The sequence below is a fragment of the Macaca fascicularis genome, chromosome 6 (genome assembly GCF_037993035.2).
Source record: "Macaca fascicularis isolate 582-1 chromosome 6, T2T-MFA8v1.1".
Lineage (NCBI taxonomy): Eukaryota > Metazoa > Chordata > Mammalia > Primates > Cercopithecidae > Macaca > Macaca fascicularis.
This window is the reverse complement of record NC_088380.1, coordinates 188,833,052-188,905,140: the sequence shown is the minus strand read 5'-3', so window position 1 is coordinate 188,905,140 and position 72,089 is coordinate 188,833,052. Positions and strand designations below refer to the sequence as shown.

Here is a 72,089-nt window from a genome sequence, read left to right as displayed (position 1 = left end):
TCTTCAAAGCTGTACTTTTTATGTGCTCCGGATCCATTATTCATAACCTAAACAACGAACAGGACATTCGAAAAATAGGAGGTCTGTTTAAAACACTGCCCCTCACCTCAACTTCCCTAGTTATTGGCAACCTAGCACTCACAGGAATGCCTTTCCTCACAGGCTTCTACTCCAAAGATCTCATTATCGAAGCCACAAATACGTCGTATACCAACGCCTGAGCCCTATTTATTACTCTCATCGCCACCTCCCTAACAAGCGCCTACAGTACTCGAACCATTCTCCTTACCCTAACAGGACAACCCCGCTTCCCAGCCCTAATAAACATCAACGAAAACAACCCCGCCCTACTAAACCCAATTAAATAGGCAGTAGAATCACGGGATTCCTTATCACCAGTAATATCCCCCCTACCTCACTCCCCCAGCCAACAACACCCTTCTATCTCAAACTCTCAGCCCTAGACGCAACTGCTCTCGGTTTCCTAACAGCCCTAGACCTCGCCCTTATAACCAACAAACTAAAAGTGAAAAACCCATCACAAATACTCAAATTCTCCAACATACTAGGATACTTCCCCACCACAGTTCACCGTATGATCCCCTAGCAAAACCTACTTATAAGTCAAAACTTAGCCCTCCTCTTATTAGACTCAACATGGCTAGAAAAATCTATACCCGAAATAATCTCACAAACACATATTACCGCTTCCACAACTGTAACCACCCAGAGAGGCATAATCAAACTCTACTTCCTCTCTTTCCTCATCCCCCCTATCCTGACCCTACTTCTAATAATATAACCTATTACCCCGAGTAATCTCAATCACAATGTATACACCAACAAACAATGTTCAACCAGCAACCACCGCTAACCAACGCCCGTAATCATACAAGGCACCCGCACCAATACAGTCACCTCGAATTAACCCCGACCCCTCCCCCTCAAAAATCACCCAGTTACCCATATTATTGAAATTAACCACCACCACTTCTTCATCCAAACTTAAAACCCATAAAACCAGCCCTACCTCCATCATTAATCCTACCAAAGGACCCCCTAGAACCTCAAGCCCTGAGCCCCATGTCTCAGGATACTCTTCAATGGCCATTGCTGTAGTATAACCAAAGACAACTATTATACCCCCCAGATAAACTAAAAATATCATTAAACCCATATAAGCCCCCCCATAATTGAAAATAATCACACAACCAATCACACCACTAACAATTAACGCTAAACCCCCATAAATAGGAGAGGGCTTAGGAGAAAAACCTACAAACCCCATAACCAATAATACACTTAATGTCGATAAAACATATGTCATTGCTTCCATATGGACTCCAACCATAACCAATGATACGAAAAACCATCGTTGTACCTCAACTACAAAAGCACCCATGATTCCACTACGCAAATCCAACCCAATCCTAAAAATCATCAACCACTCCCCCCACCCCACTCCCCACTTCCGGGGCTTCTCCGGCCCCACCCATACCCAGGCCACAGTGACCTGGGCCCTGTGGGTCCCGGCTTCCGAGGGCGGGCTTGCCCTGGGCTCCTCCGGCATTCCTGAAGGGGCGGAGCCTGTGGGCCTTTATAAGGGCCGCTGGCCGGCTGGGCCGGCCTCCTGGCCGGACCTGCTCGCCGTGCACGGGCCGACTGAGGGGCACTGGAGCCCGCCGGCCTCTCTCTGCCCGTGTCTGTCCGCGAAATTCCGGCCAGGTCTCCCCGCGATGGCTCTCCCGACACCCGGCGACGGCGCCCTCCCGGCGGGAGCCCGAGGACGAGGACGGCGAAGGAGACTCGTTTGGACCCCGAGCCAGAGGGAGGCCCTGCGAGCCTGCTTTGAGCGGAACCCGTACCCGGGCATCGCCACCAGGGAAGAGCTGGCCCAGGCCATCGGCATTCCGGAGCCCAGGGTCCAGATTTGGTTTCAGAACGAGAGATCGCGCCAGCTGAGGCAGCACCGGCGGGAATCTCGGCCCTGGCCCGGGAAACGCGGCCCGCAAGAAGGCAGGCGAAAGCGGACCGCCGTCACCCGGTCCCAGACCGCCCTGCTCCTGCGAGCCTTCCAGCAGGATCGCTTTCCAGGCATCGCCACCCGGGAAGAACTGGCCAGAGAGACGGGCCTCCCGGAGTCCCGGATTCAGATTTGGTTTCAGAACCGGAGGGCCAGGCACCCAGGCCAGGGTGGCGGGGCACCGGCGCACGCAGGCGGCCCGGGCGACGCGGCCCCCGGCGGGTGTCCCCCCGCTCCCTCGCCGGTCGCCTCCACCCACACCGGGGCGTGGGGAACGGGGCTTCCCGCCCCCCACGTGCCCTGCGCGCCCTGGACTCTCCCACCGGGGGCTTTCGTGGGCCAGGGAGCAGGGGCCGTCGCCCCGCTGCAGCCCAGCCAGGCTGCGCAGGCAGCAGGGATCTCCCATCCCGCCCCGGCAGGCGGGGATTGGGATTTTTCCTACGCTGCCCTGGCGACTCCGGAAGGGGCGCTCTCCCACCCTCAGACTCCCCGGGGGTGGCCTCCGCGCCCGAGCCAATGGCGGGGGGATCGGGACCCGCAGCACCACAGCCTGCCGGGCCCTTGCTCGGTGGGACAGCCTGGGCCCGCTGGAGCTGAGCCGCAGGGCCAGGGTGTGCTGGCGCCGCCCACGTCCCAGGGGAGTCCGTGGTGGGGCTGGGGCCAGGGGCCCCAGGTCGCCGGGGCGGCGTGGGAGCCCCAAGTCGGGGCAGCTCCACCTCCGGGGCCCGCGCCCCCGGAGGCCTCCGCGGGGCAGGAGCAGATGCAAGCCATCCGGGCGCCCTCCCCGCCGCTCCAGGAGCCTGGGCGCTCGTCTGCACTCCCCTGCAGCCTGCTGGATGAGCTCCTGGAGACCCCCGAGTTTCTGCAGCAGGGGCAACCTTTGCTGGAAACGGAGGCCCCGACGGAGCTGCAGGACGTGGGAGAGCCCGCTTTGCTGGAACCGCTACTCCTCAGCGACGAGGAGTACCGGGCTCTGCTGGAGGAGCTTTAGGACGCGGGGTTGGGGACGGGATCGGGGGCGGGGCGGTGGCCTCCCTTTCGCGGTGAGCACCTGGCTCGGTGTGGAGAGGCCTGTTTTCCCTCCGGGCTGACCAGCCTGGCATTCCTGCCTTCCCGGTCTGGGCGCGGCGGCGGCGGCCGGAGACTCCACACCGAGGAGAACTGAGCATCCATCCCGGGGATTCCAGAGCCGGCCCAGGTTCCAGGAGGGGGACCGTCTACTGCGCATGCGCGGCCGTGCGGGCAGCGGCCAAGGCTCTGGGAGCAGCCCCGGCAGAGCTCTCACGCTTTTCCACCACCCGACCCCCGCTTGATCCCCCACCCCACTCCCCAACACAGCGCGCGCGCGCGCGCCCGCGCACACGCACACACACCCCAAGACACCCACACAACCACACACCCACACACCCAAACACACCACCCCCACCCCCACCCCCACCCCCACCCCCACCGAAAGCACCACCACCGTGTTCTGCACTGGGCTGCCCTTGCCATCAAACTAGGAATAGCCCCCTTCCACTTTGGAGTCCCAGAAGTTACCCAAGGAACATCCCTAACTTCTGGCCTACTCCTCCTTACATGGCAAATACTAGCCCCCATCTCAATCATATACCAAATTCACCCATCAATCAACACCCATATCCTCCTAACTCCCTCTACCCTATCTATCACAGTAGGCAGCTGAGGAGGTCTCAACCGAACACAATTACGCAAAATCCTAGGATATTCTTCAATCACTCACATAGGCTGAATAATAAGAACACTAGTATATAACCCAACTATCACAATTCTTTACTTCACCATAGACATCACCCTAACAACTACCATATTCCTGACCCTCAACCTAAACTCAAACACCACCACCCTCATACTATCCCACACCTGAAACAAATCAACCTGTCTAGCACCACTAAGAGCATCCACCCTCCTATCCCTAGGGGGCTTACCCCCTCTAACCGGCTTCCTACCTACATGAATTACCGTTCAAGAACTCACAATAAACAATCACTTTCTCATCCCCTCTATCATAATTATCAGAACTCTGCTTAACCCGTATTTCTCTATACGCCTAATCTATACCATCTCCCTAACACTATTTCCTACATCCAACAACACAAAAATAATATGGCAATTCGAAAACACAAAACCTACACTCCTTATTCCCCCACTCGTCATTGCCTCTACCCTTTTACTACCAACCTCCGCCCTAATTTTGGCTATCCACTAGAAATTTAGGTTAAACAAGACCAAGAGCCTTCAAAGCCCTTAGTAAGTGTAAATACTTAATTTCTGAAGTACATAAGGACTGCAAACACCTACTCTGCATCAATTGAACGCAAATCAATTACTTTCATTAAGCTAAGCCCTCACTAGATCAACGGGACTCGAACCCACAAAAATTTAGTGAACAGCTAAATACCCTAATCAACTGGCTTTGATCCACTTCTCCCACCGCAGGGAAAAAAGGCGGGAGAAGCCCCGGCAGAAACTTTTAAAGCTGCTCCTTTGAACTTGCAATTCAATGTGAAAATCACCTCCGGGCTGGTCAAAGGAGGACTAGACCCCTGTCTTTAGGTTTACAGCCTAATGCTTACTCAGCCACTTTACCCTTCCCTTCTCTCTATCTCTACCTATGCTCATCAACCGTTGACTCTTTTCAACAAACCATAAGGACATTGGGACTCTATACCTACTATTTGGTGCATGAGCTGGAATCCTAGGTACAGCTCTAAGCCTTCTTCTTCAAGCTGAACTAGGTCAACCCGGCAATCTACTAGGTAACGACCATATTTACAACGTTATTGTAACGGCCCATGCATTCATCATAATTTTATCCTTATAATTGCCCATGGACTCACCTCCTCCATCTATTTCTGCCTAGCTAACTCAGACTATGAACGTACCCACAGCCGTATCCTACTACTGTCCCGAGGACTTCAAACCCTACTCCCATTAATAACCTTTAGATGGTTCACAGCAAACCTTACTAATCTTGCCCTACCCCCCACTATCAACCTACTAGGTGAGCTCTTTGTAATCGCAGCCTCATTTTCCTGATCCCATATGACTATTGTACTAACAGGACTCAACATACTAATTACAGCCCTCTACTCTCTCCACATGTTCATCACAATGCAGCGAGGAACACTTACACATCATATAATCAACATAAAACCCCCCTTCACACGAGAAAATACGTTCGTATTTATACACCTCGCTCCAATCATTCTTCTATCCCTCAACCCCAATATCATTCTAGGGTTTGCTCCCTGTAAATATAGTTTAATCAAAACATTAGATTGTGAACCTAACTATGGAAGCTTATCACTTCTTATTTACCGAGAGAACCTGCAAGGGCTGCTAATCCATGCCTCCGTACTTAAAATTACGGCTTTCTCAACTTTTAAAGGATAACTAACAGCTATCCATTGGCCTTATGAGCCAAAAACATTGGTGCAACTCCAAATAAAAGTAACAATCGTGTGTACCCCTGTTATAACAACAACCCTCGCCTCCCTAACTCTTCCAATTTTTGCCACCCTCATCAACCCTGACAAAACACGCTCATATCCAAATTATGTAAAAACAACTGTAACATATGCTTTTATTACTAGCCTTCTTCCAACAACTTTCTACATTTTCTTCAACCAAGAAACAACCATGTGAAGTTGACATTGAATAACAGCCCAGACATTAGATCTAACACTAAGCTTTAAACTAGATTACTTTTCCATAATATTTATTCCAATCGCACTGTTCATCACCTGATCCATTATAGAATCCTCGCTATGGTACATAAGCTCAGATCCAAACATTAACCAACTCTTCAAATATCTCCTTATCTTCCTCGCTGCCATACTAATTCCAGTTACTGCTAACAACCTTTTCCAACTCTTCATCGGTTGGGAAGGCGTAGGAATTAATATCCTTCCTCCTAATTAGCTGATGACACGCTCGAGCGGACGCCAACACAGCAGCCATCCAAGCAGTCCTATACAACCGTATTGGCGACATTGGTCTTATCCTAGCTATGACACGATTCCTCCTGCATTACAACTCATGAGGCTTTCAACAGATATTAGCCCTAAACTCCAACTCAAACCTCCTTCCACTAATAGGCCTTCTCCTAGCAGCAACAGGAAAATCAGCCCAATTTGGCCTTCACCCCGACTGCCCTCTGCCATAGAAGGCCCAACTCCAGTCTCAGCTCTACTTCACTCCAGCACCATAGTTGTTGCCGGAGTATTCCTACTCATCCGTTTCCACCCTTTGATAGAAAACTATACACTAATCCAAAACCTCACATTATGCCTGGGAGCCATTACTACTCTATTCAGAGCCATCTGTGCCCTCACACAACACGATATTTAAAAAATCGTGGCCTTCCCTACCTCAAGTCAACTAGGCCTAATAATAGTCACCATTGGTATTAACCAACCATACCTAGCATTCCTACACATCTGCACCCATGCCTTCTTCAAAGCTGTACTTTTTATGTGCTCCGGATCCATTATTCATAACCTAAACAACGAACAGGACATTCGAAAAATAGGAGGTCTGTTTAAAACACTGCCCCTCACCTCAACTTCCCTAGTTATTGGCAACCTAGCACTCACAGGAATGCCTTTCCTCACAGGCTCCTACTCCAAAGATCTCATTATTGAAGCCACAAATACGTCGTATACCAACGCCTGAGCCCTATTTATTACTCTCATCGCCACCTCCCTAACAAGCGCCTACAGTACTCGAACCATTCTCCTTACCCTAACAGGACAACCCCGCTTCCCAGCCCTAATAAACATCAACGAAAACAACCCCGCCCTACTAAACCCAATTAAATAGGCAGTAGAATCACGGGATTCCTTATCACCAGTAATATCCCCCCTACCTCACTCCCCCAGCCAACAACACCCTTCTATCTCAAACTCTCAGCCCTAGACGCAACTGCTCTCGGTTTCCTAACAGCCCTAGACCTCGCCCTTATAACCAACAAACTAAAAGTGAAAAACCCATCACAAATACTCAAATTCTCCAACATACTAGGATACTTCCCCACCACAGTTCACCGTATGATCCCCTAGCAAAACCTACTTATAAGTCAAAACTTAGCCCTCCTCTTATTAGACTCAACATGGCTAGAAAAATCTATACCCGAAATAATCTCACAAACACATATTACCGCTTCCACAACTGTAACCACCCAGAGAGGCATAATCAAACTCTACTTCCTCTCTTTCCTCATCCCCCCTATCCTGACCCTACTTCTAATAATATAACCTATTACCCCGAGTAATCTCAATCACAATGTATACACCAACAAACAATGTTCAACCAGCAACCACCGCTAACCAACGCCCGTAATCATACAAGGCACCCGCACCAATACAGTCACCTCGAATTAACCCCGACCCCTCCCCCTCAAAAATCACCCAGTTACCCATATTATTGAAATTAACCACCACCACTTCTTCATCCAAACTTAAAACCCATAAAACCAGCCCTACCTCCATCATTAATCCTACCAAAGGACCCCCTAGAACCTCAAGCCCTGAGCCCCATGTCTCAGGATACTCTTCAATGGCCATTGCTGTAGTATAACCAAAGACAACTATTATACCCCCCAGATAAACTAAAAATATCATTAAACCCATATAAGCCCCCCCATAATTGAAAATAATCACACAACCAATCACACCACTAACAATTAACGCTAAACCCCCATAAATAGGAGAGGGCTTAGGAGAAAAACCTACAAACCCCATAACCAATAATACACTTAATGTCGATAAAACATATGTCATTGCTTCCATATGGACTCCAACCATAACCAATGATACGAAAAACCATCGTTGTACCTCAACTACAAAAGCACCCATGATTCCACTACGCAAATCCAACCCAATCCTAAAAATCATCAACCACTCCCCCCACCCCACTCCCCACTTCCGGGGCTTCTCCGGCCCCACCCATACCCAGGCCACAGTGACCTGGGCCCTGTGGGTCCCGGCTTCCGAGGGCGGGCTTGCCCTGGGCTCCTCCGGCATTCCTGAAGGGGCGGAGCCTGTGGGCCTTTATAAGGGCCGCTGGCCGGCTGGGCCGGCCTCCTGGCCGGACCTGCTCGCCGTGCACGGGCCGACTGAGGGGCACTGGAGCCCGCCGGCCTCTCTCTGCCCGTGTCTGTCCGCGAAATTCCGGCCAGGTCTCCCCGCGATGGCTCTCCCGACACCCGGCGACGGCGCCCTCCCGGCGGGAGCCCGAGGACGAGGACGGCGAAGGAGACTCGTTTGGACCCCGAGCCAGAGGGAGGCCCTGCGAGCCTGCTTTGAGCGGAACCCGTACCCGGGCATCGCCACCAGGGAAGAGCTGGCCCAGGCCATCGGCATTCCGGAGCCCAGGGTCCAGATTTGGTTTCAGAACGAGAGATCGCGCCAGCTGAGGCAGCACCGGCGGGAATCTCGGCCCTGGCCCGGGAAACGCGGCCCGCAAGAAGGCAGGCGAAAGCGGACCGCCGTCACCCGGTCCCAGACCGCCCTGCTCCTGCGAGCCTTCCAGCAGGATCGCTTTCCAGGCATCGCCACCCGGGAAGAACTGGCCAGAGAGACGGGCCTCCCGGAGTCCCGGATTCAGATTTGGTTTCAGAACCGGAGGGCCAGGCACCCAGGCCAGGGTGGCGGGGCACCGGCGCACGCAGGCGGCCCGGGCGACGCGGCCCCCGGCGGGTGTCCCCCCGCTCCCTCGCCGGTCGCCTCCACCCACACCGGGGCGTGGGGAACGGGGCTTCCCGCCCCCCACGTGCCCTGCGCGCCCTGGACCCTCCCACCGGGGGCTTTCGTGGGCCAGGGAGCAGGGGCCGTCGCCCCGCTGCAGCCCAGCCAGGCTGCGCAGGCAGCAGGGATCTCCCATCCCGCCCCGGCAGGCGGGGATTGGGATTTTTCCTACGCTGCCCTGGCGACTCCGGAAGGGGCGCTCTCCCACCCTCAGACTCCCCGGGGGTGGCCTCCGCGCCCGAGCCAATGGTGGGGGGATCGGGACCCGCAGCACCACAGCCTGCCGGGCCCTTGCTCGGTGGGACAGCCTGGGCCCGCTGGAGCTGAGCCGCAGGGCCAGGGTGTGCTGGCGCCGCCCACGTCCCAGGGGAGTCCGTGGTGGGGCTGGGGCCAGGGGCCCCAGGTCGCCGGGGCGGCGTGGGAGCCCCAAGTCGGGGCAGCTCCACCTCCGGGGCCCGCGCCCCCGGAGGCCTCCGCGGGGCAGGAGCAGATGCAAGCCATCCGGGCGCCCTCCCCGCCGCTCCAGGAGCCTGGGCGCTCGTCTGCACTCCCCTGCAGCCTGCTGGATGAGCTCCTGGAGACCCCCGAGTTTCTGCAGCAGGGGCAACCTTTGCTGGAAACGGAGGCCCCGACGGAGCTGCAGGACGTGGGAGAGCCCGCTTTGCTGGAACCGCTACTCCTCAGCGACGAGGAGTACCGGGCTCTGCTGGAGGAGCTTTAGGACGCGGGGTTGGGGACGGGATCGGGGGCGGGGCGGTGGCCTCCCTTTCGCGGTGAGCACCTGGCTCGGTGTGGAGAGGCCTGTTTTCCCTCCGGGCTGACCAGCCTGGCATTCCTGCCTTCCCGGTCTGGGCGCGGCGGCGGCGGCCGGAGACTCCACACCGAGGAGAACTGAGCATCCATCCCGGGGATTCCAGAGCCGGCCCAGGTTCCAGGAGGGGGACCGTCTACTGCGCATGCGCGGCCGTGCGGGCAGCGGCCAAGGCTCTGGGAGCAGCCCCGGCAGAGCTCTCACGCTTTTCCACCACCCGACCCCCGCTTGATCCCCCACCCCACTCCCCAACACAGCGCGCGCGCGCGCGCCCGCGCACACGCACACACACCCCAAGACACCCACACAACCACACACCCACACACCCAAACACACCACCCCCACCCCCACCCCCACCCCCACCGAAAGCACCACCACCGTGTTCTGCACTGGGCTGCCCTTGCCATCAAACTAGGAATAGCCCCCTTCCACTTTGGAGTCCCAGAAGTTACCCAAGGAACATCCCTAACTTCTGGCCTACTCCTCCTTACATGGCAAATACTAGGCCCCATCTCAATCATATACCAAATTCACCCATCAATCAACACCCATATCCTCCTAACTCCCTCTACCCTATCTATCACAGTAGGCAGCTGAGGAGGTCTCAACCGAACACAATTACGCAAAATCCTAGGATATTCTTCAATCACTCACATAGGCTGAATAATAAGAACACTAGTATATAACCCAACTATCACAATTCTTTACTTCACCATAGACATCATCCTAACAACTACCATATTCCTGACCCTCAACCTAAACTCAAACACCACCACCCTCATACTATCCCACACCTGAAACAAATCAACCTGTCTAGCACCACTAAGAGCATCCACCCTCCTATCCCTAGGGGGCTTACCCCCTCTAACCGGCTTCCTACCTACATGAATTACCGTTCAAGAACTCACAATAAACAATCACTTTCTCATCCCCTCTATCATAATTATCAGAACTCTGCTTAACCCGTATTTCTCTATACGCCTAATCTATACCATCTCCCTAACACTATTTCCTACATCCAACAACACAAAAATAATATGGCAATTCGAAAACACAAAACCTACACTCCTTATTCCCCCACTCGTCATTGCCTCTACCCTTTTACTACCAACCTCCGCCCTAATTTTGGCTATCCACTAGAAATTTAGGTTAAACAAGACCAAGAGCCTTCAAAGCCCTTAGTAAGTGTAAATACTTAATTTCTGAAGTACATAAGGACTGCAAACACCTACTCTGCATCAATTGAACGCAAATCAATTACTTTCATTAAGCTAAGCCCTCACTAGATCAACGGGACTCGAACCCACAAAAATTTAGTGAACAGCTAAATACCCTAATCAACTGGCTTTGATCCACTTCTCCCGCCGCAGGGAAAAAAGGCGGGAGAAGCCCCGGCAGAAACTTTTAAAGCTGCTCCTTTGAACTTGCAATTCAATGTGAAAATCACCTCCGGGCTGGTCAAAGGAGGACTAGACCCCTGTCTTTAGGTTTACAGCCTAATGCTTACTCAGCCACTTTACCCTTCCCTTCTCTCTATCTCTACCTATGCTCATCAACCGTTGACTCTTTTCAACAAACCATAAGGACATTGGGACTCTATACCTACTATTTGGTGCATGAGCTGGAATCCTAGGTACAGCTCTAAGCCTTCTTCTTCGAGCTGAACTAGGTCAACCCGGCAATCTACTAGGTAACGACCATATTTACAACGTTATTGTAACGGCCCATGCATTCATCATAATTTTATCCTTATAATTGCCCATGGACTCACCTCCTCCATCTATTTCTGCCTAGCTAACTCAGACTATGAACGTACCCACAGCCGTATCCTACTACTGTCCCGAGGACTTCAAACCCTACTCCCATTAATAACCTTTAGATGGTTCACAGCAAACCTTACTAATCTTGCCCTACCCCCCACTATCAACCTACTAGGTGAGCTCTTTGTAATCGCAGCCTCATTTTCCTGATCCCATATGACTATTGTACTAACAGGACTCAACATACTAATTACAGCCCTCTACTCTCTCCACATGTTCATCACAATGCAGCGAGGAACACTTACACATCATATAATCAACATAAAACCCCCCTTCACACGAGAAAATACGTTCGTATTTATACACCTCGCTCCAATCATTCTTCTATCCCTCAACCCCAATATCATTCTAGGGTTTGCTCCCTGTAAATATAGTTTAATCAAAACATTAGATTGTGAACCTAACTATGGAAGCTTATCACTTCTTATTTACCGAGAGAACCTGCAAGGGCTGCTAATCCATGCCTCCGTACTTAAAATTACGGCTTTCTCAACTTTTAAAGGATAACTAACAGCTATCCATTGGCCTTAGGAGCCAAAAACATTGGTGCAACTCCAAATAAAAGTAACAATCGTGTGTACCCCTGTTATAACAACAACCCTCGCCTCCCTAACTCTTCCAATTTTTGCCACCCTCATCAACCCTGACAAAACACGCTCATATCCAAATTATGTAAAAACAACTGTAACATATGCTTTTATTACTAGCCTTCTTCCAACAACTTTCTACATTTTCTTCAACCAAGAAACAACCATGTGAAGTTGACATTGAATAACAGCCCAGACATTAGATCTAACACTAAGCTTTAAACTAGATTACTTTTCCATAATATTTATTCCAATCGCACTGTTCATCACCTGATCCATTATAGAATCCTCGCTATGGTACATAAGCTCAGATCCAAACATTAACCAACTCTTCAAATATCTCCTTATCTTCCTCGCTGCCATACTAATTCCAGTTACTGCTAACAACCTTTTCCAACTCTTCATCGGTTGGGAAGGCGTAGGAATTAATATCCTTCCTCCTAATTAGCTGATGACACGCTCGAGCGGACGCCAACACAGCAGCCATCCAAGCAGTCCTATACAACCGTATTGGCGACATTGGTCTTATCCTAGCTATGACACGATTCCTCCTGCATTACAACTCATGAGGCTTTCAACAGATATTAGCCCTAAACTCCAACTCAAACCTCCTTCCACTAATAGGCCTTCTCCTAGCAGCAACAGGAAAATCAGCCCAATTTGGCCTTCACCCCGACTGCCCTCTGCCATAGAAGGCCCAACTCCAGTCTCAGCTCTACTTCACTCCAGCACCATAGTTGTTGCCGGAGTATTCCTACTCATCCGTTTCCACCCTTTGATAGAAAACTATACACTAATCCAAAACCTCACATTATGCCTGGGAGCCATTACTACTCTATTCAGAGCCATCTGTGCCCTCACACAACACGATATTTAAAAAATCGTGGCCTTCCCTACCTCAAGTCAACTAGGCCTAATAATAGTCACCATTGGTATTAACCAACCATACCTAGCATTCCTACACATCTGCACCCATGCCTTCTTCAAAGCTGTACTTTTTATGTGCTCCGGATCCATTATTCATAACCTAAACAACGAACAGGACATTCGAAAAATAGGAGGTCTGTTTAAAACACTGCCCCTCACCTCAACTTCCCTAGTTATTGGCAACCTAGCACTCACAGGAATGCCTTTCCTCACAGGCTTCTACTCCAAAGATCTCATTATCGAAGCCACAAATACGTCGTATACCAACGCCTGAGCCCTATTTATTACTCTCATCGCCACCTCCCTAACAAGCGCCTACAGTACTCGAACCATTCTCCTTACCCTAACAGGACAACCCCGCTTCCCAGCCCTAATAAACATCAACGAAAACAACCCCGCCCTACTAAACCCAATTAAATAGGCAGTAGAATCACGGGATTCCTTATCACCAGTAATATCCCCCCTACCTCACTCCCCCAGCCAACAACACCCTTCTATCTCAAACTCTCAGCCCTAGACGCAACTGCTCTCGGTTTCCTAACAGCCCTAGACCTCGCCCTTATAACCAACAAACTAAAAGTGAAAAACCCATCACAAATACTCAAATTCTCCAACATACTAGGATACTTCCCCACCACAGTTCACCGTATGATCCCCTAGCAAAACCTACTTATAAGTCAAAACTTAGCCCTCCTCTTATTAGACTCAACATGGCTAGAAAAATCTATACCCGAAATAATCTCACAAACACATATTACCGCTTCCACAACTGTAACCACCCAGAGAGGCATAATCAAACTCTACTTCCTCTCTTTCCTCATCCCCCCTATCCTGACCCTACTTCTAATAATATAACCTATTACCCCGAGTAATCTCAATCACAATGTATACACCAACAAACAATGTTCAACCAGCAACCACCGCTAACCAACGCCCGTAATCATACAAGGCACCCGCACCAATACAGTCACCTCGAATTAACCCCGACCCCTCCCCCTCAAAAATCACCCAGTTACCCATATTATTGAAATTAACCACCACCACTTCTTCATCCAAACTTAAAACCCATAAAACCAGCCCTACCTCCATCATTAATCCTACCAAAGGACCCCCTAGAACCTCAAGCCCTGAGCCCCATGTCTCAGGATACTCTTCAATGGCCATTGCTGTAGTATAACCAAAGACAACTATTATACCCCCCAGATAAACTAAAAATATCATTAAACCCATATAAGCCCCCCCATAATTGAAAATAATCACACAACCAATCACACCACTAACAATTAACGCTAAACCCCCATAAATAGGAGAGGGCTTAGGAGAAAAACCTACAAACCCCATAACCAATAATACACTTAATGTCGATAAAACATATGTCATTGCTTCCATATGGACTCCAACCATAACCAATGATACGAAAAACCATCGTTGTACCTCAACTACAAAAGCACCCATGATTCCACTACGCAAATCCAACCCAATCCTAAAAATCATCAACCACTCCCCCCACCCCACTCCCCACTTCCGGGGCTTCTCCGGCCCCACCCATACCCAGGCCACAGTGACCTGGGCCCTGTGGGTCCCGGCTTCCGAGGGCGGGCTTGCCCTGGGCTCCTCCGGCATTCCTGAAGGGGCGGAGCCTGTGGGCCTTTATAAGGGCCGCTGGCCGGCTGGGCCGGCCTCCTGGCCGGACCTGCTCGCCGTGCACGGGCCGACTGAGGGGCACTGGAGCCCGCCGGCCTCTCTCTGCCCGTGTCTGTCCGCGAAATTCCGGCCAGGTCTCCCCGCGATGGCTCTCCCGACACCCGGCGACGGCGCCCTCCCGGCGGGAGCCCGAGGACGAGGACGGCGAAGGAGACTCGTTTGGACCCCGAGCCAGAGGGAGGCCCTGCGAGCCTGCTTTGAGCGGAACCCGTACCCGGGCATCGCCACCAGGGAAGAGCTGGCCCAGGCCATCGGCATTCCGGAGCCCAGGGTCCAGATTTGGTTTCAGAACGAGAGATCGCGCCAGCTGAGGCAGCACCGGCGGGAATCTCGGCCCTGGCCCGGGAAACGCGGCCCGCAAGAAGGCAGGCGAAAGCGGACCGCCGTCACCCGGTCCCAGACCGCCCTGCTCCTGCGAGCCTTCCAGCAGGATCGCTTTCCAGGCATCGCCACCCGGGAAGAACTGGCCAGAGAGACGGGCCTCCCGGAGTCCCGGATTCAGATTTGGTTTCAGAACCGGAGGGCCAGGCACCCAGGCCAGGGTGGCGGGGCACCGGCGCACGCAGGCGGCCCGGGCGACGCGGCCCCCGGCGGGTGTCCCCCCGCTCCCTCGCCGGTCGCCTCCACCCACACCGGGGCGTGGGGAACGGGGCTTCCCGCCCCCCACGTGCCCTGCGCGCCCTGGACCCTCCCACCGGGGGCTTTCGTGGGCCAGGGAGCAGGGGCCGTCGCCCCGCTGCAGCCCAGCCAGGCTGCGCAGGCAGCAGGGATCTCCCATCCCGCCCCGGCAGGCGGGGATTGGGATTTTTCCTACGCTGCCCTGGCGACTCCGGAAGGGGCGCTCTCCCACCCTCAGACTCCCCGGGGGTGGCCTCCGCGCCCGAGCCAATGGTGGGGGGATCGGGACCCGCAGCACCACAGCCTGCCGGGCCCTTGCTCGGTGGGACAGCCTGGGCCCGCTGGAGCTGAGCCGCAGGGCCAGGGTGTGCTGGCGCCGCCCACGTCCCAGGGGAGTCCGTGGTGGGGCTGGGGCCAGGGGCCCCAGGTCGCCGGGGCGGCGTGGGAGCCCCAAGTCGGGGCAGCTCCACCTCCGGGGCCCGCGCCCCCGGAGGCCTCCGCGGGGCAGGAGCAGATGCAAGCCATCCGGGCGCCCTCCCCGCCGCTCCAGGAGCCTGGGCGCTCGTCTGCACTCCCCTGCAGCCTGCTGGATGAGCTCCTGGAGACCCCCGAGTTTCTGCAGCAGGGGCAACCTTTGCTGGAAACGGAGGCCCCGACGGAGCTGCAGGACGTGGGAGAGCCCGCTTTGCTGGAACCGCTACTCCTCAGCGACGAGGAGTACCGGGCTCTGCTGGAGGAGCTTTAGGACGCGGGGTTGGGGACGGGATCGGGGGCGGGGCGGTGGCCTCCCTTTCGCGGTGAGCACCTGGCTCGGTGTGGAGAGGCCTGTTTTCCCTCCGGGCTGACCAGCCTGGCATTCCTGCCTTCCCGGTCTGGGCGCGGCGGCGGCGGCCGGAGACTCCACACCGAGGAGAACTGAGCATCCATCCCGGGGATTCCAGAGCCGGCCCAGGTTCCAGGAGGGGGACCGTCTACTGCGCATGCGCGGCCGTGCGGGCAGCGGCCAAGGCTCTGGGAGCAGCCCCGGCAGAGCTCTCACGCTTTTCCACCACCCGACCCCCGCTTGATCCCCCACCCCACTCCCCAACACAGCGCGCGCGCGCGCGCCCGCGCACACGCACACACACCCCAAGACACCCACACAACCACACACCCACACACCCAAACACACCACCCCCACCCCCACCCCCACCCCCACCGAAAGCACCACCACCGTGTTCTGCACTGGGCTGCCCTTGCCATCAAACTAGGAATAGCCCCCTTCCACTTTGGAGTCCCAGAAGTTACCCAAGGAACATCCCTAACTTCTGGCCTACTCCTCCTTACATGGCAAATACTAGGCCCCATCTCAATCATATACCAAATTCACCCATCAATCAACACCCATATCCTCCTAACTCCCTCTACCCTATCTATCACAGTAGGCAGCTGAGGAGGTCTCAACCGAACACAATTACGCAAAATCCTAGGATATTCTTCAATCACTCACATAGGCTGAATAATAAGAACACTAGTATATAACCCAACTATCACAATTCTTTACTTCACCATAGACATCATCCTAACAACTACCATATTCCTGACCCTCAACCTAAACTCAAACACCACCACCCTCATACTATCCCACACCTGAAACAAATCAACCTGTCTAGCACCACTAAGAGCATCCACCCTCCTATCCCTAGGGGGCTTACCCCCTCTAACCGGCTTCCTACCTACATGAATTACCGTTCAAGAACTCACAATAAACAATCACTTTCTCATCCCCTCTATCATAATTATCAGAACTCTGCTTAACCCGTATTTCTCTATACGCCTAATCTATACCATCTCCCTAACACTATTTCCTACATCCAACAACACAAAAATAATATGGCAATTCGAAAACACAAAACCTACACTCCTTATTCCCCCACTCGTCATTGCCTCTACCCTTTTACTACCAACCTCCGCCCTAATTTTGGCTATCCACTAGAAATTTAGGTTAAACAAGACCAAGAGCCTTCAAAGCCCTTAGTAAGTGTAAATACTTAATTTCTGAAGTACATAAGGACTGCAAACACCTACTCTGCATCAATTGAACGCAAATCAATTACTTTCATTAAGCTAAGCCCTCACTAGATCAACGGGACTCGAACCCACAAAAATTTAGTGAACAGCTAAATACCCTAATCAACTGGCTTTGATCCACTTCTCCCGCCGCAGGGAAAAAAGGCGGGAGAAGCCCCGGCAGAAACTTTTAAAGCTGCTCCTTTGAACTTGCAATTCAATGTGAAAATCACCTCCGGGCTGGTCAAAGGAGGACTAGACCCCTGTCTTTAGGTTTACAGCCTAATGCTTACTCAGCCACTTTACCCTTCCCTTCTCTCTATCTCTACCTATGCTCATCAACCGTTGACTCTTTTCAACAAACCATAAGGACATTGGGACTCTATACCTACTATTTGGTGCATGAGCTGGAATCCTAGGTACAGCTCTAAGCCTTCTTCTTCGAGCTGAACTAGGTCAACCCGGCAATCTACTAGGTAACGACCATATTTACAACGTTATTGTAACGGCCCATGCATTCATCATAATTTTATCCTTATAATTGCCCATGGACTCACCTCCTCCATCTATTTCTGCCTAGCTAACTCAGACTATGAACGTACCCACAGCCGTATCCTACTACTGTCCCGAGGACTTCAAACCCTACTCCCATTAATAACCTTTAGATGGTTCACAGCAAACCTTACTAATCTTGCCCTACCCCCCACTATCAACCTACTAGGTGAGCTCTTTGTAATCGCAGCCTCATTTTCCTGATCCCATATGACTATTGTACTAACAGGACTCAACATACTAATTACAGCCCTCTACTCTCTCCACATGTTCATCACAATGCAGCGAGGAACACTTACACATCATATAATCAACATAAAACCCCCCTTCACACGAGAAAATACGTTCGTATTTATACACCTCGCTCCAATCATTCTTCTATCCCTCAACCCCAATATCATTCTAGGGTTTGCTCCCTGTAAATATAGTTTAATCAAAACATTAGATTGTGAACCTAACTATGGAAGCTTATCACTTCTTATTTACCGAGAGAACCTGCAAGGGCTGCTAATCCATGCCTCCGTACTTAAAATTACGGCTTTCTCAACTTTTAAAGGATAACTAACAGCTATCCATTGGCCTTAGGAGCCAAAAACATTGGTGCAACTCCAAATAAAAGTAACAATCGTGTGTACCCCTGTTATAACAACAACCCTCGCCTCCCTAACTCTTCCAATTTTTGCCACCCTCATCAACCCTGACAAAACACGCTCATATCCAAATTATGTAAAAACAACTGTAACATATGCTTTTATTACTAGCCTTCTTCCAACAACTTTCTACATTTTCTTCAACCAAGAAACAACCATGTGAAGTTGACATTGAATAACAGCCCAGACATTAGATCTAACACTAAGCTTTAAACTAGATTACTTTTCCATAATATTTATTCCAATCGCACTGTTCATCACCTGATCCATTATAGAATCCTCGCTATGGTACATAAGCTCAGATCCAAACATTAACCAACTCTTCAAATATCTCCTTATCTTCCTCGCTGCCATACTAATTCCAGTTACTGCTAACAACCTTTTCCAACTCTTCATCGGTTGGGAAGGCGTAGGAATTAATATCCTTCCTCCTAATTAGCTGATGACACGCTCGAGCGGACGCCAACACAGCAGCCATCCAAGCAGTCCTATACAACCGTATTGGCGACATTGGTCTTATCCTAGCTATGACACGATTCCTCCTGCATTACAACTCATGAGGCTTTCAACAGATATTAGCCCTAAACTCCAACTCAAACCTCCTTCCACTAATAGGCCTTCTCCTAGCAGCAACAGGAAAATCAGCCCAATTTGGCCTTCACCCCGACTGCCCTCTGCCATAGAAGGCCCAACTCCAGTCTCAGCTCTACTTCACTCCAGCACCATAGTTGTTGCCGGAGTATTCCTACTCATCCGTTTCCACCCTTTGATAGAAAACTATACACTAATCCAAAACCTCACATTATGCCTGGGAGCCATTACTACTCTATTCAGAGCCATCTGTGCCCTCACACAACACGATATTTAAAAAATCGTGGCCTTCCCTACCTCAAGTCAACTAGGCCTAATAATAGTCACCATTGGTATTAACCAACCATACCTAGCATTCCTACACATCTGCACCCATGCCTTCTTCAAAGCTGTACTTTTTATGTGCTCCGGATCCATTATTCATAACCTAAACAACGAACAGGACATTCGAAAAATAGGAGGTCTGTTTAAAACACTGCCCCTCACCTCAACTTCCCTAGTTATTGGCAACCTAGCACTCACAGGAATGCCTTTCCTCACAGGCTTCTACTCCAAAGATCTCATTATCGAAGCCACAAATACGTCGTATACCAACGCCTGAGCCCTATTTATTACTCTCATCGCCACCTCCCTAACAAGCGCCTACAGTACTCGAACCATTCTCCTTACCCTAACAGGACAACCCCGCTTCCCAGCCCTAATAAACATCAACGAAAACAACCCCGCCCTACTAAACCCAATTAAATAGGCAGTAGAATCACGGGATTCCTTATCACCAGTAATATCCCCCCTACCTCACTCCCCCAGCCAACAACACCCTTCTATCTCAAACTCTCAGCCCTAGACGCAACTGCTCTCGGTTTCCTAACAGCCCTAGACCTCGCCCTTATAACCAACAAACTAAAAGTGAAAAACCCATCACAAATACTCAAATTCTCCAACATACTAGGATACTTCCCCACCACAGTTCACCGTATGATCCCCTAGCAAAACCTACTTATAAGTCAAAACTTAGCCCTCCTCTTATTAGACTCAACATGGCTAGAAAAATCTATACCCGAAATAATCTCACAAACACATATTACCGCTTCCACAACTGTAACCACCCAGAGAGGCATAATCAAACTCTACTTCCTCTCTTTCCTCATCCCCCCTATCCTGACCCTACTTCTAATAATATAACCTATTACCCCGAGTAATCTCAATCACAATGTATACACCAACAAACAATGTTCAACCAGCAACCACCGCTAACCAACGCCCGTAATCATACAAGGCACCCGCACCAATACAGTCACCTCGAATTAACCCCGACCCCTCCCCCTCAAAAATCACCCAGTTACCCATATTATTGAAATTAACCACCACCACTTCTTCATCCAAACTTAAAACCCATAAAACCAGCCCTACCTCCATCATTAATCCTACCAAAGGACCCCCTAGAACCTCAAGCCCTGAGCCCCATGTCTCAGGATACTCTTCAATGGCCATTGCTGTAGTATAACCAAAGACAACTATTATACCCCCCAGATAAACTAAAAATATCATTAAACCCATATAAGCCCCCCCATAATTGAAAATAATCACACAACCAATCACACCACTAACAATTAACGCTAAACCCCCATAAATAGGAGAGGGCTTAGGAGAAAAACCTACAAACCCCATAACCAATTATAAACTTAATGTTGATAAAACATATGTCATTGCTTCCATATGGACTCCAACCATAACCAATGATACGAAAAACCATCGTTGTACCTCAACTACAAAAGCACCCATGATTCCACTACGCAAATCCAACCCAATCCTAAAAATCATCAACCACTCCCCCCACCCCACTCCCCACTTCCGGGGCTTCTCCGGCCCCACCCATACCCAGGCCACAGTGACCTGGGCCCTGTGGGTCCCGGCTTCCGAGGGCGGGCTTGCCCTGGGCTCCTCCGGCATTCCTGAAGGGGCGGAGCCTGTGGGCCTTTATAAGGGCCGCTGGCCGGCTGGGCCGGCCTCCTGGCCGGACCTGCTCGCCGTGCACGGGCCGACTGAGGGGCACTGGAGCCCGCCGGCCTCTCTCTGCCCGTGTCTGTCCGCGAAATTCCGGCCAGGTCTCCCCGCGATGGCTCTCCCGACACCCGGCGACGGCGCCCTCCCGGCGGGAGCCCGAGGACGAGGACGGCGAAGGAGACTCGTTTGGACCCCGAGCCAGAGGGAGGCCCTGCGAGCCTGCTTTGAGCGGAACCCGTACCCGGGCATCGCCACCAGGGAAGAGCTGGCCCAGGCCATCGGCATTCCGGAGCCCAGGGTCCAGATTTGGTTTCAGAACGAGAGATCGCGCCAGCTGAGGCAGCACCGGCGGGAATCTCGGCCCTGGCCCGGGAAACGCGGCCCGCAAGAAGGCAGGCGAAAGCGGACCGCCGTCACCCGGTCCCAGACCGCCCTGCTCCTGCGAGCCTTCCAGCAGGATCGCTTTCCAGGCATCGCCACCCGGGAAGAACTGGCCAGAGAGACGGGCCTCCCGGAGTCCCGGATTCAGATTTGGTTTCAGAACCGGAGGGCCAGGCACCCAGGCCAGGGTGGCGGGGCACCGGCGCACGCAGGCGGCCCGGGCGACGCGGCCCCCGGCGGGTGTCCCCCCGCTCCCTCGCCGGTCGCCTCCACCCACACCGGGGCGTGGGGAACGGGGCTTCCCGCCCCCCACGTGCCCTGCGCGCCCTGGACTCTCCCACCGGGGGCTTTCGTGGGCCAGGGAGCAGGGGCCGTCGCCCCGCTGCAGCCCAGCCAGGCTGCGCAGGCAGCAGGGATCTCCCATCCCGCCCCGGCAGGCGGGGATTGGGATTTTTCCTACGCTGCCCTGGCGACTCCGGAAGGGGCGCTCTCCCACCCTCAGACTCCCCGGGGGTGGCCTCCGCGCCCGAGCCAATGGCGGGGGGATCGGGACCCGCAGCACCACAGCCTGCCGGGCCCTTGCTCGGTGGGACAGCCTGGGCCCGCTGGAGCTGAGCCGCAGGGCCAGGGTGTGCTGGCGCCGCCCACGTCCCAGGGGAGTCCGTGGTGGGGCTGGGGCCAGGGGCCCCAGGTCGCCGGGGCGGCGTGGGAGCCCCAAGTCGGGGCAGCTCCACCTCCGGGGCCCGCGCCCCCGGAGGCCTCCGCGGGGCAGGAGCAGATGCAAGCCATCCGGGCGCCCTCCCCGCCGCTCCAGGAGCCTGGGCGCTCGTCTGCACTCCCCTGCAGCCTGCTGGATGAGCTCCTGGAGACCCCCGAGTTTCTGCAGCAGGGGCAACCTTTGCTGGAAACGGAGGCCCCGACGGAGCTGCAGGACGTGGGAGAGCCCGCTTTGCTGGAACCGCTACTCCTCAGCGACGAGGAGTACCGGGCTCTGCTGGAGGAGCTTTAGGACGCGGGGTTGGGGACGGGATCGGGGGCGGGGCGGTGGCCTCCCTTTCGCGGTGAGCACCTGGCTCGGTGTGGAGAGGCCTGTTTTCCCTCCGGGCTGACCAGCCTGGCATTCCTGCCTTCCCGGTCTGGGCGCGGCGGCGGCGGCCGGAGACTCCACACCGAGGAGAACTGAGCATCCATCCCGGGGATTCCAGAGCCGGCCCAGGTTCCAGGAGGGGGACCGTCTACTGCGCATGCGCGGCCGTGCGGGCAGCGGCCAAGGCTCTGGGAGCAGCCCCGGCAGAGCTCTCACGCTTTTCCACCACCCGACCCCCGCTTGATCCCCCACCCCACTCCCCAACACAGCGCGCGCGCGCGCGCCCGCGCACACGCACACACACCCCAAGACACCCACACAACCACACACCCACACACCCAAACACACCACCCCCACCCCCACCCCCACCCCCACCGAAAGCACCACCACCGTGTTCTGCACTGGGCTGCCCTTGCCATCAAACTAGGAATAGCCCCCTTCCACTTTGGAGTCCCAGAAGTTACCCAAGGAACATCCCTAACTTCTGGCCTACTCCTCCTTACATGGCAAATACTAGCCCCCATCTCAATCATATACCAAATTCACCCATCAATCAACACCCATATCCTCCTAACTCCCTCTACCCTATCTATCACAGTAGGCAGCTGAGGAGGTCTCAACCGAACACAATTACGCAAAATCCTAGGATATTCTTCAATCACTCACATAGGCTGAATAATAAGAACACTAGTATATAACCCAACTATCACAATTCTTTACTTCACCATAGACATCATCCTAACAACTACCATATTCCTGACCCTCAACCTAAACTCAAACACCACCACCCTCATACTATCCCACACCTGAAACAAATCAACCTGTCTAGCACCACTAAGAGCATCCACCCTCCTATCCCTAGGGGGCTTACCCCCTCTAACCGGCTTCCTACCTACATGAATTACCGTTCAAGAACTCACAATAAACAATCACTTTCTCATCCCCTCTATCATAATTATCAGAACTCTGCTTAACCCGTATTTCTCTATACGCCTAATCTATACCATCTCCCTAACACTATTTCCTACATCCAACAACACAAAAATAATATGGCAATTCGAAAACACAAAACCTACACTCCTTATTCCCCCACTCGTCATTGCCTCTACCCTTTTACTACCAACCTCCGCCCTAATTTTGGCTATCCACTAGAAATTTAGGTTAAACAAGACCAAGAGCCTTCAAAGCCCTTAGTAAGTGTAAATACTTAATTTCTGAAGTACATAAGGACTGCAAACACCTACTCTGCATCAATTGAACGCAAATCAATTACTTTCATTAAGCTAAGCCCTCACTAGATCAACGGGACTCGAACCCACAAAAATTTAGTGAACAGCTAAATACCCTAATCAACTGGCTTTGATCCACTTCTCCCGCCGCAGGGAAAAAAGGCGGGAGAAGCCCCGGCAGAAACTTTTAAAGCTGCTCCTTTGAACTTGCAATTCAATGTGAAAATCACCTCCGGGCTGGTCAAAGGAGGACTAGACCCCTGTCTTTAGGTTTACAGCCTAATGCTTACTCAGCCACTTTACCCTTCCCTTCTCTCTATCTCTACCTATGCTCATCAACCGTTGACTCTTTTCAACAAACCATAAGGACATTGGGACTCTATACCTACTATTTGGTGCATGAGCTGGAATCCTAGGTACAGCTCTAAGCCTTCTTCTTCGAGCTGAACTAGGTCAACCCGGCAATCTACTAGGTAACGACCATATTTACAACGTTATTGTAACGGCCCATGCATTCATCATAATTTTATCCTTATAATTGCCCATGGACTCACCTCCTCCATCTATTTCTGCCTAGCTAACTCAGACTATGAACGTACCCACAGCCGTATCCTACTACTGTCCCGAGGACTTCAAACCCTACTCCCATTAATAACCTTTAGATGGTTCACAGCAAACCTTACTAATCTTGCCCTACCCCCCACTATCAACCTACTAGGTGAGCTCTTTGTAATCGCAGCCTCATTTTCCTGATCCCATATGACTATTGTACTAACAGGACTCAACATACTAATTACAGCCCTCTACTCTCTCCACATGTTCATCACAATGCAGCGAGGAACACTTACACATCATATAATCAACATAAAACCCCCCTTCACACGAGAAAATACGTTCGTATTTATACACCTCGCTCCAATCATTCTTCTATCCCTCAACCCCAATATCATTCTAGGGTTTGCTCCCTGTAAATATAGTTTAATCAAAACATTAGATTGTGAACCTAACTATGGAAGCTTATCACTTCTTATTTACCGAGAGAACCTGCAAGGGCTGCTAATCCATGCCTCCGTACTTAAAATTACGGCTTTCTCAACTTTTAAAGGATAACTAACAGCTATCCATTGGCCTTAGGAGCCAAAAACATTGGTGCAACTCCAAATAAAAGTAACAATCGTGTGTACCCCTGTTATAACAACAACCCTCGCCTCCCTAACTCTTCCATTTTTTGCCACCCTCATCAACCCTGACAAAACACGCTCATATCCAAATTATGTAAAAACAACTGTAACATATGCTTTTATTACTAGCCTTCTTCCAACAACTTTCTACATTTTCTTCAACCAAGAAACAACCATGTGAAGTTGACATTGAATAACAGCCCAGACATTAGATCTAACACTAAGCTTTAAACTAGATTACTTTTCCATAATATTTATTCCAATCGCACTGTTCATCACCTGATCCATTATAGAATCCTCGCTATGGTACATAAGCTCAGATCCAAACATTAACCAACTCTTCAAATATCTCCTTATCTTCCTCGCTGCCATACTAATTCCAGTTACTGCTAACAACCTTTTCCAACTCTTCATCGGTTGGGAAGGCGTAGGAATTAATATCCTTCCTCCTAATTAGCTGATGACACGCTCGAGCGGACGCCAACACAGCAGCCATCCAAGCAGTCCTATACAACCGTATTGGCGACATTGGTCTTATCCTAGCTATGACACGATTCCTCCTGCATTACAACTCATGAGGCTTTCAACAGATATTAGCCCTAAACTCCAACTCAAACCTCCTTCCACTAATAGGCCTTCTCCTAGCAGCAACAGGAAAATCAGCCCAATTTGGCCTTCACCCCGACTGCCCTCTGCCATAGAAGGCCCAACTCCAGTCTCAGCTCTACTTCACTCCAGCACCATAGTTGTTGCCGGAGTATTCCTACTCATCCGTTTCCACCCTTTGATAGAAAACTATACACTAATCCAAAACCTCACATTATGCCTGGGAGCCATTACTACTCTATTCAGAGCCATCTGTGCCCTCACACAACACGATATTTAAAAAATCGTGGCCTTCCCTACCTCAAGTCAACTAGGCCTAATAATAGTCACCATTGGTATTAACCAACCATACCTAGCATTCCTACACATCTGCACCCATGCCTTCTTCAAAGCTGTACTTTTTATGTGCTCCGGATCCATTATTCATAACCTAAACAACGAACAGGACATTCGAAAAATAGGAGGTCTGTTTAAAACACTGCCCCTCACCTCAACTTCCCTAGTTATTGGCAACCTAGCACTCACAGGAATGCCTTTCCTCACAGGCTCCTACTCCAAAGATCTCATTATCGAAGCCACAAATACGTCGTATACCAACGCCTGAGCCCTATTTATTACTCTCATCGCCACCTCCCTAACAAGCGCCTACAGTACTCGAACCATTCTCCTTACCCTAACAGGACAACCCCGCTTCCCAGCCCTAATAAACATCAACGAAAACAACCCCGCCCTACTAAACCCAATTAAATAGGCAGTATAATCACGGGATTCCTTATCACCAGTAATATCCCCCCTACCTCACTCCCCCAGCCAACAACACCCTTCTATCTCAAACTCTCAGCCCTAGACGCAACTGCTCTCGGTTTCCTAACAGCCCTAGACCTCGCCCTTATAACCAACAAACTAAAAGTGAAAAACCCATCACAAATACTCAAATTCTCCAACATACTAGGATACTTCCCCACCACAGTTCACCGTATGATCCCCTAGCAAAACCTACTTATAAGTCAAAACTTAGCCCTCCTCTTATTAGACTCAACATGGCTAGAAAAATCTATACCCGAAATAATCTCACAAACACATATTACCGCTTCCACAACTGTAACCACCCAGAGAGGCATAATCAAACTCTACTTCCTCTCTTTCCTCATCCCCCCTATCCTGACCCTACTTCTAATAATATAACCTATTACCCCGAGTAATCTCAATCACAATGTATACACCAACAAACAATGTTCAACCAGCAACCACCGCTAACCAACGCCCGTAATCATACAAGGCACCCGCACCAATACAGTCACCTCGAATTAACCCCGACCCCTCCCCCTCAAAAATCACCCAGTTACCCATATTATTGAAATTAACCACCACCACTTCTTCATCCAAACTTAAAACCCATAAAACCAGCCCTACCTCCATCATTAATCCTACCAAAGGACCCCCTAGAACCTCAAGCCCTGAGCCCCATGTCTCAGGATACTCTTCAATGGCCATTGCTGTAGTATAACCAAAGACAACTATTATACCCCCCAGATAAACTAAAAATATCATTAAACCCATATAAGCCCCCCCATAATTGAAAATAATCACACAACCAATCACACCACTAACAATTAACGCTAAACCCCCATAAATAGGAGAGGGCTTAGGAGAAAAACCTACAAACCCCATAACCAATAATACACTTAATGTCGATAAAACATATGTCATTGCTTCCATATGGACTCCAACCATAACCAATGATACGAAAAACCATCGTTGTACCTCAACTACAAAAGCACCCATGATTCCACTACGCAAATCCAACCCAATCCTAAAAATCATCAACCACTCCCCCCACCCCACTCCCCACTTCCGGGGCTTCTCCGGCCCCACCCATACCCAGGCCACAGTGACCTGGGCCCTGTGGGTCCCGGCTTCCGAGGGCGGGCTTGCCCTGGGCTCCTCCGGCATTCCTGAAGGGGCGGAGCCTGTGGGCCTTTATAAGGGCCGCTGGCCGGCTGGGCCGGCCTCCTGGCCGGACCTGCTCGCCGTGCACGGGCCGACTGAGGGGCACTGGAGCCCGCCGGCCTCTCTCTGCCCGTGTCTGTCCGCGAAATTCCGGCCAGGTCTCCCCGCGATGGCTCTCCCGACACCCGGCGACGGCGCCCTCCCGGCGGGAGCCCGAGGACGAGGACGGCGAAGGAGACTCGTTTGGACCCCGAGCCAGAGGGAGGCCCTGCGAGCCTGCTTTGAGCGGAACCCGTACCCGGGCATCGCCACCAGGGAAGAGCTGGCCCAGGCCATCGGCATTCCGGAGCCCAGGGTCCAGATTTGGTTTCAGAACGAGAGATCGCGCCAGCTGAGGCAGCACCGGCGGGAATCTCGGCCCTGGCCCGGGAAACGCGGCCCGCAAGAAGGCAGGCGAAAGCGGACCGCCGTCACCCGGTCCCAGACCGCCCTGCTCCTGCGAGCCTTCCAGCAGGATCGCTTTCCAGGCATCGCCACCCGGGAAGAACTGGCCAGAGAGACGGGCCTCCCGGAGTCCCGGATTCAGATTTGGTTTCAGAACCGGAGGGCCAGGCACCCAGGCCAGGGTGGCGGGGCACCGGCGCACGCAGGCGGCCCGGGCGACGCGGCCCCCGGCGGGTGTCCCCCCGCTCCCTCGCCGGTCGCCTCCACCCACACCGGGGCGTGGGGAACGGGGCTTCCCGCCCCCCACGTGCCCTGCGCGCCCTGGACCCTCCCACCGGGGGCTTTCGTGGGCCAGGGAGCAGGGGCCGTCGCCCCGCTGCAGCCCAGCCAGGCTGCGCAGGCAGCAGGGATCTCCCATCCCGCCCCGGCAGGCGGGGATTGGGATTTTTCCTACGCTGCCCTGGCGACTCCGGAAGGGGCGCTCTCCCACCCTCAGACTCCCCGGGGGTGGCCTCCGCGCCCGAGCCAATGGTGGGGGGATCGGGACCCGCAGCACCACAGCCTGCCGGGCCCTTGCTCGGTGGGACAGCCTGGGCCCGCTGGAGCTGAGCCGCAGGGCCAGGGTGTGCTGGCGCCGCCCACGTCCCAGGGGAGTCCGTGGTGGGGCTGGGGCCAGGGGCCCCAGGTCGCCGGGGCGGCGTGGGAGCCCCAAGTCGGGGCAGCTCCACCTCCGGGGCCCGCGCCCCCGGAGGCCTCCGCGGGGCAGGAGCAGATGCAAGCCATCCGGGCGCCCTCCCCGCCGCTCCAGGAGCCTGGGCGCTCGTCTGCACTCCCCTGCAGCCTGCTGGATGAGCTCCTGGAGACCCCCGAGTTTCTGCAGCAGGGGCAACCTTTGCTGGAAACGGAGGCCCCGACGGAGCTGCAGGACGTGGGAGAGCCCGCTTTGCTGGAACCGCTACTCCTCAGCGACGAGGAGTACCGGGCTCTGCTGGAGGAGCTTTAGGACGCGGGGTTGGGGACGGGATCGGGGGCGGGGCGGTGGCCTCCCTTTCGCGGTGAGCACCTGGCTCGGTGTGGAGAGGCCTGTTTTCCCTCCGGGCTGACCAGCCTGGCATTCCTGCCTTCCCGGTCTGGGCGCGGCGGCGGCGGCCGGAGACTCCACACCGAGGAGAACTGAGCATCCATCCCGGGGATTCCAGAGCCGGCCCAGGTTCCAGGAGGGGGACCGTCTACTGCGCATGCGCGGCCGTGCGGGCAGCGGCCAAGGCTCTGGGAGCAGCCCCGGCAGAGCTCTCACGCTTTTCCACCACCCGACCCCCGCTTGATCCCCCACCCCACTCCCCAACACAGCGCGCGCGCGCGCGCGCCCGCGCACACGCACACACACCCCAAGACACCCACACAACCACACACCCACACACCCAAACACACCACCCCCACCCCCACCCCCACCCCCACCGAAAGCACCACCACCGTGTTCTGCACTGGGCTGCCCTTGCCATCAAACTAGGAATAGCCCCCTTCCACTTTGGAGTCCCAGAAGTTACCCAAGGAACATCCCTAACTTCTGGCCTACTCCTCCTTACATGGCAAATACTAGGCCCCATCTCAATCATATACCAAATTCACCCATCAATCAACACCCATATCCTCCTAACTCCCTCTACCCTATCTATCACAGTAGGCAGCTGAGGAGGTCTCAACCGAACACAATTACGCAAAATCCTAGGATATTCTTCAATCACTCACATAGGCTGAATAATAAGAACACTAGTATATAACCCAACTATCACAATTCTTTACTTCACCATAGACATCATCCTAACAACTACCATATTCCTGACCCTCAACCTAAACTCAAACACCACCACCCTCATACTATCCCACACCTGAAACAAATCAACCTGTCTAGCACCACTAAGAGCATCCACCCTCCTATCCCTAGGGGGCTTACCCCCTCTAACCGGCTTCCTACCTACATGAATTACCGTTCAAGAACTCACAATAAACAATCACTTTCTCATCCCCTCTATCATAATTATCAGAACTCTGCTTAACCCGTATTTCTCTATACGCCTAATCTATACCATCTCCCTAACACTATTTCCTACATCCAACAACACAAAAATAATATGGCAATTCGAAAACACAAAACCTACACTCCTTATTCCCCCACTCGTCATTGCCTCTACCCTTTTACTACCAACCTCCGCCCTAATTTTGGCTATCCACTAGAAATTTAGGTTAAACAAGACCAAGAGCCTTCAAAGCCCTTAGTAAGTGTAAATACTTAATTTCTGAAGTACATAAGGACTGCAAACACCTACTCTGCATCAATTGAACGCAAATCAATTACTTTCATTAAGCTAAGCCCTCACTAGATCAACGGGACTCGAACCCACAAAAATTTAGTGAACAGCTAAATACCCTAATCAACTGGCTTTGATCCACTTCTCCCGCCGCAGGGAAAAAAGGCGGGAGAAGCCCCGGCAGAAACTTTTAAAGCTGCTCCTTTGAACTTGCAATTCAATGTGAAAATCACCTCCGGGCTGGTCAAAGGAGGACTAGACCCCTGTCTTTAGGTTTACAGCCTAATGCTTACTCAGCCACTTTACCCTTCCCTTCTCTCTATCTCTACCTATGCTCATCAACCGTTGACTCTTTTCAACAAACCATAAGGACATTGGGACTCTATACCTACTATTTGGTGCATGAGCTGGAATCCTAGGTACAGCTCTAAGCCTTCTTCTTCGAGCTGAACTAGGTCAACCCGGCAATCTACTAGGTAACGACCATATTTACAACGTTATTGTAACGGCCCATGCATTCATCATAATTTTATCCTTATAATTGCCCATGGACTCACCTCCTCCATCTATTTCTGCCTAGCTAACTCAGACTATGAACGTACCCACAGCCGTATCCTACTACTGTCCCGAGGACTTCAAACCCTACTCCCATTAATAACCTTTAGATGGTTCACAGCAAACCTTACTAATCTTGCCCTACCCCCCACTATCAACCTACTAGGTGAGCTCTTTGTAATCGCAGCCTCATTTTCCTGATCCCATATGACTATTGTACTAACAGGACTCAACATACTAATTACAGCCCTCTACTCTCTCCACATGTTCATCACAATGCAGCGAGGAACACTTACACATCATATAATCAACATAAAACCCCCCTTCACACGAGAAAATACGTTCGTATTTATACACCTCGCTCCAATCATTCTTCTATCCCTCAACCCCAATATCATTCTAGGGTTTGCTCCCTGTAAATATAGTTTAATCAAAACATTAGATTGTGAACCTAACTATGGAAGCTTATCACTTCTTATTTACCGAGAGAACCTGCAAGGGCTGCTAATCCATGCCTCCGTACTTAAAATTACGGCTTTCTCAACTTTTAAAGGATAACTAACAGCTATCCATTGGCCTTAGGAGCCAAAAACATTGGTGCAACTCCAAATAAAAGTAACAATCGTGTGTACCCCTGTTATAACAACAACCCTCGCCTCCCTAACTCTTCCATTTTTTGCCACCCTCATCAACCCTGACAAAACACGCTCATATCCAAATTATGTAAAAACAACTGTAACATATGCTTTTATTACTAGCCTTCTTCCAACAACTTTCTACATTTTCTTCAACCAAGAAACAACCATGTGAAGTTGACATTGAATAACAGCCCAGACATTAGATCTAACACTAAGCTTTAAACTAGATTACTTTTCCATAATATTTATTCCAATCGCACTGTTCATCACCTGATCCATTATAGAATCCTCGCTATGGTACATAAGCTCAGATCCAAACATTAACCAACTCTTCAAATATCTCCTTATCTTCCTCGCTGCCATACTAATTCCAGTTACTGCTAACAACCTTTTCCAACTCTTCATCGGTTGGGAAGGCGTAGGAATTAATATCCTTCCTCCTAATTAGCTGATGACACGCTCGAGCGGACGCCAACACAGCAGCCATCCAAGCAGTCCTATACAACCGTATTGGCGACATTGGTCTTATCCTAGCTATGACACGATTCCTCCTGCATTACAACTCATGAGGCTTTCAACAGATATTAGCCCTAAACTCCAACTCAAACCTCCTTCCACTAATAGGCCTTCTCCTAGCAGCAACAGGAAAATCAGCCCAATTTGGCCTTCACCCCGACTGCCCTCTGCCATAGAAGGCCCAACTCCAGTCTCAGCTCTACTTCACTCCAGCACCATAGTTGTTGCCGGAGTATTCCTACTCATCCGTTTCCACCCTTTGATAGAAAACTATACACTAATCCAAAACCTCACATTATGCCTGGGAGCCATTACTACTCTATTCAGAGCCATCTGTGCCCTCACACAACACGATATTTAAAAAATCGTGGCCTTCCCTACCTCAAGTCAACTAGGCCTAATAATAGTCACCATTGGTATTAACCAACCATACCTAGCATTCCTACACATCTGCACCCATGCCTTCTTCAAAGCTGTACTTTTTATGTGCTCCGGATCCATTATTCATAACCTAAACAACGAACAGGACATTCGAAAAATAGGAGGTCTGTTTAAAACACTGCCCCTCACCTCAACTTCCCTAGTTATTGGCAACCTAGCACTCACAGGAATGCCTTTCCTCACAGGCTCCTACTCCAAAGATCTCATTATCGAAGCCACAAATACGTCGTATACCAACGCCTGAGCCCTATTTATTACTCTCATCGCCACCTCCCTAACAAGCGCCTACAGTACTCGAACCATTCTCCTTACCCTAACAGGACAACCCCGCTTCCCAGCCCTAATAAACATCAACGAAAACAACCCCGCCCTACTAAACCCAATTAAATAGGCAGTATAATCACGGGATTCCTTATCACCAGTAATATCCCCCCTACCTCACTCCCCCAGCCAACAACACCCTTCTATCTCAAACTCTCAGCCCTAGACGCAACTGCTCTCGGTTTCCTAACAGCCCTAGACCTCGCCCTTATAACCAACAAACTAAAAGTGAAAAACCCATCACAAATACTCAAATTCTCCAACATACTAGGATACTTCCCCACCACAGTTCACCGTATGATCCCCTAGCAAAACCTACTTATAAGTCAAAACTTAGCCCTCCTCTTATTAGACTCAACATGGCTAGAAAAATCTATACCCGAAATAATCTCACAAACACATATTACCGCTTCCACAACTGTAACCACCCAGAGAGGCATAATCAAACTCTACTTCCTCTCTTTCCTCATCCCCCCTATCCTGACCCTACTTCTAATAATATAACCTATTACCCCGAGTAATCTCAATCACAATGTATACACCAACAAACAATGTTCAACCAGCAACCACCGCTAACCAACGCCCGTAATCATACAAGGCACCCGCACCAATACAGTCACCTCGAATTAACCCCGACCCCTCCCCCTCAAAAATCACCCAGTTACCCATATTATTGAAATTAACCACCACCACTTCTTCATCCAAACTTAAAACCCATAAAACCAGCCCTACCTCCATCATTAATCCTACCAAAGGACCCCCTAGAACCTCAAGCCCTGAGCCCCATGTCTCAGGATACTCTTCAATGGCCATTGCTGTAGTATAACCAAAGACAACTATTATACCCCCCAGATAAACTAAAAATATCATTAAACCCATATAAGCCCCCCCATAATTGAAAATAATCACACAACCAATCACACCACTAACAATTAACGCTAAACCCCCATAAATAGGAGAGGGCTTAGGAGAAAAACCTACAAACCCCATAACCAATAATACACTTAATGTCGATAAAACATATGTCATTGCTTCCATATGGACTCCAACCATAACCAATGATACGAAAAACCATCGTTGTACCTCAACTACAAAAGCACCCATGATTCCACTACGCAAATCCAACCCAATCCTAAAAATCATCAACCACTCCCCCCACCCCACTCCCCACTTCCGGGGCTTCTCCGGCCCCACCCATACCCAGGCCACAGTGACCTGGGCCCTGTGGGTCCCGGCTTCCGAGGGCGGGCTTGCCCTGGGCTCCTCCGGCATTCCTGAAGGGGCGGAGCCTGTGGGCCTTTATAAGGGCCGCTGGCCGGCTGGGCCGGCCTCCTGGCCGGACCTGCTCGCCGTGCACGGGCCGACTGAGGGGCACTGGAGCCCGCCGGCCTCTCTCTGCCCGTGTCTGTCCGCGAAATTCCGGCCAGGTCTCCCCGCGATGGCTCTCCCGACACCCGGCGACGGCGCCCTCCCGGCGGGAGCCCGAGGACGAGGACGGCGAAGGAGACTCGTTTGGACCCCGAGCCAGAGGGAGGCCCTGCGAGCCTGCTTTGAGCGGAACCCGTACCCGGGCATCGCCACCAGGGAAGAGCTGGCCCAGGCCATCGGCATTCCGGAGCCCAGGGTCCAGATTTGGTTTCAGAACGAGAGATCGCGCCAGCTGAGGCAGCACCGGCGGGAATCTCGGCCCTGGCCCGGGAAACGCGGCCCGCAAGAAGGCAGGCGAAAGCGGACCGCCGTCACCCGGTCCCAGACCGCCCTGCTCCTGCGAGCCTTCCAGCAGGATCGCTTTCCAGGCATCGCCACCCGGGAAGAACTGGCCAGAGAGACGGGCCTCCCGGAGTCCCGGATTCAGATTTGGTTTCAGAACCGGAGGGCCAGGCACCCAGGCCAGGGTGGCGGGGCACCGGCGCACGCAGGCGGCCCGGGCGACGCGGCCCCCGGCGGGTGTCCCCCCGCTCCCTCGCCGGTCGCCTCCACCCACACCGGGGCGTGGGGAACGGGGCTTCCCGCCCCCCACGTGCCCTGCGCGCCCTGGACCCTCCCACCGGGGGCTTTCGTGGGCCAGGGAGCAGGGGCCGTCGCCCCGCTGCAGCCCAGCCAGGCTGCGCAGGCAGCAGGGATCTCCCATCCCGCCCCGGCAGGCGGGGATTGGGATTTTTCCTACGCTGCCCTGGCGACTCCGGAAGGGGCGCTCTCCCACCCTCAGACTCCCCGGGGGTGGCCTCCGCGCCCGAGCCAATGGTGGGGGGATCGGGACCCGCAGCACCACAGCCTGCCGGGCCCTTGCTCGGTGGGACAGCCTGGGCCCGCTGGAGCTGAGCCGCAGGGCCAGGGTGTGCTGGCGCCGCCCACGTCCCAGGGGAGTCCGTGGTGGGGCTGGGGCCAGGGGCCCCAGGTCGCCGGGGCGGCGTGGGAGCCCCAAGTCGGGGCAGCTCCACCTCCGGGGCCCGCGCCCCCGGAGGCCTCCGCGGGGCAGGAGCAGATGCAAGCCATCCGGGCGCCCTCCCCGCCGCTCCAGGAGCCTGGGCGCTCGTCTGCACTCCCCTGCAGCCTGCTGGATGAGCTCCTGGAGACCCCCGAGTTTCTGCAGCAGGGGCAACCTTTGCTGGAAACGGAGGCCCCGACGGAGCTGCAGGACGTGGGAGAGCCCGCTTTGCTGGAACCGCTACTCCTCAGCGACGAGGAGTACCGGGCTCTGCTGGAGGAGCTTTAGGACGCGGGGTTGGGGACGGGATCGGGGGCGGGGCGGTGGCCTCCCTTTCGCGGTGAGCACCTGGCTCGGTGTGGAGAGGCCTGTTTTCCCTCCGGGCTGACCAGCCTGGCATTCCTGCCTTCCCGGTCTGGGCGCGGCGGCGGCGGCCGGAGACTCCACACCGAGGAGAACTGAGCATCCATCCCGGGGATTCCAGAGCCGGCCCAGGTTCCAGGAGGGGGACCGTCTACTGCGCATGCGCGGCCGTGCGGGCAGCGGCCAAGGCTCTGGGAGCAGCCCCGGCAGAGCTCTCACGCTTTTCCACCACCCGACCCCCGCTTGATCCCCCACCCCACTCCCCAACACAGCGCGCGCGCGCGCGCCCGCGCACACGCACACACACCCCAAGACACCCACACAACCACACACCCACACACCCAAACACACCACCCCCACCCCCACCCCCACCCCCACCGAAAGCACCACCACCGTGTTCTGCACTGGGCTGCCCTTGCCATCAAACTAGGAATAGCCCCCTTCCACTTTGGAGTCCCAGAAGTTACCCAAGGAACATCCCTAACTTCTGGCCTACTCCTCCTTACATGGCAAATACTAGCCCCCATCTCAATCATATACCAAATTCACCCATCAATCAACACCCATATCCTCCTAACTCCCTCTACCCTATCTATCACAGTAGGCAGCTGAGGAGGTCTCAACCGAACACAATTACGCAAAATCCTAGGATATTCTTCAATCACTCACATAGGCTGAATAATAAGAACACTAGTATATAACCCAACTATCACAATTCTTTACTTCACCATAGACATCATCCTAACAACTACCATATTCCTGACCCTCAACCTAAACTCAAACACCACCACCCTCATACTATCCCACACCTGAAACAAATCAACCTGTCTAGCACCACTAAGAGCATCCACCCTCCTATCCCTAGGGGGCTTACCCCCTCTAACCGGCTTCCTACCTACATGAATTACCGTTCAAGAACTCACAATAAACAATCACTTTCTCATCCCCTCTATCATAATTATCAGAACTCTGCTTAACCCGTATTTCTCTATACGCCTAATCTATACCATCTCCCTAACACTATTTCCTACATCCAACAACACAAAAATAATATGGCAATTCGAAAACACAAAACCTACACTCCTTATTCCCCCACTCGTCATTGCCTCTACCCTTTTACTACCAACCTCCGCCCTAATTTTGGCTATCCACTAGAAATTTAGGTTAAACAAGACCAAGAGCCTTCAAAGCCCTTAGTAAGTGTAAATACTTAATTTCTGAAGTACATAAGGACTGCAAACACCTACTCTGCATCAATTGAACGCAAATCAATTACTTTCATTAAGCTAAGCCCTCACTAGATCAACGGGACTCGAACCCACAAAAATTTAGTGAACAGCTAAATACCCTAATCAACTGGCTTTGATCCACTTCTCCCGCCGCAGGGAAAAAAGGCGGGAGAAGCCCCGGCAGAAACTTTTAAAGCTGCTCCTTTGAACTTGCAATTCAATGTGAAAATCACCTCCGGGCTGGTCAAAGGAGGACTAGACCCCTGTCTTTAGGTTTACAGCCTAATGCTTACTCAGCCACTTTACCCTTCCCTTCTCTCTATCTCTACCTATGCTCATCAACCGTTGACTCTTTTCAACAAACCATAAGGACATTGGGACTCTATACCTACTATTTGGTGCATGAGCTGGAATCCTAGGTACAGCTCTAAGCCTTCTTCTTCGAGCTGAACTAGGTCAACCCGGCAATCTACTAGGTAACGACCATATTTACAACGTTATTGTAACGGCCCATGCATTCATCATAATTTTATCCTTATAATTGCCCATGGACTCACCTCCTCCATCTATTTCTGCCTAGCTAACTCAGACTATGAACGTACCCACAGCCGTATCCTACTACTGTCCCGAGGACTTCAAACCCTACTCCCATTAATAACCTTTAGATGGTTCACAGCAAACCTTACTAATCTTGCCCTACCCCCCACTATCAACCTACTAGGTGAGCTCTTTGTAATCGCAGCCTCATTTTCCTGATCCCATATGACTATTGTACTAACAGGACTCAACATACTAATTACAGCCCTCTACTCTCTCCACATGTTCATCACAATGCAGCGAGGAACACTTACACATCATATAATCAACATAAAACCCCCCTTCACACGAGAAAATACGTTCGTATTTATACACCTCGCTCCAATCATTCTTCTATCCCTCAACCCCAATATCATTCTAGGGTTTGCTCCCTGTAAATATAGTTTAATCAAAACATTAGATTGTGAACCTAACTATGGAAGCTTATCACTTCTTATTTACCGAGAGAACCTGCAAGGGCTGCTAATCCATGCCTCCGTACTTAAAATTACGGCTTTCTCAACTTTTAAAGGATAACTAACAGCTATCCATTGGCCTTAGGAGCCAAAAACATTGGTGCAACTCCAAATAAAAGTAACAATCGTGTGTACCCCTGTTATAACAACAACCCTCGCCTCCCTAACTCTTCCAATTTTTGCCACCCTCATCAACCCTGACAAAACACGCTCATATCCAAATTATGTAAAAACAACTGTAACATATGCTTTTATTACTAGCCTTCTTCCAACAACTTTCTACATTTTCTTCAACCAAGAAACAACCATGTGAAGTTGACATTGAATAACAGCCCAGACATTAGATCTAACACTAAGCTTTAAACTAGATTACTTTTCCATAATATTTATTCCAATCGCACTGTTCATCACCTGATCCATTATAGAATCCTCGCTATGGTACATAAGCTCAGATCCAAACATTAACCAACTCTTCAAATATCTCCTTATCTTCCTCGCTGCCATACTAATTCCAGTTACTGCTAACAACCTTTTCCAACTCTTCATCGGTTGGGAAGGCGTAGGAATTAATATCCTTCCTCCTAATTAGCTGATGACACGCTCGAGCGGACGCCAACACAGCAGCCATCCAAGCAGTCCTATACAACCGTATTGGCGACATTGGTCTTATCCTAGCTATGACACGATTCCTCCTGCATTACAACTCATGAGGCTTTCAACAGATATTAGCCCTAAACTCCAACTCAAACCTCCTTCCACTAATAGGCCTTCTCCTAGCAGCAACAGGAAAATCAGCCCAATTTGGCCTTCACCCCGACTGCCCTCTGCCATAGAAGGCCCAACTCCAGTCTCAGCTCTACTTCACTCCAGCACCATAGTTGTTGCCGGAGTATTCCTACTCATCCGTTTCCACCCTTTGATAGAAAACTATACACTAATCCAAAACCTCACATTATGCCTGGGAGCCATTACTACTCTATTCAGAGCCATCTGTGCCCTCACACAACACGATATTTAAAAAATCGTGGCCTTCCCTACCTCAAGTCAACTAGGCCTAATAATAGTCACCATTGGTATTAACCAACCATACCTAGCATTCCTACACATCTGCACCCATGCCTTCTTCAAAGCTGTACTTTTTATGTGCTCCGGATCCATTATTCATAACCTAAACAACGAACAGGACATTCGAAAAATAGGAGGTCTGTTTAAAACACTGCCCCTCACCTCAACTTCCCTAGTTATTGGCAACCTAGCACTCACAGGAATGCCTTTCCTCACAGGCTTCTACTCCAAAGATCTCATTATCGAAGCCACAAATACGTCGTATACCAACGCCTGAGCCCTATTTATTACTCTCATCGCCACCTCCCTAACAAGCGCCTACAGTACTCGAACCATTCTCCTTACCCTAACAGGACAACCCCGCTTCCCAGCCCTAATAAACATCAACGAAAACAACCCCGCCCTACTAAACCCAATTAAATAGGCAGTAGAATCACGGGATTCCTTATCACCAGTAATATCCCCCCTACCTCACTCCCCCAGCCAACAACACCCTTCTATCTCAAACTCTCAGCCCTAGACGCAACTGCTCTCGGTTTCCTAACAGCCCTAGACCTCGCCCTTATAACCAACAAACTAAAAGTGAAAAACCCATCACAAATACTCAAATTCTCCAACATACTAGGATACTTCCCCACCACAGTTCACCGTATGATCCCCTAGCAAAACCTACTTATAAGTCAAAACTTAGCCCTCCTCTTATTAGACTCAACATGGCTAGAAAAATCTATACCCGAAATAATCTCACAAACACATATTACCGCTTCCACAACTGTAACCACCCAGAGAGGCATAATCAAACTCTACTTCCTCTCTTTCCTCATCCCCCCTATCCTGACCCTACTTCTAATAATATAACCTATTACCCCGAGTAATCTCAATCACAATGTATACACCAACAAACAATGTTCAACCAGCAACCACCGCTAACCAACGCCCGTAATCATACAAGGCACCCGCACCAATACAGTCACCTCGAATTAACCCCGACCCCTCCCCCTCAAAAATCACCCAGTTACCCATATTATTGAAATTAACCACCACCACTTCTTCATCCAAACTTAAAACCCATAAAACCAGCCCTACCTCCATCATTAATCCTACCAAAGGACCCCCTAGAACCTCAAGCCCTGAGCCCCATGTCTCAGGATACTCTTCAATGGCCATTGCTGTAGTATAACCAAAGACAACTATTATACCCCCCAGATAAACTAAAAATATCATTAAACCCATATAAGCCCCCCCATAATTGAAAATAATCACACAACCAATCACACCACTAACAATTAACGCTAAACCCCCATAAATAGGAGAGGGCTTAGGAGAAAAACCTACAAACCCCATAACCAATTATACACTTAATGTTGATAAAACATATGTCATTGCTTCCATATGGACTCCAACCATAACCAATGATACGAAAAACCATCGTTGTACCTCAACTACAAAAGCACCCATGATTCCACTACGCAAATCCAACCCAATCCTAAAAATCATCAACCACTCCCCCCACCCCACTCCCCACTTCCGGGGCTTCTCCGGCCCCACCCATACCCAGGCCACAGTGACCTGGGCCCTGTGGGTCCCGGCTTCCGAGGGCGGGCTTGCCCTGGGCTCCTCCGGCATTCCTGAAGGGGCGGAGCCTGTGGGCCTTTATAAGGGCCGCTGGCCGGCTGGGCCGGCCTCCTGGCCGGACCTGCTCGCCGTGCACGGGCCGACTGAGGGGCACTGGAGCCCGCCGGCCTCTCTCTGCCCGTGTCTGTCCGCGAAATTCCGGCCAGGTCTCCCCGCGATGGCTCTCCCGACACCCGGCGACGGCGCCCTCCCGGCGGGAGCCCGAGGACGAGGACGGCGAAGGAGACTCGTTTGGACCCCGAGCCAGAGGGAGGCCCTGCGAGCCTGCTTTGAGCGGAACCCGTACCCGGGCATCGCCACCAGGGAAGAGCTGGCCCAGGCCATCGGCATTCCGGAGCCCAGGGTCCAGATTTGGTTTCAGAACGAGAGATCGCGCCAGCTGAGGCAGCACCGGCGGGAATCTCGGCCCTGGCCCGGGAAACGCGGCCCGCAAGAAGGCAGGCGAAAGCGGACCGCCGTCACCCGGTCCCAGACCGCCCTGCTCCTGCGAGCCTTCCAGCAGGATCGCTTTCCAGGCATCGCCACCCGGGAAGAACTGGCCAGAGAGACGGGCCTCCCGGAGTCCCGGATTCAGATTTGGTTTCAGAACCGGAGGGCCAGGCACCCAGGCCAGGGTGGCGGGGCACCGGCGCACGCAGGCGGCCCGGGCGACGCGGCCCCCGGCGGGTGTCCCCCCGCTCCCTCGCCGGTCGCCTCCACCCACACCGGGGCGTGGGGAACGGGGCTTCCCGCCCCCCACGTGCCCTGCGCGCCCTGGACTCTCCCACCGGGGGCTTTCGTGGGCCAGGGAGCAGGGGCCGTCGCCCCGCTGCAGCCCAGCCAGGCTGCGCAGGCAGCAGGGATCTCCCATCCCGCCCCGGCAGGCGGGGATTGGGATTTTTCCTACGCTGCCCTGGCGACTCCGGAAGGGGCGCTCTCCCACCCTCAGACTCCCCGGGGGTGGCCTCCGCGCCCGAGCCAATGGCGGGGGGATCGGGACCCGCAGCACCACAGCCTGCCGGGCCCTTGCTCGGTGGGACAGCCTGGGCCCGCTGGAGCTGAGCCGCAGGGCCAGGGTGTGCTGGCGCCGCCCACGTCCCAGGGGAGTCCGTGGTGGGGCTGGGGCCAGGGGCCCCAGGTCGCCGGGGCGGCGTGGGAGCCCCAAGTCGGGGCAGCTCCACCTCCGGGGCCCGCGCCCCCGGAGGCCTCCGCGGGGCAGGAGCAGATGCAAGCCATCCGGGCGCCCTCCCCGCCGCTCCAGGAGCCTGGGCGCTCGTCTGCACTCCCCTGCAGCCTGCTGGATGAGCTCCTGGAGACCCCCGAGTTTCTGCAGCAGGGGCAACCTTTGCTGGAAACGGAGGCCCCGACGGAGCTGCAGGACGTGGGAGAGCCCGCTTTGCTGGAACCGCTACTCCTCAGCGACGAGGAGTACCGGGCTCTGCTGGAGGAGCTTTAGGACGCGGGGTTGGGGACGGGATCGGGGGCGGGGCGGTGGCCTCCCTTTCGCGGTGAGCACCTGGCTCGGTGTGGAGAGGCCTGTTTTCCCTCCGGGCTGACCAGCCTGGCATTCCTGCCTTCCCGGTCTGGGCGCGGCGGCGGCGGCCGGAGACTCCACACCGAGGAGAACTGAGCATCCATCCCGGGGATTCCAGAGCCGGCCCAGGTTCCAGGAGGGGGACCGTCTACTGCGCATGCGCGGCCGTGCGGGCAGCGGCCAAGGCTCTGGGAGCAGCCCCGGCAGAGCTCTCACGCTTTTCCACCACCCGACCCCCGCTTGATCCCCCACCCCACTCCCCAACACAGCGCGCGCGCGCGCGCCCGCGCACACGCACACACACCCCAAGACACCCACACAACCACACACCCACACACCCAAACACACCACCCCCACCCCCACCCCCACCCCCACCGAAAGCACCACCACCGTGTTCTGCACTGGGCTGCCCTTGCCATCAAACTAGGAATAGCCCCCTTCCACTTTGGAGTCCCAGAAGTTACCCAAGGAACATCCCTAACTTCTGGCCTACTCCTCCTTACATGGCAAATACTAGCCCCCATCTCAATCATATACCAAATTCACCCATCAATCAACACCCATATCCTCCTAACTCCCTCTACCCTATCTATCACAGTAGGCAGCTGAGGAGGTCTCAACCGAACACAATTACGCAAAATCCTAGGATATTCTTCAATCACTCACATAGGCTGAATAATAAGAACACTAGTATATAACCCAACTATCACAATTCTTTACTTCACCATAGACATCATCCTAACAACTACCATATTCCTGACCCTCAACCTAAACTCAAACACCACCACCCTCATACTATCCCACACCTGAAACAAATCAACCTGTCTAGCACCACTAAGAGCATCCACCCTCCTATCCCTAGGGGGCTTACCCCCTCTAACCGGCTTCCTACCTACATGAATTACCGTTCAAGAACTCACAATAAACAATCACTTTCTCATCCCCTCTATCATAATTATCAGAACTCTGCTTAACCCGTATTTCTCTATACGCCTAATCTATACCATCTCCCTAACACTATTTCCTACATCCAACAACACAAAAATAATATGGCAATTCGAAAACACAAAACCTACACTCCTTATTCCCCCACTCGTCATTGCCTCTACCCTTTTACTACCAACCTCCGCCCTAATTTTGGCTATCCACTAGAAATTTAGGTTAAACAAGACCAAGAGCCTTCAAAGCCCTTAGTAAGTGTAAATACTTAATTTCTGAAGTACATAAGGACTGCAAACACCTACTCTGCATCAATTGAACGCAAATCAATTACTTTCATTAAGCTAAGCCCTCACTAGATCAACGGGACTCGAACCCACAAAAATTTAGTGAACAGCTAAATACCCTAATCAACTGGCTTTGATCCACTTCTCCCGCCGCAGGGAAAAAAGGCGGGAGAAGCCCCGGCAGAAACTTTTAAAGCTGCTCCTTTGAACTTGCAATTCAATGTGAAAATCACCTCCGGGCTGGTCAAAGGAGGACTAGACCCCTGTCTTTAGGTTTACAGCCTAATGCTTACTCAGCCACTTTACCCTTCCCTTCTCTCTATCTCTACCTATGCTCATCAACCGTTGACTCTTTTCAACAAACCATAAGGACATTGGGACTCTATACCTACTATTTGGTGCATGAGCTGGAATCCTAGGTACAGCTCTAAGCCTTCTTCTTCGAGCTGAACTAGGTCAACCCGGCAATCTACTAGGTAACGACCATATTTACAACGTTATTGTAACGGCCCATGCATTCATCATAATTTTATCCTTATAATTGCCCATGGACTCACCTCCTCCATCTATTTCTGCCTAGCTAACTCAGACTATGAACGTACCCACAGCCGTATCCTACTACTGTCCCGAGGACTTCAAACCCTACTCCCATTAATAACCTTTAGATGGTTCACAGCAAACCTTACTAATCTTGCCCTACCCCCCACTATCAACCTACTAGGTGAGCTCTTTGTAATCGCAGCCTCATTTTCCTGATCCCATATGACTATTGTACTAACAGGACTCAACATACTAATTACAGCCCTCTACTCTCTCCACATGTTCATCACAATGCAGCGAGGAACACTTACACATCATATAATCAACATAAAACCCCCCTTCACACGAGAAAATACGTTCGTATTTATACACCTCGCTCCAATCATTCTTCTATCCCTCAACCCCAATATCATTCTAGGGTTTGCTCCCTGTAAATATAGTTTAATCAAAACATTAGATTGTGAACCTAACTATGGAAGCTTATCACTTCTTATTTACCGAGAGAACCTGCAAGGGCTGCTAATCCATGCCTCCGTACTTAAAATTACGGCTTTCTCAACTTTTAAAGGATAACTAACAGCTATCCATTGGCCTTAGGAGCCAAAAACATTGGTGCAACTCCAAATAAAAGTAACAATCGTGTGTACCCCTGTTATAACAACAACCCTCGCCTCCCTAACTCTTCCATTTTTTGCCACCCTCATCAACCCTGACAAAACACGCTCATATCCAAATTATGTAAAAACAACTGTAACATATGCTTTTATTACTAGCCTTCTTCCAACAACTTTCTACATTTTCTTCAACCAAGAAACAACCATGTGAAGTTGACATTGAATAACAGCCCAGACATTAGATCTAACACTAAGCTTTAAACTAGATTACTTTTCCATAATATTTATTCCAATCGCACTGTTCATCACCTGATCCATTATAGAATCCTCGCTATGGTACATAAGCTCAGATCCAAACATTAACCAACTCTTCAAATATCTCCTTATCTTCCTCGCTGCCATACTAATTCCAGTTACTGCTAACAACCTTTTCCAACTCTTCATCGGTTGGGAAGGCGTAGGAATTAATATCCTTCCTCCTAATTAGCTGATGACACGCTCGAGCGGACGCCAACACAGCAGCCATCCAAGCAGTCCTATACAACCGTATTGGCGACATTGGTCTTATCCTAGCTATGACACGATTCCTCCTGCATTACAACTCATGAGGCTTTCAACAGATATTAGCCCTAAACTCCAACTCAAACCTCCTTCCACTAATAGGCCTTCTCCTAGCAGCAACAGGAAAATCAGCCCAATTTGGCCTTCACCCCGACTGCCCTCTGCCATAGAAGGCCCAACTCCAGTCTCAGCTCTACTTCACTCCAGCACCATAGTTGTTGCCGGAGTATTCCTACTCATCCGTTTCCACCCTTTGATAGAAAACTATACACTAATCCAAAACCTCACATTATGCCTGGGAGCCATTACTACTCTATTCAGAGCCATCTGTGCCCTCACACAACACGATATTTAAAAAATCGTGGCCTTCCCTACCTCAAGTCAACTAGGCCTAATAATAGTCACCATTGGTATTAACCAACCATACCTAGCATTCCTACACATCTGCACCCATGCCTTCTTCAAAGCTGTACTTTTTATGTGCTCCGGATCCATTATTCATAACCTAAACAACGAACAGGACATTCGAAAAATAGGAGGTCTGTTTAAAACACTGCCCCTCACCTCAACTTCCCTAGTTATTGGCAACCTAGCACTCACAGGAATGCCTTTCCTCACAGGCTCCTACTCCAAAGATCTCATTATCGAAGCCACAAATACGTCGTATACCAACGCCTGAGCCCTATTTATTACTCTCATCGCCACCTCCCTAACAAGCGCCTACAGTACTCGAACCATTCTCCTTACCCTAACAGGACAACCCCGCTTCCCAGCCCTAATAAACATCAACGAAAACAACCCCGCCCTACTAAACCCAATTAAATAGGCAGTATAATCACGGGATTCCTTATCACCAGTAATATCCCCCCTACCTCACTCCCCCAGCCAACAACACCCTTCTATCTCAAACTCTCAGCCCTAGACGCAACTGCTCTCGGTTTCCTAACAGCCCTAGACCTCGCCCTTATAACCAACAAACTAAAAGTGAAAAACCCATCACAAATACTCAAATTCTCCAACATACTAGGATACTTCCCCACCACAGTTCACCGTATGATCCCCTAGCAAAACCTACTTATAAGTCAAAACTTAGCCCTCCTCTTATTAGACTCAACATGGCTAGAAAAATCTATACCCGAAATAATCTCACAAACACATATTACCGCTTCCACAACTGTAACCACCCAGAGAGGCATAATCAAACTCTACTTCCTCTCTTTCCTCATCCCCCCTATCCTGACCCTACTTCTAATAATATAACCTATTACCCCGAGTAATCTCAATCACAATGTATACACCAACAAACAATGTTCAACCAGCAACCACCGCTAACCAACGCCCGTAATCATACAAGGCACCCGCACCAATACAGTCACCTCGAATTAACCCCGACCCCTCCCCCTCAAAAATCAGCCAGTTACCCATATTATTGAAATTAACCACCACCACTTCTTCATCCAAACTTAAAACCCATAAAACCAGCCCTACCTCCATCATTAATCCTACCAAAGGACCCCCTAGAACCTCAAGCCCTGAGCCCCATGTCTCAGGATACTCTTCAATGGCCATTGCTGTAGTATAACCAAAGACAACTATTATACCCCCCAGATAAACTAAAAATATCATTAAACCCATATAAGCCCCCCCATAATTGAAAATAATCACACAACCAATCACACCACTAACAATTAACGCTAAACCCCCATAAATAGGAGAGGGCTTAGGAGAAAAACCTACAAACCCCATAACCAATAATACACTTAATGTCGATAAAACATATGTCATTGCTTCCATATGGACTCCAACCATAACCAATGATACGAAAAACCATCGTTGTACCTCAACTACAAAAGCACCCATGATTCCACTACGCAAATCCAACCCAATCCTAAAAATCATCAACCACTCCCCCCACCCCACTCCCCACTTCCGGGGCTTCTCCGGCCCCACCCATACCCAGGCCACAGTGACCTGGGCCCTGTGGGTCCCGGCTTCCGAGGGCGGGCTTGCCCTGGGCTCCTCCGGCATTCCTGAAGGGGCGGAGCCTGTGGGCCTTTATAAGGGCCGCTGGCCGGCTGGGCCGGCCTCCTGGCCGGACCTGCTCGCCGTGCACGGGCCGACTGAGGGGCACTGGAGCCCGCCGGCCTCTCTCTGCCCGTGTCTGTCCGCGAAATTCCGGCCAGGTCTCCCCGCGATGGCTCTCCCGACACCCGGCGACGGCGCCCTCCCGGCGGGAGCCCGAGGACGAGGACGGCGAAGGAGACTCGTTTGGACCCCGAGCCAGAGGGAGGCCCTGCGAGCCTGCTTTGAGCGGAACCCGTACCCGGGCATCGCCACCAGGGAAGAGCTGGCCCAGGCCATCGGCATTCCGGAGCCCAGGGTCCAGATTTGGTTTCAGAACGAGAGATCGCGCCAGCTGAGGCAGCACCGGCGGGAATCTCGGCCCTGGCCCGGGAAACGCGGCCCGCAAGAAGGCAGGCGAAAGCGGACCGCCGTCACCCGGTCCCAGACCGCCCTGCTCCTGCGAGCCTTCCAGCAGGATCGCTTTCCAGGCATCGCCACCCGGGAAGAACTGGCCAGAGAGACGGGCCTCCCGGAGTCCCGGATTCAGATTTGGTTTCAGAACCGGAGGGCCAGGCACCCAGGCCAGGGTGGCGGGGCACCGGCGCACGCAGGCGGCCCGGGCGACGCGGCCCCCGGCGGGTGTCCCCCCGCTCCCTCGCCGGTCGCCTCCACCCACACCGGGGCGTGGGGAACGGGGCTTCCCGCCCCCCACGTGCCCTGCGCGCCCTGGACCCTCCCACCGGGGGCTTTCGTGGGCCAGGGAGCAGGGGCCGTCGCCCCGCTGCAGCCCAGCCAGGCTGCGCAGGCAGCAGGGATCTCCCATCCCGCCCCGGCAGGCGGGGATTGGGATTTTTCCTACGCTGCCCTGGCGACTCCGGAAGGGGCGCTCTCCCACCCTCAGACTCCCCGGGGGTGGCCTCCGCGCCCGAGCCAATGGCGGGGGGATCGGGACCCGCAGCACCACAGCCTGCCGGGCCCTTGCTCGGTGGGACAGCCTGGGCCCGCTGGAGCTGAGCCGCAGGGCCAGGGTGTGCTGGCGCCGCCCACGTCCCAGGGGAGTCCGTGGTGGGGCTGGGGCCAGGGGCCCCAGGTCGCCGGGGCGGCGTGGGAGCCCCAAGTCGGGGCAGCTCCACCTCCGGGGCCCGCGCCCCCGGAGGCCTCCGCGGGGCAGGAGCAGATGCAAGCCATCCGGGCGCCCTCCCCGCCGCTCCAGGAGCCTGGGCGCTCGTCTGCACTCCCCTGCAGCCTGCTGGATGAGCTCCTGGAGACCCCCGAGTTTCTGCAGCAGGGGCAACCTTTGCTGGAAACGGAGGCCCCGACGGAGCTGCAGGACGTGGGAGAGCCCGCTTTGCTGGAACCGCTACTCCTCAGCGACGAGGAGTACCGGGCTCTGCTGGAGGAGCTTTAGGACGCGGGGTTGGGGACGGGATCGGGGGCGGGGCGGTGGCCTCCCTTTCGCGGTGAGCACCTGGCTCGGTGTGGAGAGGCCTGTTTTCCCTCCGGGCTGACCAGCCTGGCATTCCTGCCTTCCCGGTCTGGGCGCGGCGGCGGCGGCCGGAGACTCCACACCGAGGAGAACTGAGCATCCATCCCGGGGATTCCAGAGCCGGCCCAGGTTCCAGGAGGGGGACCGTCTACTGCGCATGCGCGGCCGTGCGGGCAGCGGCCAAGGCTCTGGGAGCAGCCCCGGCAGAGCTCTCACGCTTTTCCACCACCCGACCCCCGCTTGATCCCCCACCCCACTCCCCAACACAGCGCGCGCGCGCGCGCCCGCGCACACGCACACACACCCCAAGACACCCACACAACCACACACCCACACACCCAAACACACCACCCCCACCCCCACCCCCACCCCCACCGAAAGCACCACCACCGTGTTCTGCACTGGGCTGCCCTTGCCATCAAACTAGGAATAGCCCCCTTCCACTTTGGAGTCCCAGAAGTTACCCAAGGAACATCCCTAACTTCTGGCCTACTCCTCCTTACATGGCAAATACTAGGCCCCATCTCAATCATATACCAAATTCACCCATCAATCAACACCCATATCCTCCTAACTCCCTCTACCCTATCTATCACAGTAGGCAGCTGAGGAGGTCTCAACCGAACACAATTACGCAAAATCCTAGGATATTCTTCAATCACTCACATAGGCTGAATAATAAGAACACTAGTATATAACCCAACTATCACAATTCTTTACTTCACCATAGACATCATCCTAACAACTACCATATTCCTGACCCTCAACCTAAACTCAAACACCACCACCCTCATACTATCCCACACCTGAAACAAATCAACCTGTCTAGCACCACTAAGAGCATCCACCCTCCTATCCCTAGGGGGCTTACCCCCTCTAACCGGCTTCCTACCTACATGAATTACCGTTCAAGAACTCACAATAAACAATCACTTTCTCATCCCCTCTATCATAATTATCAGAACTCTGCTTAACCCGTATTTCTCTATACGCCTAATCTATACCATCTCCCTAACACTATTTCCTACATCCAACAACACAAAAATAATATGGCAATTCGAAAACACAAAACCTACACTCCTTATTCCCCCACTCGTCATTGCCTCTACCCTTTTACTACCAACCTCCGCCCTAATTTTGGCTATCCACTAGAAATTTAGGTTAAACAAGACCAAGAGCCTTCAAAGCCCTTAGTAAGTGTAAATACTTAATTTCTGAAGTACATAAGGACTGCAAACACCTACTCTGCATCAATTGAACGCAAATCAATTACTTTCATTAAGCTAAGCCCTCACTAGATCAACGGGACTCGAACCCACAAAAATTTAGTGAACAGCTAAATACCCTAATCAACTGGCTTTGATCCACTTCTCCCGCCGCAGGGAAAAAAGGCGGGAGAAGCCCCGGCAGAAACTTTTAAAGCTGCTCCTTTGAACTTGCAATTCAATGTGAAAATCACCTCCGGGCTGGTCAAAGGAGGACTAGACCCCTGTCTTTAGGTTTACAGCCTAATGCTTACTCAGCCACTTTACCCTTCCCTTCTCTCTATCTCTACCTATGCTCATCAACCGTTGACTCTTTTCAACAAACCATAAGGACATTGGGACTCTATACCTACTATTTGGTGCATGAGCTGGAATCCTAGGTACAGCTCTAAGCCTTCTTCTTCGAGCTGAACTAGGTCAACCCGGCAATCTACTAGGTAACGACCATATTTACAACGTTATTGTAACGGCCCATGCATTCATCATAATTTTATCCTTATAATTGCCCATGGACTCACCTCCTCCATCTATTTCTGCCTAGCTAACTCAGACTATGAACGTACCCACAGCCGTATCCTACTACTGTCCCGAGGACTTCAAACCCTACTCCCATTAATAACCTTTAGATGGTTCACAGCAAACCTTACTAATCTTGCCCTACCCCCCACTATCAACCTACTAGGTGAGCTCTTTGTAATCGCAGCCTCATTTTCCTGATCCCATATGACTATTGTACTAACAGGACTCAACATACTAATTACAGCCCTCTACTCTCTCCACATGTTCATCACAATGCAGCGAGGAACACTTACACATCATATAATCAACATAAAACCCCCCTTCACACGAGAAAATACGTTCGTATTTATACACCTCGCTCCAATCATTCTTCTATCCCTCAACCCCAATATCATTCTAGGGTTTGCTCCCTGTAAATATAGTTTAATCAAAACATTAGATTGTGAACCTAACTATGGAAGCTTATCACTTCTTATTTACCGAGAGAACCTGCAAGGGCTGCTAATCCATGCCTCCGTACTTAAAATTACGGCTTTCTCAACTTTTAAAGGATAACTAACAGCTATCCATTGGCCTTAGGAGCCAAAAACATTGGTGCAACTCCAAATAAAAGTAACAATCGTGTGTACCCCTGTTATAACAACAACCCTCGCCTCCCTAACTCTTCCAATTTTTGCCACCCTCATCAACCCTGACAAAACACGCTCATATCCAAATTATGTAAAAACAACTGTAACATATGCTTTTATTACTAGCCTTCTTCCAACAACTTTCTACATTTTCTTCAACCAAGAAACAACCATGTGAAGTTGACATTGAATAACAGCCCAGACATTAGATCTAACACTAAGCTTTAAACTAGATTACTTTTCCATAATATTTATTCCAATCGCACTGTTCATCACCTGATCCATTATAGAATCCTCGCTATGGTACATAAGCTCAGATCCAAACATTAACCAACTCTTCAAATATCTCCTTATCTTCCTCGCTGCCATACTAATTCCAGTTACTGCTAACAACCTTTTCCAACTCTTCATCGGTTGGGAAGGCGTAGGAATTAATATCCTTCCTCCTAATTAGCTGATGACACGCTCGAGCGGACGCCAACACAGCAGCCATCCAAGCAGTCCTATACAACCGTATTGGCGACATTGGTCTTATCCTAGCTATGACACGATTCCTCCTGCATTACAACTCATGAGGCTTTCAACAGATATTAGCCCTAAACTCCAACTCAAACCTCCTTCCACTAATAGGCCTTCTCCTAGCAGCAACAGGAAAATCAGCCCAATTTGGCCTTCACCCCGACTGCCCTCTGCCATAGAAGGCCCAACTCCAGTCTCAGCTCTACTTCACTCCAGCACCATAGTTGTTGCCGGAGTATTCCTACTCATCCGTTTCCACCCTTTGATAGAAAACTATACACTAATCCAAAACCTCACATTATGCCTGGGAGCCATTACTACTCTATTCAGAGCCATCTGTGCCCTCACACAACACGATATTTAAAAAATCGTGGCCTTCCCTACCTCAAGTCAACTAGGCCTAATAATAGTCACCATTGGTATTAACCAACCATACCTAGCATTCCTACACATCTGCACCCATGCCTTCTTCAAAGCTGTACTTTTTATGTGCTCCGGATCCATTATTCATAACCTAAACAACGAACAGGACATTCGAAAAATAGGAGGTCTGTTTAAAACACTGCCCCTCACCTCAACTTCCCTAGTTATTGGCAACCTAGCACTCACAGGAATACCTTTCCTCACAGGCTCCTACTCCAAAGATCTCATTATCGAAGCCACAAATACGTCGTATACCAACGCCTGAGCCCTATTTATTACTCTCATCGCCACCTCCCTAACAAGCGCCTACAGTACTCGAACCATTCTCCTTACCCTAACAGGACAACCCCGCTTCCCAGCCCTAATAAACATCAACGAAAACAACCCCGCCCTACTAAACCCAATTAAATAGGCAGTATAATCACGGGATTCCTTATCACCAGTAATATCCCCCCTACCTCACTCCCCCAGCCAACAACACCCTTCTATCTCAAACTCTCAGCCCTAGACGCAACTGCTCTCGGTTTCCTAACAGCCCTAGACCTCGCCCTTATAACCAACAAACTAAAAGTGAAAAACCCATCACAAATACTCAAATTCTCCAACATACTAGGATACTTCCCCACCACAGTTCACCGTATGATCCCCTAGCAAAACCTACTTATAAGTCAAAACTTAGCCCTCCTCTTATTAGACTCAACATGGCTAGAAAAATCTATACCCGAAATAATCTCACAAACACATATTACCGCTTCCACAACTGTAACCACCCAGAGAGGCATAATCAAACTCTACTTCCTCTCTTTCCTCATCCCCCCTATCCTGACCCTACTTCTAATAATATAACCTATTACCCCGAGTAATCTCAATCACAATGTATACACCAACAAACAATGTTCAACCAGCAACCACCGCTAACCAACGCCCGTAATCATACAAGGCACCCGCACCAATACAGTCACCTCGAATTAACCCCGACCCCTCCCCCTCAAAAATCACCCAGTTACCCATATTATTGAAATTAACCACCACCACTTCTTCATCCAAACTTAAAACCCATAAAACCAGCCCTACCTCCATCATTAATCCTACCAAAGGACCCCCTAGAACCTCAAGCCCTGAGCCCCATGTCTCAGGATACTCTTCAATGGCCATTGCTGTAGTATAACCAAAGACAACTATTATACCCCCCAGATAAACTAAAAATATCATTAAACCCATATAAGCCCCCCCATAATTGAAAATAATCACACAACCAATCACACCACTAACAATTAACGCTAAACCCCCATAAATAGGAGAGGGCTTAGGAGAAAAACCTACAAACCCCATAACCAATAATACACTTAATGTCGATAAAACATATGTCATTGCTTCCATATGGACTCCAACCATAACCAATGATACGAAAAACCATCGTTGTACCTCAACTACAAAAGCACCCATGATTCCACTACGCAAATCCAACCCAATCCTAAAAATCATCAACCACTCCCCCCACCCCACTCCCCACTTCCGGGGCTTCTCCGGCCCCACCCATACCCAGGCCACAGTGACCTGGGCCCTGTGGGTCCCGGCTTCCGAGGGCGGGCTTGCCCTGGGCTCCTCCGGCATTCCTGAAGGGGCGGAGCCTGTGGGCCTTTATAAGGGCCGCTGGCCGGCTGGGCCGGCCTCCTGGCCGGACCTGCTCGCCGTGCACGGGCCGACTGAGGGGCACTGGAGCCCGCCGGCCTCTCTCTGCCCGTGTCTGTCCGCGAAATTCCGGCCAGGTCTCCCCGCGATGGCTCTCCCGACACCCGGCGACGGCGCCCTCCCGGCGGGAGCCCGAGGACGAGGACGGCGAAGGAGACTCGTTTGGACCCCGAGCCAGAGGGAGGCCCTGCGAGCCTGCTTTGAGCGGAACCCGTACCCGGGCATCGCCACCAGGGAAGAGCTGGCCCAGGCCATCGGCATTCCGGAGCCCAGGGTCCAGATTTGGTTTCAGAACGAGAGATCGCGCCAGCTGAGGCAGCACCGGCGGGAATCTCGGCCCTGGCCCGGGAAACGCGGCCCGCAAGAAGGCAGGCGAAAGCGGACCGCCGTCACCCGGTCCCAGACCGCCCTGCTCCTGCGAGCCTTCCAGCAGGATCGCTTTCCAGGCATCGCCACCCGGGAAGAACTGGCCAGAGAGACGGGCCTCCCGGAGTCCCGGATTCAGATTTGGTTTCAGAACCGGAGGGCCAGGCACCCAGGCCAGGGTGGCGGGGCACCGGCGCACGCAGGCGGCCCGGGCGACGCGGCCCCCGGCGGGTGTCCCCCCGCTCCCTCGCCGGTCGCCTCCACCCACACCGGGGCGTGGGGAACGGGGCTTCCCGCCCCCCACGTGCCCTGCGCGCCCTGGACCCTCCCACCGGGGGCTTTCGTGGGCCAGGGAGCAGGGGCCGTCGCCCCGCTGCAGCCCAGCCAGGCTGCGCAGGCAGCAGGGATCTCCCATCCCGCCCCGGCAGGCGGGGATTGGGATTTTTCCTACGCTGCCCTGGCGACTCCGGAAGGGGCGCTCTCCCACCCTCAGACTCCCCGGGGGTGGCCTCCGCGCCCGAGCCAATGGCGGGGGGATCGGGACCCGCAGCACCACAGCCTGCCGGGCCCTTGCTCGGTGGGACAGCCTGGGCCCGCTGGAGCTGAGCCGCAGGGCCAGGGTGTGCTGGCGCCGCCCACGTCCCAGGGGAGTCCGTGGTGGGGCTGGGGCCAGGGGCCCCAGGTCGCCGGGGCGGCGTGGGAGCCCCAAGTCGGGGCAGCTCCACCTCCGGGGCCCGCGCCCCCGGAGGCCTCCGCGGGGCAGGAGCAGATGCAAGCCATCCGGGCGCCCTCCCCGCCGCTCCAGGAGCCTGGGCGCTCGTCTGCACTCCCCTGCAGCCTGCTGGATGAGCTCCTGGAGACCCCCGAGTTTCTGCAGCAGGGGCAACCTTTGCTGGAAACGGAGGCCCCGACGGAGCTGCAGGACGTGGGAGAGCCCGCTTTGCTGGAACCGCTACTCCTCAGCGACGAGGAGTACCGGGCTCTGCTGGAGGAGCTTTAGGACGCGGGGTTGGGGACGGGATCGGGGGCGGGGCGGTGGCCTCCCTTTCGCGGTGAGCACCTGGCTCGGTGTGGAGAGGCCTGTTTTCCCTCCGGGCTGACCAGCCTGGCATTCCTGCCTTCCCGGTCTGGGCGCGGCGGCGGCGGCCGGAGACTCCACACCGAGGAGAACTGAGCATCCATCCCGGGGATTCCAGAGCCGGCCCAGGTTCCAGGAGGGGGACCGTCTACTGCGCATGCGCGGCCGTGCGGGCAGCGGCCAAGGCTCTGGGAGCAGCCCCGGCAGAGCTCTCACGCTTTTCCACCACCCGACCCCCGCTTGATCCCCCACCCCACTCCCCAACACAGCGCGCGCGCGCGCGCCCGCGCACACGCACACACACCCCAAGACACCCACACAACCACACACCCACACACCCAAACACACCACCCCCACCCCCACCCCCACCCCCACCGAAAGCACCACCACCGTGTTCTGCACTGGGCTGCCCTTGCCATCAAACTAGGAATAGCCCCCTTCCACTTTGGAGTCCCAGAAGTTACCCAAGGAACATCCCTAACTTCTGGCCTACTCCTCCTTACATGGCAAATACTAGGCCCCATCTCAATCATATACCAAATTCACCCATCAATCAACACCCATATCCTCCTAACTCCCTCTACCCTATCTATCACAGTAGGCAGCTGAGGAGGTCTCAACCGAACACAATTACGCAAAATCCTAGGATATTCTTCAATCACTCACATAGGCTGAATAATAAGAACACTAGTATATAACCCAACTATCACAATTCTTTACTTCACCATAGACATCATCCTAACAACTACCATATTCCTGACCCTCAACCTAAACTCAAACACCACCACCCTCATACTATCCCACACCTGAAACAAATCAACCTGTCTAGCACCACTAAGAGCATCCACCCTCCTATCCCTAGGGGGCTTACCCCCTCTAACCGGCTTCCTACCTACATGAATTACCGTTCAAGAACTCACAATAAACAATCACTTTCTCATCCCCTCTATCATAATTATCAGAACTCTGCTTAACCCGTATTTCTCTATACGCCTAATCTATACCATCTCCCTAACACTATTTCCTACATCCAACAACACAAAAATAATATGGCAATTCGAAAACACAAAACCTACACTCCTTATTCCCCCACTCGTCATTGCCTCTACCCTTTTACTACCAACCTCCGCCCTAATTTTGGCTATCCACTAGAAATTTAGGTTAAACAAGACCAAGAGCCTTCAAAGCCCTTAGTAAGTGTAAATACTTAATTTCTGAAGTACATAAGGACTGCAAACACCTACTCTGCATCAATTGAACGCAAATCAATTACTTTCATTAAGCTAAGCCCTCACTAGATCAACGGGACTCGAACCCACAAAAATTTAGTGAACAGCTAAATACCCTAATCAACTGGCTTTGATCCACTTCTCCCGCCGCAGGGAAAAAAGGCGGGAGAAGCCCCGGCAGAAACTTTTAAAGCTGCTCCTTTGAACTTGCAATTCAATGTGAAAATCACCTCCGGGCTGGTCAAAGGAGGACTAGACCCCTGTCTTTAGGTTTACAGCCTAATGCTTACTCAGCCACTTTACCCTTCCCTTCTCTCTATCTCTACCTATGCTCATCAACCGTTGACTCTTTTCAACAAACCATAAGGACATTGGGACTCTATACCTACTATTTGGTGCATGAGCTGGAATCCTAGGTACAGCTCTAAGCCTTCTTCTTCGAGCTGAACTAGGTCAACCCGGCAATCTACTAGGTAACGACCATATTTACAACGTTATTGTAACGGCCCATGCATTCATCATAATTTTATCCTTATAATTGCCCATGGACTCACCTCCTCCATCTATTTCTGCCTAGCTAACTCAGACTATGAACGTACCCACAGCCGTATCCTACTACTGTCCCGAGGACTTCAAACCCTACTCCCATTAATAACCTTTAGATGGTTCACAGCAAACCTTACTAATCTTGCCCTACCCCCCACTATCAACCTACTAGGTGAGCTCTTTGTAATCGCAGCCTCATTTTCCTGATCCCATATGACTATTGTACTAACAGGACTCAACATACTAATTACAGCCCTCTACTCTCTCCACATGTTCATCACAATGCAGCGAGGAACACTTACACATCATATAATCAACATAAAACCCCCCTTCACACGAGAAAATACGTTCGTATTTATACACCTCGCTCCAATCATTCTTCTATCCCTCAACCCCAATATCATTCTAGGGTTTGCTCCCTGTAAATATAGTTTAATCAAAACATTAGATTGTGAACCTAACTATGGAAGCTTATCACTTCTTATTTACCGAGAGAACCTGCAAGGGCTGCTAATCCATGCCTCCGTACTTAAAATTACGGCTTTCTCAACTTTTAAAGGATAACTAACAGCTATCCATTGGCCTTAGGAGCCAAAAACATTGGTGCAACTCCAAATAAAAGTAACAATCGTGTGTACCCCTGTTATAACAACAACCCTCGCCTCCCTAACTCTTCCATTTTTTGCCACCCTCATCAACCCTGACAAAACACGCTCATATCCAAATTATGTAAAAACAACTGTAACATATGCTTTTATTACTAGCCTTCTTCCAACAACTTTCTACATTTTCTTCAACCAAGAAACAACCATGTGAAGTTGACATTGAATAACAGCCCAGACATTAGATCTAACACTAAGCTTTAAACTAGATTACTTTTCCATAATATTTATTCCAATCGCACTGTTCATCACCTGATCCATTATAGAATCCTCGCTATGGTACATAAGCTCAGATCCAAACATTAACCAACTCTTCAAATATCTCCTTATCTTCCTCGCTGCCATACTAATTCCAGTTACTGCTAACAACCTTTTCCAACTCTTCATCGGTTGGGAAGGCGTAGGAATTAATATCCTTCCTCCTAATTAGCTGATGACACGCTCGAGCGGACGCCAACACAGCAGCCATCCAAGCAGTCCTATACAACCGTATTGGCGACATTGGTCTTATCCTAGCTGTGACACGATTCCTCCTGCATTACAACTCATGAGGCTTTCAACAGATATTAGCCCTAAACTCCAACTCAAACCTCCTTCCACTAATAGGCCTTCTCCTAGCAGCAACAGGAAAATCAGCCCAATTTGGCCTTCACCCCGACTGCCCTCTGCCATAGAAGGCCCAACTCCAGTCTCAGCTCTACTTCACTCCAGCACCATAGTTGTTGCCGGAGTATTCCTACTCATCCGTTTCCACCCTTTGATAGAAAACTATACACTAATCCAAAACCTCACATTATGCCTGGGAGCCATTACTACTCTATTCAGAGCCATCTGTGCCCTCACACAACACGATATTTAAAAAATCGTGGCCTTCCCTACCTCAAGTCAACTAGGCCTAATAATAGTCACCATTGGTATTAACCAACCATACCTAGCATTCCTACATATCTGCACCCATGCCTTCTTCAAAGCTGTACTTTTTATGTGCTCCGGATCCATTATTCATAACCTAAACAACGAACAGGACATTCGAAAAATAGGAGGTCTGTTTAAAACACTGCCCCTCACCTCAACTTCCCTAGTTATTGGCAACCTAGCACTCACAGGAATGCCTTTCCTCACAGGCTCCTACTCCAAAGATCTCATTATCGAAGCCACAAATACGTCGTATACCAACGCCTGAGCCCTATTTATTACTCTCATCGCCACCTCCCTAACAAGCGCCTACAGTACTCGAACCATTCTCCTTACCCTAACAGGACAACCCCGCTTCCCAGCCCTAATAAACATCAACGAAAACAACCCCGCCCTACTAAACCCAATTAAATAGGCAGTATAATCACGGGATTCCTTATCACCAGTAATATCCCCCCTACCTCACTCCCCCAGCCAACAACACCCTTCTATCTCAAACTCTCAGCCCTAGACGCAACTGCTCTCGGTTTCCTAACAGCCCTAGACCTCGCCCTTATAACCAACAAACTAAAAGTGAAAAACCCATCACAAATACTCAAATTCTCCAACATACTAGGATACTTCCCCACCACAGTTCACCGTATGATCCCCTAGCAAAACCTACTTATAAGTCAAAACTTAGCCCTCCTCTTATTAGACTCAACATGGCTAGAAAAATCTATACCCGAAATAATCTCACAAACACATATTACCGCTTCCACAACTGTAACCACCCAGAGAGGCATAATCAAACTCTACTTCCTCTCTTTCCTCATCCCCCCTATCCTGACCCTACTTCTAATAATATAACCTATTACCCCGAGTAATCTCAATCACAATGTATACACCAACAAACAATGTTCAACCAGCAACCACCGCTAACCAACGCCCGTAATCATACAAGGCACCCGCACCAATACAGTCACCTCGAATTAACCCCGACCCCTCCCCCTCAAAAATCAGCCAGTTACCCATATTATTGAAATTAACCACCACCACTTCTTCATCCAAACTTAAAACCCATAAAACCAGCCCTACCTCCATCATTAATCCTACCAAAGGACCCCCTAGAACCTCAAGCCCTGAGCCCCATGTCTCAGGATACTCTTCAATGGCCATTGCTGTAGTATAACCAAAGACAAGTATTATACCCCCCAGATAAACTAAAAATATCATTAAACCCATATAAGCCCCCCCATAATTGAAAATAATCACACAACCAATCACACCACTAACAATTAACGCTAAACCCCCATAAATAGGAGAGGGCTTAGGAGAAAAACCTACAAACCCCATAACCAATAATACACTTAATGTCGATAAAACATATGTCATTGCTTCCATATGGACTCCAACCATAACCAATGATACGAAAAACCATCGTTGTACCTCAACTACAAAAGCACCCATGATTCCACTACGCAAATCCAACCCAATCCTAAAAATCATCAACCACTCCCCCCACCCCACTCCCCACTTCCGGGGCTTCTCCGGCCCCACCCATACCCAGGCCACAGTGACCTGGGCCCTGTGGGTCCCGGCTTCCGAGGGCGGGCTTGCCCTGGGCTCCTCCGGCATTCCTGAAGGGGCGGAGCCTGTGGGCCTTTATAAGGGCCGCTGGCCGGCTGGGCCGGCCTCCTGGCCGGACCTGCTCGCCGTGCACGGGCCGACTGAGGGGCACTGGAGCCCGCCGGCCTCTCTCTGCCCGTGTCTGTCCGCGAAATTCCGGCCAGGTCTCCCCGCGATGGCTCTCCCGACACCCGGCGACGGCGCCCTCCCGGCGGGAGCCCGAGGACGAGGACGGCGAAGGAGACTCGTTTGGACCCCGAGCCAGAGGGAGGCCCTGCGAGCCTGCTTTGAGCGGAACCCGTACCCGGGCATCGCCACCAGGGAAGAGCTGGCCCAGGCCATCGGCATTCCGGAGCCCAGGGTCCAGATTTGGTTTCAGAACGAGAGATCGCGCCAGCTGAGGCAGCACCGGCGGGAATCTCGGCCCTGGCCCGGGAAACGCGGCCCGCAAGAAGGCAGGCGAAAGCGGACCGCCGTCACCCGGTCCCAGACCGCCCTGCTCCTGCGAGCCTTCCAGCAGGATCGCTTTCCAGGCATCGCCACCCGGGAAGAACTGGCCAGAGAGACGGGCCTCCCGGAGTCCCGGATTCAGATTTGGTTTCAGAACCGGAGGGCCAGGCACCCAGGCCAGGGTGGCGGGGCACCGGCGCACGCAGGCGGCCCGGGCGACGCGGCCCCCGGCGGGTGTCCCCCCGCTCCCTCGCCGGTCGCCTTCACCCACACCGGGGCGTGGGGAACGGGGCTTCCCGCCCCCCACGTGCCCTGCGCGCCCTGGACTCTCCCACCGGGGGCTTTCGTGGGCCAGGGAGCAGGGGCCGTCGCCCCGCTGCAGCCCAGCCAGGCTGCGCAGGCAGCAGGGATCTCCCATCCCGCCCCGGCAGGCGGGGATTGGGATTTTTCCTACGCTGCCCTGGCGACTCCGGAAGGGGCGCTCTCCCACCCTCAGACTCCCCGGGGGTGGCCTCCGCGCCCGAGCCAATGGCGGGGGGATCGGGACCCGCAGCACCACAGCCTGCCGGGCCCTTGCTCGGTGGGACAGCCTGGGCCCGCTGGAGCTGAGCCGCAGGGCCAGGGTGTGCTGGCGCCGCCCACGTCCCAGGGGAGTCCGTGGTGGGGCTGGGGCCAGGGGCCCCAGGTCGCCGGGGCGGCGTGGGAGCCCCAAGTCGGGGCAGCTCCACCTCCGGGGCCCGCGCCCCCGGAGGCCTCCGCGGGGCAGGAGCAGATGCAAGCCATCCGGGCGCCCTCCCCGCCGCTCCAGGAGCCTGGGCGCTCGTCTGCACTCCCCTGCAGCCTGCTGGATGAGCTCCTGGAGACCCCCGAGTTTCTGCAGCAGGGGCAACCTTTGCTGGAAACGGAGGCCCCGACGGAGCTGCAGGACGTGGGAGAGCCCGCTTTGCTGGAACCGCTACTCCTCAGCGACGAGGAGTACCGGGCTCTGCTGGAGGAGCTTTAGGACGCGGGGTTGGGGACGGGATCGGGGGCGGGGCGGTGGCCTCCCTTTCGCGGTGAGCACCTGGCTCGGTGTGGAGAGGCCTGTTTTCCCTCCGGGCTGACCAGCCTGGCATTCCTGCCTTCCCGGTCTGGGCGCGGCGGCGGCGGCCGGAGACTCCACACCGAGGAGAACTGAGCATCCATCCCGGGGATTCCAGAGCCGGCCCAGGTTCCAGGAGGGGGACCGTCTACTGCGCATGCGCGGCCGTGCGGGCAGCGGCCAAGGCTCTGGGAGCAGCCCCGGCAGAGCTCTCACGCTTTTCCACCACCCGACCCCCGCTTGATCCCCCACCCCACTCCCCAACACAGCGCGCGCGCGCGCGCCCGCGCAAACGCACACACACCCCAAGACACCCACACAACCACACACCCACACACCCAAACACACCACCCCCACCCCCACCCCCACCCCCACCCCCACCGAAAGCACCACCACCGTGTTCTGCACTGGGCTGCCCTTGCCATCAAACTAGGAATAGCCCCCTTCCACTTTGGAGTCCCAGAAGTTACCCAAGGAACATCCCTAACTTCTGGCCTACTCCTCCTTACATGGCAAATACTAGCCCCCATCTCAATCATATACCAAATTCACCCATCAATCAACACCCATATCCTCCTAACTCCCTCTACCCTATCTATCACAGTAGGCAGCTGAGGAGGTCTCAACCGAACACAATTACGCAAAATCCTAGGATATTCTTCAATCACTCACATAGGCTGAATAATAAGAACACTAGTATATAACCCAACTATCACAATTCTTTACTTCACCATAGACATCACCCTAACAACTACCATATTCCTGACCCTCAACCTAAACTCAAACACCACCACCCTCATACTATCCCACACCTGAAACAAATCAACCTGTCTAGCACCACTAAGAGCATCCACCCTCCTATCCCTAGGGGGCTTACCCCCTCTAACCGGCTTCGTACCTACATGAATTACTGTTCAAGAACTCACAATAAACAATCACTTTCTCATCCCCTCTATCATAATTATCAGAACTCTGCTTAACCCGTATTTCTCTATACGCCTAATCTATACCATCTCCCTAACACTATTTCCTACATCCAACAACACAAAAATAATATGGCAATTCGAAAACACAAAACCTACACTCCTTATTCCCCCACTCGTCATTGCCTCTACCCTTTTACTACCAGCCTCCGCCCTAATTTTGGCTATCCACTAGAAATTTAGGTTAAACAAGACCAAGAGCCTTCAAAGCCCTTAGTAAGTGTAAATACTTAATTTCTGAAGTACATAAGGACTGCAAACACCTACTCTGCATCAATTGAACGCAAATCAATTACTTTCATTAAGCTAAGCCCTCACTAGATCAACGGGACTCGAACCCACAAAAATTTAGTGAACAGCTAAATACCCTAATCAACTGGCTTTGATCCACTTCTCCCGCCGCAGGGAAAAAAGGCGGGAGAAGCCCCGGCAGAAACTTTTAAAGCTGCTCCTTTGAACTTGCAATTCAATGTGAAAATCACCTCCGGGCTGGTCAAAGGAGGACTAGACCCCTGTCTTTAGGTTTACAGCCTAATGCTTACTCAGCCACTTTACCCTTCCCTTCTCTCTATCTCTACCTATGCTCATCAACCGTTGACTCTTTTCAACAAACCATAAGGACATTGGGACTCTATACCTACTATTTGGTGCATGAGCTGGAATCCTAGGTACAGCTCTAAGCCTTCTTCTTCGAGCTGAACTAGGTCAACCCGGCAATCTACTAGGTAACGACCATATTTACAACGTTATTGTAACGGCCCATGCATTCATCATAATTTTATCCTTATAATTGCCCATGGACTCACCTCCTCCATCTATTTCTGCCTAGCTAACTCAGACTATGAACGTACCCACAGCCGTATCCTACTACTGTCCCGAGGACTTCAAACCCTACTCCCATTAATAACCTTTAGATGGTTCACAGCAAACCTTACTAATCTTGCCCTACCCCCCACTATCAACCTACTAGGTGAGCTCTTTGTAATCGCAGCCTCATTTTCCTGATCCCATATGACTATTGTACTAACAGGACTCAACATACTAATTACAGCCCTCTACTCTCTCCACATGTTCATCACAATGCAGCGAGGAACACTTACACATCATATAATCAACATAAAACCCCCCTTCACACGAGAAAATACGTTCGTATTTATACACCTCGCTCCAATCATTCTTCTATCCCTCAACCCCAATATCATTCTAGGGTTTGCTCCCTGTAAATATAGTTTAATCAAAACATTAGATTGTGAACCTAACTATGGAAGCTTATCACTTCTTATTTACCGAGAGAACCTGCAAGGGCTGCTAATCCATGCCTCCGTACTTAAAATTACGGCTTTCTCAACTTTTAAAGGATAACTAACAGCTATCCATTGGCCTTAGGAGCCAAAAACATTGGTGCAACTCCAAATAAAAGTAACAATCGTGTGTACCCCTGTTATAACAACAACCCTCGCCTCCCTAACTCTTCCAATTTTTGCCACCCTCATCAACCCTGACAAAACACGCTCATATCCAAATTATGTAAAAACAACTGTAACATATGCTTTTATTACTAGCCTTCTTCCAACAACTTTCTACATTTTCTTCAACCAAGAAACAACCATGTGAAGTTGACATTGAATAACAGCCCAGACATTAGATCTAACACTAAGCTTTAAACTAGATTACTTTTCCATAATATTTATTCCAATCGCACTGTTCATCACCTGATCCATTATAGAATCCTCGCTATGGTACATAAGCTCAGATCCAAACATTAACCAACTCTTCAAATATCTCCTTATCTTCCTCGCTGCCATACTAATTCCAGTTACTGCTAACAACCTTTTCCAACTCTTCATCGGTTGGGAAGGCGTAGGAATTAATATCCTTCCTCCTAATTAGCTGATGACACGCTCGAGCGGACGCCAACACAGCAGCCATCCAAGCAGTCCTATACAACCGTATTGGCGACATTGGTCTTATCCTAGCTGTGACACGATTCCTCCTGCATTACAACTCATGAGGCTTTCAACAGATATTAGCCCTAAACTCCAACTCAAACCTCCTTCCACTAATAGGCCTTCTCCTAGCAGCAACAGGAAAATCAGCCCAATTTGGCCTTCACCCCGACTGCCCTCTGCCATAGAAGGCCCAACTCCAGTCTCAGCTCTACTTCACTCCAGCACCATAGTTGTTGCCGGAGTATTCCTACTCATCCGTTTCCACCCTTTGATAGAAAACTATACACTAATCCAAAACCTCACATTATGCCTGGGAGCCATTACTACTCTATTCAGAGCCATCTGTGCCCTCACACAACACGATATTTAAAAAATCGTGGCCTTCCCTACCTCAAGTCAACTAGGCCTAATAATAGTCACCATTGGTATTAACCAACCATACCTAGCATTCCTACACATCTGCACCCATGCCTTCTTCAAAGCTGTACTTTTTATGTGCTCCGGATCCATTATTCATAACCTAAACAACGAACAGGACATTCGAAAAATAGGAGGTCTGTTTAAAACACTGCCCCTCACCTCAACTTCCCTAGTTATTGGCAACCTAGCACTCACAGGAATGCCTTTCCTCACAGGCTCCTACTCCAAAGATCTCATTATCGAAGCCACAAATACGTCGTATACCAACGCCTGAGCCCTATTTATTACTCTCATCGCCACCTCCCTAACAAGCGCCTACAGTACTCGAACCATTCTCCTTACCCTAACAGGACAACCCCGCTTCCCAGCCCTAATAAACATCAACGAAAACAACCCCGCCCTACTAAACCCAATTAAATAGGCAGTATAATCACGGGATTCCTTATCACCAGTAATATCCCCCCTACCTCACTCCCCCAGCCAACAACACCCTTCTATCTCAAACTCTCAGCCCTAGACGCAACTGCTCTCGGTTTCCTAACAGCCCTAGACCTCGCCCTTATAACCAACAAACTAAAAGTGAAAAACCCATCACAAATACTCAAATTCTCCAACATACTAGGATACTTCCCCACCACAGTTCACCGTATGATCCCCTAGCAAAACCTACTTATAAGTCAAAACTTAGCCCTCCTCTTATTAGACTCAACATGGCTAGAAAAATCTATACCCGAAATAATCTCACAAACACATATTACCGCTTCCACAACTGTAACCACCCAGAGAGGCATAATCAAACTCTACTTCCTCTCTTTCCTCATCCCCCCTATCCTGACCCTACTTCTAATAATATAACCTATTACCCCGAGTAATCTCAATCACAATGTATACACCAACAAACAATGTTCAACCAGCAACCACCGCTAACCAACGCCCGTAATCATACAAGGCACCCGCACCAATACAGTCACCTCGAATTAACCCCGACCCCTCCCCCTCAAAAATCACCCAGTTACCCATATTATTGAAATTAACCACCACCACTTCTTCATCCAAACTTAAAACCCATAAAACCAGCCCTACCTCCATCATTAATCCTACCAAAGGACCCCCTAGAACCTCAAGCCCTGAGCCCCATGTCTCAGGATACTCTTCAATGGCCATTGCTGTAGTATAACCAAAGACAACTATTATACCCCCCAGATAAACTAAAAATATCATTAAACCCATATAAGCCCCCCCATAATTGAAAATAATCACACAACCAATCACACCACTAACAATTAACGCTAAACCCCCATAAATAGGAGAGGGCTTAGGAGAAAAACCTACAAACCCCATAACCAATAATACACTTAATGTCGATAAAACATATGTCATTGCTTCCATATGGACTCCAACCATAACCAATGATACGAAAAACCATCGTTGTACCTCAACTACAAAAGCACCCATGATTCCACTACGCAAATCCAACCCAATCCTAAAAATCATCAACCACTCCCCCCACCCCACTCCCCACTTCCGGGGCTTCTCCGGCCCCACCCATACCCAGGCCACAGTGACCTGGGCCCTGTGGGTCCCGGCTTCCGAGGGCGGGCTTGCCCTGGGCTCCTCCGGCATTCCTGAAGGGGCGGAGCCTGTGGGCCTTTATAAGGGCCGCTGGCCGGCTGGGCCGGCCTCCTGGCCGGACCTGCTCGCCGTGCACGGGCCGACTGAGGGGCACTGGAGCCCGCCGGCCTCTCTCTGCCCGTGTCTGTCCGCGAAATTCCGGCCAGGTCTCCCCGCGATGGCTCTCCCGACACCCGGCGACGGCGCCCTCCCGGCGGGAGCCCGAGGACGAGGACGGCGAAGGAGACTCGTTTGGACCCCGAGCCAGAGGGAGGCCCTGCGAGCCTGCTTTGAGCGGAACCCGTACCCGGGCATCGCCACCAGGGAAGAGCTGGCCCAGGCCATCGGCATTCCGGAGCCCAGGGTCCAGATTTGGTTTCAGAACGAGAGATCGCGCCAGCTGAGGCAGCACCGGCGGGAATCTCGGCCCTGGCCCGGGAAACGCGGCCCGCAAGAAGGCAGGCGAAAGCGGACCGCCGTCACCCGGTCCCAGACCGCCCTGCTCCTGCGAGCCTTCCAGCAGGATCGCTTTCCAGGCATCGCCACCCGGGAAGAACTGGCCAGAGAGACGGGCCTCCCGGAGTCCCGGATTCAGATTTGGTTTCAGAACCGGAGGGCCAGGCACCCAAGCCAGGGTGGCGGGGCACCGGCGCACGCAGGCGGCCCGGGCGACGCGGCCCCCGGCGGGTGTCCCCCCGCTCCCTCGCCGGTCGCCTCCACCCACACCGGGGCGTGGGGAACGGGGCTTCCCGCCCCCCACGTGCCCTGCGCGCCCTGGACCCTCCCACCGGGGGCTTTCGTGGGCCAGGGAGCAGGGGCCGTCGCCCCGCTGCAGCCCAGCCAGGCTGCGCAGGCAGCAGGGATCTCCCATCCCGCCCCGGCAGGCGGGGATTGGGATTTTTCCTACGCTGCCCTGGCGACTCCGGAAGGGGCGCTCTCCCACCCTCAGACTCCCCGGGGGTGGCCTCCGCGCCCGAGCCAATGGCGGGGGGATCGGGACCCGCAGCACCACAGCCTGCCGGGCCCTTGCTCGGTGGGACAGCCTGGGCCCGCTGGAGCTGAGCCGCAGGGCCAGGGTGTGCTGGCGCCGCCCACGTCCCAGGGGAGTCCGTGGTGGGGCTGGGGCCAGGGGCCCCAGGTCGCCGGGGCGGCGTGGGAGCCCCAAGTCGGGGCAGCTCCACCTCCGGGGCCCGCGCCCCCGGAGGCCTCCGCGGGGCAGGAGCAGATGCAAGCCATCCGGGCGCCCTCCCCGCCGCTCCAGGAGCCTGGGCGCTCGTCTGCACTCCCCTGCAGCCTGCTGGATGAGCTCCTGGAGACCCCCGAGTTTCTGCAGCAGGGGCAACCTTTGCTGGAAACGGAGGCCCCGACGGAGCTGCAGGACGTGGGAGAGCCCGCTTTGCTGGAACCGCTACTCCTCAGCGACGAGGAGTACCGGGCTCTGCTGGAGGAGCTTTAGGACGCGGGGTTGGGGACGGGATCGGGGGCGGGGCGGTGGCCTCCCTTTCGCGGTGAGCACCTGGCTCGGTGTGGAGAGGCCTGTTTTCCCTCCGGGCTGACCAGCCTGGCATTCCTGCCTTCCCGGTCTGGGCGCGGCGGCGGCGGCCGGAGACTCCACACCGAGGAGAACTGAGCATCCATCCCGGGGATTCCAGAGCCGGCCCAGGTTCCAGGAGGGGGACCGTCTACTGCGCATGCGCGGCCGTGCGGGCAGCGGCCAAGGCTCTGGGAGCAGCCCCGGCAGAGCTCTCACGCTTTCCCACCACCCGACCCCCGCTTGATCCCCCACCCCACTCCCCAACACAGCGCGCGCGCGCGCGCCCGCGCAAACGCACACACACCCCAAGACACCCACACAACCACACACCCACACACCCAAACACACCACCCCCACCCCCACCCCCACCCCCACCGAAAGCACCACCACCGTGTTCTGCACTGGGCTGCCCTTGCCATCAAACTAGGAATAGCCCCCTTCCACTTTGGAGTCCCAGAAGTTACCCAAGGAACATCCCTAACTTCTGGCCTACTCCTCCTTACATGGCAAATACTAGGCCCCATCTCAATCATATACCAAATTCACCCATCAATCAACACCCATATCCTCCTAACTCCCTCTACCCTATCTATCACAGTAGGCAGCTGAGGAGGTCTCAACCGAACACAATTACGCAAAATCCTAGGATATTCTTCAATCACTCACATAGGCTGAATAATAAGAACACTAGTATATAACCCAACTATCACAATTCTTTACTTCACCATAGACATCATCCTAACAACTACCATATTCCTGACCCTCAACCTAAACTCAAACACCACCACCCTCATACTATCCCACACCTGAAACAAATCAACCTGTCTAGCACCACTAAGAGCATCCACCCTCCTATCCCTAGGGGGCTTACCCCCTCTAACCGGCTTCCTACCTACATGAATTACCGTTCAAGAACTCACAATAAACAATCACTTTCTCATCCCCTCTATCATAATTATCAGAACTCTGCTTAACCCGTATTTCTCTATACGCCTAATCTATACCATCTCCCTAACACTATTTCCTACATCCAACAACACAAAAATAATATGGCAATTCGAAAACACAAAACCTACACTCCTTATTCCCCCACTCGTCATTGCCTCTACCCTTTTACTACCAACCTCCGCCCTAATTTTGGCTATCCACTAGAAATTTAGGTTAAACAAGACCAAGAGCCTTCAAAGCCCTTAGTAAGTGTAAATACTTAATTTCTGAAGTACATAAGGACTGCAAACACCTACTCTGCATCAATTGAACGCAAATCAATTACTTTCATTAAGCTAAGCCCTCACTAGATCAACGGGACTCGAACCCACAAAAATTTAGTGAACAGCTAAATACCCTAATCAACTGGCTTTGATCCACTTCTCCCGCCGCAGGGAAAAAAGGCGGGAGAAGCCCCGGCAGAAACTTTTAAAGCTGCTCCTTTGAACTTGCAATTCAATGTGAAAATCACCTCCGGGCTGGTCAAAGGAGGACTAGACCCCTGTCTTTAGGTTTACAGCCTAATGCTTACTCAGCCACTTTACCCTTCCCTTCTCTCTATCTCTACCTATGCTCATCAACCGTTGACTCTTTTCAACAAACCATAAGGACATTGGGACTCTATACCTACTATTTGGTGCATGAGCTGGAATCCTAGGTACAGCTCTAAGCCTTCTTCTTCGAGCTGAACTAGGTCAACCCGGCAATCTACTAGGTAACGACCATATTTACAACGTTATTGTAACGGCCCATGCATTCATCATAATTTTATCCTTATAATTGCCCATGGACTCACCTCCTCCATCTATTTCTGCCTAGCTAACTCAGACTATGAACGTACCCACAGCCGTATCCTACTACTGTCCCGAGGACTTCAAACCCTACTCCCATTAATAACCTTTAGATGGTTCACAGCAAACCTTACTAATCTTGCCCTACCCCCCACTATCAACCTACTAGGTGAGCTCTTTGTAATCGCAGCCTCATTTTCCTGATCCCATATGACTATTGTACTAACAGGACTCAACATACTAATTACAGCCCTCTACTCTCTCCACATGTTCATCACAATGCAGCGAGGAACACTTACACATCATATAATCAACATAAAACCCCCCTTCACACGAGAAAATACGTTCGTATTTATACACCTCGCTCCAATCATTCTTCTATCCCTCAACCCCAATATCATTCTAGGGTTTGCTCCCTGTAAATATAGTTTAATCAAAACATTAGATTGTGAACCTAACTATGGAAGCTTATCACTTCTTATTTACCGAGAGAACCTGCAAGGGCTGCTAATCCATGCCTCCGTACTTAAAATTACGGCTTTCTCAACTTTTAAAGGATAACTAACAGCTATCCATTGGCCTTAGGAGCCAAAAACATTGGTGCAACTCCAAATAAAAGTAACAATCGTGTGTACCCCTGTTATAACAACAACCCTCGCCTCCCTAACTCTTCCATTTTTTGCCACCCTCATCAACCCTGACAAAACACGCTCATATCCAAATTATGTAAAAACAACTGTAACATATGCTTTTATTACTAGCCTTCTTCCAACAACTTTCTACATTTTCTTCAACCAAGAAACAACCATGTGAAGTTGACATTGAATAACAGCCCAGACATTAGATCTAACACTAAGCTTTAAACTAGATTACTTTTCCATAATATTTATTCCAATCGCACTGTTCATCACCTGATCCATTATAGAATCCTCGCTATGGTACATAAGCTCAGATCCAAACATTAACCAACTCTTCAAATATCTCCTTATCTTCCTCGCTGCCATACTAATTCCAGTTACTGCTAACAACCTTTTCCAACTCTTCATCGGTTGGGAAGGCGTAGGAATTAATATCCTTCCTCCTAATTAGCTGATGACACGCTCGAGCGGACGCCAACACAGCAGCCATCCAAGCAGTCCTATACAACCGTATTGGCGACATTGGTCTTATCCTAGCTGTGACACGATTCCTCCTGCATTACAACTCATGAGGCTTTCAACAGATATTAGCCCTAAACTCCAACTCAAACCTCCTTCCACTAATAGGCCTTCTCCTAGCAGCAACAGGAAAATCAGCCCAATTTGGCCTTCACCCCGACTGCCCTCTGCCATAGAAGGCCCAACTCCAGTCTCAGCTCTACTTCACTCCAGCACCATAGTTGTTGCCGGAGTATTCCTACTCATCCGTTTCCACCCTTTGATAGAAAACTATACACTAATCCAAAACCTCACATTATGCCTGGGAGCCATTACTACTCTATTCAGAGCCATCTGTGCCCTCACACAACACGATATTTAAAAAATCGTGGCCTTCCCTACCTCAAGTCAACTAGGCCTAATAATAGTCACCATTGGTATTAACCAACCATACCTAGCATTCCTACATATCTGCACCCATGCCTTCTTCAAAGCTGTACTTTTTATGTGCTCCGGATCCATTATTCATAACCTAAACAACGAACAGGACATTCGAAAAATAGGAGGTCTGTTTAAAACACTGCCCCTCACCTCAACTTCCCTAGTTATTGGCAACCTAGCACTCACAGGAATGCCTTTCCTCACAGGCTCCTACTCCAAAGATCTCATTATCGAAGCCACAAATACGTCGTATACCAACGCCTGAGCCCTATTTATTACTCTCATCGCCACCTCCCTAACAAGCGCCTACAGTACTCGAACCATTCTCCTTACCCTAACAGGACAACCCCGCTTCCCAGCCCTAATAAACATCAACGAAAACAACCCCGCCCTACTAAACCCAATTAAATAGGCAGTATAATCACGGGATTCCTTATCACCAGTAATATCCCCCCTACCTCACTCCCCCAGCCAACAACACCCTTCTATCTCAAACTCTCAGCCCTAGACGCAACTGCTCTCGGTTTCCTAACAGCCCTAGACCTCGCCCTTATAACCAACAAACTAAAAGTGAAAAACCCATCACAAATACTCAAATTCTCCAACATACTAGGATACTTCCCCACCACAGTTCACCGTATGATCCCCTAGCAAAACCTACTTATAAGTCAAAACTTAGCCCTCCTCTTATTAGACTCAACATGGCTAGAAAAATCTA

General features: G+C 52.0%; 8 protein-coding genes and 1 pseudogene across 8 annotated transcripts; all 9 read left to right on the top strand.

Annotated features, from left to right (window-relative positions):
• Window positions 1-1,576, top strand: part of LOC141406979 (NADH-ubiquinone oxidoreductase chain 4-like) — a 4,162-nt pseudogene extending 2,586 nt beyond the window's left edge.
• A 51-nt stretch (window positions 1,577-1,627) lies between these two features.
• LOC135971546 (double homeobox protein 4C-like) lies at window positions 1,628-3,014 on the top strand. Its single transcript, XM_073995091.1, has one exon. It carries the CDS (start codon window positions 1,737-1,739, stop codon window positions 3,012-3,014), a length of 1,278 nt encoding a protein of 425 aa, XP_073851192.1. The 5' UTR covers window positions 1,628-1,736.
• An 18,092-nt stretch (window positions 3,015-21,106) lies between these two features.
• LOC135971543 (double homeobox protein 4C-like) lies at window positions 21,107-22,493 on the top strand. Its single transcript, XM_073995090.1, has one exon. It carries the CDS (start codon window positions 21,216-21,218, stop codon window positions 22,491-22,493), a length of 1,278 nt encoding a protein of 425 aa, XP_073851191.1. The 5' UTR covers window positions 21,107-21,215.
• Window positions 22,494-27,597: 5,104 nt separating this feature from the next.
• On the top strand, window positions 27,598-28,984 carry LOC135971542 (double homeobox protein 4C-like). The gene has a single exon (XM_073995089.1). The coding sequence runs from the start codon at window positions 27,707-27,709 to the stop codon at window positions 28,982-28,984; it is 1,278 nt and encodes a 425-aa protein (XP_073851190.1). The 5' UTR covers window positions 27,598-27,706.
• A 5,106-nt stretch (window positions 28,985-34,090) lies between these two features.
• On the top strand, window positions 34,091-35,477 carry LOC135971541 (double homeobox protein 4C-like). The gene has a single exon (XM_073995088.1). The coding sequence runs from the start codon at window positions 34,200-34,202 to the stop codon at window positions 35,475-35,477; it is 1,278 nt and encodes a 425-aa protein (XP_073851189.1). The 5' UTR covers window positions 34,091-34,199.
• Window positions 35,478-40,581: 5,104 nt separating this feature from the next.
• On the top strand, window positions 40,582-41,968 carry LOC135971540 (double homeobox protein 4C-like). The gene has a single exon (XM_073995087.1). It carries the CDS (start codon window positions 40,691-40,693, stop codon window positions 41,966-41,968), a length of 1,278 nt encoding a protein of 425 aa, XP_073851188.1. The 5' UTR covers window positions 40,582-40,690.
• A 5,104-nt stretch (window positions 41,969-47,072) lies between these two features.
• LOC135971539 (double homeobox protein 4C-like) lies at window positions 47,073-48,459 on the top strand. The gene has a single exon (XM_073995086.1). The coding sequence runs from the start codon at window positions 47,182-47,184 to the stop codon at window positions 48,457-48,459; it is 1,278 nt and encodes a 425-aa protein (XP_073851187.1). The 5' UTR covers window positions 47,073-47,181.
• A 5,104-nt stretch (window positions 48,460-53,563) lies between these two features.
• Window positions 53,564-54,950, top strand: LOC135971538 (double homeobox protein 4C-like). Its single transcript, XM_073995085.1, has one exon. It carries the CDS (start codon window positions 53,673-53,675, stop codon window positions 54,948-54,950), a length of 1,278 nt encoding a protein of 425 aa, XP_073851186.1. The 5' UTR covers window positions 53,564-53,672.
• Window positions 54,951-60,054: 5,104 nt separating this feature from the next.
• LOC135971193 (double homeobox protein 4C-like) lies at window positions 60,055-61,441 on the top strand. Its single transcript, XM_065546014.1, has one exon. It carries the CDS (start codon window positions 60,164-60,166, stop codon window positions 61,439-61,441), a length of 1,278 nt encoding a protein of 425 aa, XP_065402086.1. The 5' UTR covers window positions 60,055-60,163.
• Window positions 61,442-72,089: the final 10,648 nt, after the last annotated feature.

Excerpts from the sequence above, each read along its gene's own strand:
- LOC135971542 (XM_073995089.1), top strand. The coding sequence starts at position 27,707 with ATGGCTCTCCCGACACCCGGCGACGGCGCCCTCCCGGCGGGAGCCCGA.
- LOC135971539 (XM_073995086.1), top strand. The coding sequence starts at position 47,182 with ATGGCTCTCCCGACACCCGGCGACGGCGCCCTCCCGGCGGGAGCCCGA.
- LOC135971543 (XM_073995090.1), top strand. The coding sequence starts at position 21,216 with ATGGCTCTCCCGACACCCGGCGACGGCGCCCTCCCGGCGGGAGCCCGA.
- LOC135971540 (XM_073995087.1), top strand. The coding sequence starts at position 40,691 with ATGGCTCTCCCGACACCCGGCGACGGCGCCCTCCCGGCGGGAGCCCGA.
- LOC135971538 (XM_073995085.1), top strand. The coding sequence starts at position 53,673 with ATGGCTCTCCCGACACCCGGCGACGGCGCCCTCCCGGCGGGAGCCCGA.
- LOC135971541 (XM_073995088.1), top strand. The coding sequence starts at position 34,200 with ATGGCTCTCCCGACACCCGGCGACGGCGCCCTCCCGGCGGGAGCCCGA.
- LOC135971193 (XM_065546014.1), top strand. The coding sequence starts at position 60,164 with ATGGCTCTCCCGACACCCGGCGACGGCGCCCTCCCGGCGGGAGCCCGA.
- LOC135971546 (XM_073995091.1), top strand. The coding sequence starts at position 1,737 with ATGGCTCTCCCGACACCCGGCGACGGCGCCCTCCCGGCGGGAGCCCGA.